At 36.9% G+C, this 72,089-nt stretch overlaps 1 long non-coding RNA gene across 1 annotated transcript; it reads left to right on the top strand.

The window, feature by feature from the left end:
• The first annotated feature begins 15,183 nt into the window (after positions 1-15,183).
• LOC103883780 lies at positions 15,184-47,057 on the top strand. The gene is made up of 5 exons (XR_002521606.2): positions 15,184-23,339; positions 29,646-29,772; positions 32,685-32,810; positions 35,322-35,408; positions 45,838-47,057. It is a non-coding gene; the product is annotated as an uncharacterized LOC103883780 (long non-coding RNA).
• The last annotated feature ends 25,032 nt before the right edge of the window (positions 47,058-72,089 follow it).

Below are 72,089 nucleotides of genomic sequence, written 5' to 3'. Positions count from 1 at the left end.
GCTATCATTCCATGGAACTCTCTACAAAGTCACCTATATTTACTTAAAATCTTTTTTTGACTTTTTTAAAATTATACTTTATGTTTTCAGGTACAAATTCTCTGTTTGAGCATTCTAACCAAATAAGGCCAGATGACTTATTGACTCTCCCATCAGTTTTTTAAATTATGGTGTCATTTTGCATTTCCACTACCTTAAAATAACTATATAACCAAATTAAACTCATTAGGATTTTATATTCAATTAACATTAACAGTTATTTTTTTAAAAGATAGTTTTGTAATAGTTTTTAAAAGCATGAGTTGAAAGGAAAAAGCAATAGATTTGGGGTACCTAATCAATGCCAGGCACTCAGCCTAACTGAACCCAGAAGATAATTGGAGTGGGGAGAACCCAAGCCAAGTGTGTCCTTAGATCTTCCTTTTAGATGAGGGCACAGTGGGCCCTTTCAAACCAGGATGGGACAGAGCTTCCTGGGTGCCCTGTTGATTTCTCCCTCAAACCACACAGCAAAAGTTACCTCCTACTGGGAAGGTGCCATAGGAAGACCTGATTTCCCACCACTAATGCTGCTGAAGCTCAGGCTTGTTGGTTGTTTGGTTTTAGAGACAGGGTCTGGCTCTGTTGCCCAGGCTGGAGTACAGTGGTGTGATCATAGCTGACTGCAGCCTCCAACTCCTGGGCTCAAGTGATCCTCCTGCTTCAGCTTTCCACATTCCACCTGCTGGGATTACAAGTGTGAGTTGCCACACTGGGCCTGAAACAGAGACTTAATGTTCCAATCATGGCCACTGGATACTGACAGAAAAATTTCTGTGTATGGATGGGAAGGGTGAGGCTTGGTAGGCATAGCTTTTGAGACAGGAAGAGGAAGCCCCACTCTTTTCTTTCCCAGAAAGAAGAAAAAGATTTGGGGAAAGCCAGGAGAATCTCAGAGTCCTGCCACTCAAAACTAACCATCCTGTATAATGCATAAAAATCTCATTATTTTTATTTTTATTTCTTTATTTTTTATTTATTTACTTATTTTTTTTTTGAGACAGAGTCTTGCTCTGTTGCCCAGGCTGGAGTGCAGTGGTGCGATCTTGGCCACTCCCGGGTTCAAGCAATTCTCCTGCCTCAGCCTCCTGAATAGCTGGGATTACAGGCAGGCGCCACCACTCACAGCTAATTTTTGTATTTTTAGTAGAGACGGGATTTCACCATGTTGGCCAGGCTGATCTCGAACTCCTGACCTTGTGCTTCACCCGCCTTGGTTTGCCAAAGTGCTGGGATTACAGGCATGAGCCACCGTGCCCGGCCATCATTATTTTTAATAGATCCATAATGTCCCATATTGTGACCATACCATAATTTATTCAACTTGTAATGAACATTCAACTTGTTTTCAGGTTTTTGCAACCTGAAAAATCACCTGTTTATTACAGAGCTTTTACTTTACAAGTAGTAAGCCCTTTAATAGACATGTGTTTATGTGCTGGTAATTCCTAAATTGGGATTGCTAAGTAAAAGTGTATGATGTTTTAAATTGTAATAGCCATTGCCAGTTTAATTTCGTAAAATGTTGAGCAATTCACACTCCTAGAAGCTAGGTAGAGGGCCTACTTCACTAATGTTGGACAGTGTTACCTTTTCTTCTTTAAATTTTTGCTTATCTGATGTGTGAAATAGACCGTCTAATTTTTTTATATTTTGCATTTCCTTGATTCACTAGTGAAAAATAAAATGTTTGTGGCCCATTTTCTTTTCTTTATTTACAACTTCTTTTAGTAGTCATTTGCATATTAGGGATATCACTTATATGTCTTCCGAAGGCATTCTGATTGCATATATTTTTCCCAATCCATTGTTTTGTATAAGATATGTCTTTAAATACATACAAATACACACACACACACACAGTCATGCACTGCATAATGACATTTCAGTTCATGATGGGCCTCTTATACGATGGTGGTCCCATAAGATTCTTAGTCCTATAAGATTATAATACTGTATTTTTGCACTACCTTTTCTATATTCAGATATGTTTATATATAAAAAACTTACCACTGTGTTACAACTGCATACAGTATTCAGTAAAGACACAAGCTGTAAAGATTTATACCCTAGGAGCAATAGGCTATGCATATAGGCATGTAGTAGGCTAGACCATCTAAGTTTGTGTAAGTACTCTATGATGTTCGCACAGTGGTGGAATCACTTGATGATGTATTTCTCAAAATTTATCCCCATTGTTAAGCAATGCATGACTATATATGTATATATGTACACATATATATATTCCTACATTCTAATCCAGTTAAATATAACCATGTTTTCTTGCTAAGTTTCCCAGCTACCTTAACATCTCTCTTGATCAAAATTGTACAAGTATTTTTAAATATTTTGTTTTATTTTTAATTTTTACATTTTGTTTATATTAAAATTTCATTTAAAGATATGTTCAAGGAGGAACCCCCTAGAACCTTGTAAGTTCCACTAATTTCCAACGCATCTTTAGGTCATTTCTTCCTCATAAATCACCCCTTTCTCATCCAAATACTTCTCCTGTTTCCATCAATATACTTGGAAATAACAAACCACTTTTCTTTTAAAATAGTGAATCCAAAATTTGTTTTGAATTTTCCTCAATTAATTAAAATAAATGTACTTCAACAAGCACTCTCTATTGCTGTCTGCTGTGCAGCCAGTGTCGGGGAAACTCTGGCGGAGATACGGATAGGGGAAAATGTGACATGGCCATTTTCCACAGGGCACTTCCAAACTTGATAATAAGATGTTCTTTTTTAGACCAAAGCTCTACGAAGTTTACAGTTCAGCTTTATATCAAGGGACCAATTTTTCACACACTAACCGTCATGTAAAATTTGGTGATGAAGAGGGAAATGGCAGAAAAATTTTGTGGAGTCAGGGTTGTCTCTTTTGTTCTCTTGTGGGAAAAACAAAAAACAAAATAAAATGTGACTGTTGCTTCCTTCCCCCACATCCCAAACTCTATGTGGTTTAGAGGAAGGAAGTGTTCAGGAGAGAAATCAGTTTCCTAAAGTTTTTACAACCAAAAGACTTAAGGGATTGAATTTTTTTTTTTTTTTTCTAAAATAACAACTGCAAACGGATATTTATATAAAGAGTTAGGTCAAACCTAAGAACTAAGAGTTTATTTTTAGATTTCTGCTTGGCCAAGGGGGAAATATGGTAAATGAGCCTCATGTTCTTAAATGGGCATGCAGTGGAACTCAAAAGATTTCAGAACTCTGAGAAAAGGCACTTAAGAACATCAGTTTCCGCAGGCATTATTAGAAACCCCTAGACAATAACAATATTGCTACGAGTTTTCTTCCTTCCCCTCGGCCCCCAAAGTTACTTTCAGTTTTAGTGATCTGGTCTCCACATTCTTGAAGATACCAAAACAAAAAGAATAAAGATTATGTAAACATAGAAGATATAAATAGAATGTCAAGTGACTAGCTGCACAGGTGGTGAAGCTGTCCTTTCTGTGGGGCAGCCACCAGTCCCTGTGTGGCTATGAAGCATTTAAATGTGGCAAGTCAAATTGAGATCTGCAGAAACATTTAGTACACATTGGATTTAAAAATGAAGTATGAAAAAATACAAAATATCTCTTTGAAATGTTTATATTGATTACATGTTGAAATGGTCGTATTTTAGACATAGTTTGTTCTATAAAATATATTATTAAAATTAATTACACCTGTTTCTTTTTTCCTTTTTGAAGTGTGACTACAAGAACATTTAAAATTGCATCTGTAACTCAGAAAATCTTTCTATTATATAACAGTGCTAGAGTACTGAAATTAAGAGCTGGGCTCTGAAGTAAACCTACTTGGATTCATAGTTGGGTTACTGATAACACAGGCCGGGTGACCTTGGGTAAGTTACATAGGCAATCTGTGCATCAAGTTTCATATTTATAAAACTGTGAAGGATAAAAGCTTTCCTATTTCAGAGGGCTGTTTGAGCATGAAGCGTTCAGAGCCTGGCACAGTGTAAGAATTCACTAAGGCTTGGTTCTGTTATTCTTACTTCAGAATCCAAAAAAGCAAACACTTTTTTCTGGAAGAGAGAAGCTCTAAAAATAAACAAAAAAAATTAAAATCAGAAATTTGATGCCTCCCCCACCTTCCTTCCCCATTCTTTGCAGCCAGTTTATTATATTGAGGAAAAAAATCAAACTATCCTTCTAAAACAAAATATTTTCAAGATATGAGATTGTCCGTTAGGTATTTTTTACCCCCTACAGCTGTGCCCAGTTCTCTGAGAAGACCAATGCAATTGGAGAAAACTATAGATTTTTCCTTTCTATTAATACATCTCATACAGAATTATTGGCTATAGTATTGGATCTGACTTTAGAAAAAATAAGAGCATGTATCTGATGCCCCTGACATCATGGAAGTGAGCCTGAAAATAATAATAGTTACAAGGCATAACTTGAAGTTATTGTGGGTTCAGTTCTAGCCCACTGCAATACAGTAGACATCACAATAAAAGGAGCCATACTATTTTTTTTTGGTTTCCCAATGCATTTAAAAGTCATGTTTATACTATACTGCAATCTATTAAGTATGCAATAGCATTATGTCTAAAAAATGTACATATGTTAATTTTAGAATACTTTATTGCTAAAAAATTCTAATGATCATCTGAGCTTTGAATGAGTCCTACTCTTTTGCTGGTGGAGGGTCATGCCTCGACGACCACTGCTGATCAGGGTGGTGGTTGCTAAAAGTTGGGGTGGCTACAGCACTTTTTAAAAATAAGACAACAATGAAGTTTGTCACATTGAATTTCCCTTTCACAAAAGATTTCTCTGTAGTGTTTGATGCTGTTTGATAACATTTTACCCACAGGAGAACTTCTTTCAAAATTGGAGTCAATCCTCTTAAACCCTGCCACTGCTTTATCAACTAAGTTTATGTAATATTCTAAATTCCTTGTTGTTATTTTGACAGTGTTCACAGCATCTTCACCAAGAGTAGATTCTATCTCAAGAAACCACTTTCTTTGCTCAGCCATAAGAAGCAACTTCTTATCCACTCAAGTTTTAACATGAGATTGAAGGAATTCAGTCCAATCTTCAAGCTGCACTTATAATATCAGTTCTCTTGCTATTTCCACCACGTCTACAGTTCCTTCCCACACTGAAGTCTTGAACCCTCAAAAGCATCCATGGAGGTTGAAATCAACTTCTTCCAAACTCCTGTTAATGTTGATATTTTAACCTCCTCCCATATATTACGAATGGTCTTACTGACATCTAGAATGGAAAATCCTTTTCAAAAGGTTTTCAATTTGCCCAGATCCATTGCAAAATCACTATCTATGGCAGCTATAGTCTTATGAAATGCCTTTCTTAAACAATAAGACTTGAAAGTCAAAATTACTACTTGACCCATGGGCTGCAGAAAGGATGCTGTGTTAGCAGGCATGAAAATAACATTCATCTCCTTATACATCTCCATCAGAGGTCTTAGGTGACCAGGTGCATGGTCAATGAGCAGTAATGTTTTGAAAGGAATCTTTTTTTCTGAGCAATGTGTCTCAACAGTGAGATGAAGATATTCAGTTAACTATACTGTAAACAGACTTCCTTCATCTAGGCTTTGTTGTTCCACTTATAAACCACAGGCAGAATAGATTTAGCATAATTATTAAGGGCCCTCAGTTGTTTGGAATGGCAAATGAGCATTGGCATCAACTTAAAGTCACCAAGTTGCATTAGCCCCTAACAAGAGAGTCAGCCTATTCTGTGGAGATTTGAAACCAGGCATTGACTTATGTTCTCTACCTATAGGAGTCCTAGATGGCATCTTCCAATAGAGGGCTGTTTTATCTTCTTTGAAAATCTGTTGTTTAGTGTAGCCACGTTCATAAATTATCTTAGCTAGATCTTCTGAATAACTTGCTATAGTTTCTATGTCAGCACTTTTTGCTTCACACTACCCTTCTATGTTATAAAGATGGTTTCTTTTCTTAGACCTCATGAACCAACCTCTGTTAGCTTCAAACTTTTCTTCTGCAGCTTTCTTATCTCTCTCAGCCTTCACAGAACTGAAGAGTTGGGGCCTTGATCTGGATTAAGCTTTTGTTTAACAGAATGCTGGGGCTGTTTCAATCTTCTATCCAGACCACTCAAACTTTCTCCATACCAGCATTAAGACTGTTTTTCTTTCTTGGCATTCATGTGTTCACTAGAGTAACATGTTTAATTTCCTTCAAAAACTTTTTCTTTATGTTCACAACCTGACTAGCTGGTGCAAGGGACCTAGCTTTTGACCTGTCTTAGCTTTCAACATGCCTTCCTCGCTGAGCTTAATCATTTCTAGCTTTTATTTAAATAAGAGAAGTTCAACTCTTCCTTTCCCTTAAACACTTAGAAGCCATTGTACGGTTATTAATAGGCCAATATCAGTATTGTTGTGTCTCAGGGAGGCCTGAGGAGAGGGAGAGAGATGGGGAAATGGCCAGTTAGTGGAGCAGTGAGAACACACACGACATTGATCAATTATGTTAATCAATTATGGCAGTTTGTGATGCCCCAGAACTATTACAATAGTAATATCAAAGATCACTGATCACAGATCACCATAATATTATAAAATAATTTTTATTCAAATAATAATTTAATCAAAATTATTATTTGAAGATTATTGTTAATTTATTCAAAATTATTTCATATAAGTAATTTCAAAATTTTCAATATTATTAAAATATTTCACTAGTTACCAATATGTGACAGAGAGACATGCAGTGAGTACATGCTGTTGGAAAAATAGCACCAACAGACTTGAACAATGAAAAGTTACCACAAATCTTCAATTTGTAAAAAACACAGTATCTGTGAAGCCCAAGAAAGGAAAGCACAAGAAAACAAGGTATGCCTGTACTTCTGCAGAGCTTTTTCTACTTGTGAAGCATTACGCCAAAGTGCTTTACATGTTTTGTCTCATTTAAATTCATACAACAATCCACTGAAATAAGTAGTATTACTTTCTTCATTTGATGGTGAGATAGTATCTTGGAGAGGTTAAGTAATTGCTGGAAGTCACATAGTTCATGACAGGGTAAAGATTAGGTCTAATCTGGGTCTACTAAAGACATATATTGCTAGGGGGTCTTATTATTCTCAGACAACTATCAACTGGTCTGCACAGATCACAGCCTCGTGGAGAAAAAAAAATGCTCTTGTCCTGTAGCAAGGATATTACGTAAGTGAAAGAGAAATAGTTATTAGGATCATCACATTGTTTCTGCTAGAGCATGACTTCAGAAATTAAGTTATTTTCATAATTTCTTGCAGCTCACTCTCTGTGATGGTGATGTTTTTGAGATAATTTCACAGTATATAATGTAACACTTAGCATATAGTTACTGCTTATTTAATGATTGTTGAATAAATAATCGTATGAGTATGTGTGCCACTAGCTTTTCCTAACCGGAGCTTGTCATCTGAACAAAGCACAAAAATGTTCTGAGTGATTATTTACTCAATCCTTTCAAGTATTTATATAGTGAATACCATTCAAGATCCACAGGAGATAAGTTAATTTATTACATGCAATAGATGCCTTAAGACAATGGGGCTTAATTCCCTCTTGGAATCCTATAAAGAACTATGTTTAAATTAATCCATGGTCTTTGAGGGTTACCTTAACTTTAGTCAGGGTTGGCAAACTACAGCCTGTGCCAAATATGACCTATAGACTGTTTTTATAAGACCTCTGAGCTAAGAAATCTTCCAAAATTTTTAAAGGCTTATTTTAAAAATAGAAAGAAGAGTAAGCAACACAAGTCATATGTAGCTTACAATGGCTAAAAGATGTACTACCTGACTCTCTTCAGAAAAAAAAAAAATAATAACCTCTGTTTTTGGTCATAGTACCTACATATCCAAGCGGAGCAACAGCTAACTTAACTGTTATTATTTGAGAAGCCCCCTAAGACACACAGCCTATAAAGTGTTTGCTACCAGTCTGTCTTCAGATATAACATTCATACTTGTTTTCACTTGTACATTGAGCATAAAAACAGCAACCCTGCCACCCTCATCCTCCACTGAAGGCCCTTGCACAGCAGCATGGCATAGTAAGTAATGTCACAGACTCAGAGTGACATGAGTACCAGTTTCACCTTTTATTAGATATTGCTTATTAGGTGAGAAAATTGGACATGTCAGAGATAATTTCTTCATTCATCAGCAATTTGCACAGCAGAGTCTCATAAATAATGCTTCTTGTACATACCAATGTGTGTTGGATATCTATTGCTGTGTATCAAATGACCCTGAAATGTAGTAGCTGAATAAAACGACATTTACTATCTCACAGTTTTGTGGTTCAGGAATCCAGGCATGGCTTAGCTGGGTCCTCTATCTAGCTCATGGTCTCTTACAGGATAAAATCGAGGTGTCAGCTGTATCTACAGTCATCTCAAGATTCAGCTGGGATAAGATCTGATTCCAAGATCATTCACCAGTTGCTGGCAGGATTCAGGTCCTTGGCAGCTGTTGTCAGAGGCTGCCACCAGTTCTCTGCCATATGAGCTTTTCCATAGGGTAATTCAGAATACTGCAGTTAGTTTCCTTAAACTGAGGAAGCAAGAGAGAGCAAGAGAATGCCATCAAGACAGAAGTCACAGTCTCTTGTAAACTAATTTCAGAAGGGATATCCCATCACCTTTGTTGTATTCTATTCATTAAAAGCAAGTTACTAAGTCTAGCCCACACTCAAGGGGAGGAGACTACAGAATCTTATTACCAGGAGGTGGGGATTGTTGGTTACCATCCTAGAAGGCTGCCCAATACACCATGATTGTCACGAGCGTGGAGTACATAGGGTGGAAACATATTCAGGATATTACCAGAAAAAAATGCAAAAACTATTTGGAATATATCAGCATCTCAAGGAAGGCATGTGTTGAACATCACAGCTCTGCAGTAAAACAGAAGTGAACATACTCCTTTGTTCTGTGACTTACAAACTATGTATTCTTGGATAAGATACTTTATGTCTCTGAGTCTCTGTAAAACCTACCTTGCAGAATAGACGTAAAGATTAAAATAGATAAGACCAAAAACACCCAGCACGGTACCTAGCAAATGGTATATGATCAATAACAATAGCTACCATTATTTTCCTTCTTACATATATCCTGTCAATCCAACTAGAAATCAATATTTTTAAAACCATATAGCTCTGTATAAAGACAATGGTATCTAGGAATGATGTTTCAATGAAAACAGTGTTGCAATAAAAATAATATCTTACATTAGTTTAGCATTTTGCACTCAACAAAGTGTTTTCACAAACTTTATCTTACTTGATCCTCACAAGGCGTGTGAAGGCAGTTTGGGCCTTATCAAGGCTCATCTTTGTAAACCAGGAAAACTAAGAAACAGAAAGGTTAAATAAATTACCCAGGACTGCACAATAAATCAGTGTATCAGGACAAGGATCTCTGAAAAAAAAAAATGTGGAAGGGATTAGGAGTGTCTGGTGGTGGGAGGACCAAAATCATACTGAAACCAGAAGTACCAGTAAGGCAGGGGGCCACTTAAATCCAGAGAGGTCTACACTCCACGGATGGAGTAAACCTGTGAGTCAGCAGTCAGGAAGGCGAGGGCAGTCAGAGCTTGCCCTGATCAGAGCTCAGGGCAAATATGTGAAAGAAAAAAAAAAGCCAGAGCTCAGGGCAAATATATGAAAGAAAAAAAAAGCACTCAGAGAATGACCATGTTGCCAAAGCAGAAGAACAAGGCAAGGGAAGGTCAGGCAAGGCTGATTTTCAAAATTTTTGTCAGATAAATTTATTTCATTAAATTGATTGAAAACTATAAAAAGACATCAGAAAAGCAGTCAGGAACCTGTAAATCAGGGGAGGATGTAGGCAGCAGGGGGAGGGAATCAGGAAAGGGATTTGGAATGGCACTGACAATCAAATTCATGCCCCACTAAGAACTGTGAACTAACTTAAAGTAAATACACTGACAATATCCAGATATACAGATATCTAGATATACAGAGAACATGGGGATATTGTCGACTACAATCTGCATACAACTTCATTTAGGTTATAGTTCATGATGTACAGATAAACCTTTAGGCCCAACTTAAAATACGTACAGTTTCATGTTACACCTCCCCAACTTCATCTCCCCACGTTGTGCATATGAGACAGAATCATACAATGGCCCCAACCAAGGGGCCTCATGGGCATTCCATATAATACTTAAGACACATTTTGACAGAAAATAATGTAACTCTACAAGTTGTGTTTTTAGAAAGAGTGTTTTCATGGGATGGTTAATACCAATATTCATTTGGAAAATAAGATACTGCCAACCCACATGCTGAGATACAAACATTTCTTTCTCCAGCAACTTGACTTCAACAACATGCCACCTTAGTAGAATACCTTTGCAAACCTTTATAAACTATAAAAAATAAAATAACCAAATTCTCCCTGTGAGAAATTTGTTTTATTGTAATCTGATTTAACACCATAGCCTAAGTTACATGAGAAAAAAAAAAGAGTATTTCTCTTAGGATATAAAAAAACAAGAGACATAAGTAAGACTGTTCTCCTTAAAGCCTTTGTAAAAATGGGATGGGCTATAAACACACATGCATTTATTTTATAAGACAAAATTGCTGTACCCAAGTTGCCCCAAACCTAGAAAACTGAAGAAATATGTAAATTACCTACCTCAATAATGAATAATAAAGGCTTAGAGGTGATGATAGGGCCTAGAGGAATTAAAAACAAAGGGGACTTTTGAGCAGAGGGAACACATAAGCAGAGCTTCGAGAGAATAGCAAATGTTAAGATGCAGCTGTTAAAAGAAAAACTGTAGCCAAATTAAATTTAAAAGAGTTTAATTGAGCAAAGAACTATTCACAAGTCAGGCAGCCTGTCAAGCCAGAGTAGGCTCAGAGACTCCAGCATAGCCACATGGTAGAAGAAGAGTTATGGACAGAAAAAGAAAACTGACATACAGAAAGGGAAAGTAAGATACAGAGACAGCTGGATTGGTTACAGCTTGACGTTTGTCTTATCTGAACACAATTTGAACAGTTGGCCACCTTTGAGGAAATGGTGATTGGCACAGGCATAGACGACAGTCTGTATACAACTCCTTTTAGGTTATAGTTCATGATCTTCAGAGAAAGCTTTAGACCTAACTTAATGTGTAAGGAGGCAGCTTAAGGCTACATAGCAATTAGCTCAATGGCTGGGACACCAGTGTATGAAGAGGAACATTGTGTTAGTCTGTTGAGACTGCTGTGTTACAAAGTACCAAAACAAAGGAACAGAAATATATTTCTCACAGTTCTGGAAGCTGGGAAGCCTAAGACCAAGACGCTGACAGAGTTGGTGTCTAAAGACCAAGAAGCTGACAGAGTTGGTGTCTGGTGAAGGCCCACTTTCTGCACCTACTTTGATAGATGGCACCTTCTCACTGTGTCCTCAAATGGTAGAGGAGCAAACAAGCTCTCTGGGGCCTCTTTTATAAGGGCACTAATCCCATTGATGAGGCCCTGCCCTCATGACCTTATCACCTCCCAAAAGCCTAACCTCCTACTAGCATCATCTTGGGAGTTAAGATATAAATGTGTTGGGGGATATAAACATTCAGTCCAGAGCAGACATTAATAGGTTGGTCTACAGAGGTTAAGGTGTTAAGCCTTGAGGAGTTAAGGAGTCAGGACTCTTTCCTGATGGCAACTTAGTTCTGTACAGACTAATTTTAAGTAGAGAAATGACAAGATCAGATTTGTATTTTAGAAAAATCACTTGGAGTCAGAGACAGGGATGGAATAATAGGGGAAAGACTTTTAGCAAAGTAATTTATTCCTAGAGAAGGTTCTGAGAAAAGGATGTACCTAATCAAAACAATCTAATTTTATGCATACTCTTGCACTGTAGGTTTTGTACCTGGTTCTATTTTTAACCCATTGTTAGTGATTCCTGTTACAGACACATCTATTTTAGGCTGGAAACTACTTTAATTGGTACCCTGGGTGATGAGGCCTTTTCAGAATATGAGGTATTGTGATTAACTTCACTTATTCACTAGCTCCCTAAAAATACACTGTAATAGGGTTTGATGGCCACTGTATATTTTTGTCATGTATAGTTGGGTTTATGTTCTTTTTCAGAAATAATAACCAAAAAATAGAGTCTTTATAGAAATAATGAGCCATAGAAGAATTTTTTACCTTTTGTTAGTGGCATCTGCCAGTCTGCTTGGCTGTGCATGACAATAAATGCTATCTTTCTTGCTTTATGGAAATGACAAATTGAAATATGACTTCACTTTAAAATGCATTTGGAAAGGAATAAGACACTTATCATACGTATCACAAGAACAATAAAGCATAAGAGTTTCACTTAACTCTTTTTACACCTCTTTTTGGACTTCTTTAGTCATAAAAGTTAAAAGGTATGGAAATTACTAAATGACACACAATAGGCAGCTGACACCCATAGAGCTGAACATTTAATTTTGTGGTCTTAGGCAACTGGATGTTGTTTTTGTGTGTTTGAGGGGAGAAATAGTGGCCCAGAGTCTATAAAACAAAAATACTGTCATGGACCTATGATTTATGCCGCAGATAATCTTAAATGTTTACTTTTTCTAAATTTCCAGAACTAAATACCAAGTAATGAGCATTGATACCGTGCAGTAATCATTAGTGCTGTTCACCAAAAATTTGGGGTTTTCTTCTCAAGCATATAATAAGCCTGTAGTTTCCTGCTCCTTTTAAAAGAAAAGCACCCAAGTGACTCACTTTGGTCAAAGAACTATTTTTAAAAAATGACATGTGCCATATCTGAAGAGAGGTTTTAAGATGCAGTGGCTCTCTTATCCCTCTGGCATGGCCCAGGGGCATGTTCAGGAATGTGGTTCTCCATCAGTCTGGGTCCCTGAGTGACTACCAGAGACCCATTTTAGACCTGACAGACAAGCAACAAAGCAAGAAAGGAATGTGTATTTTTATGGCAGCAAAACATCTATCTTGAATGATACAGAAATAAGCACCTAGACATGAGTGCTACCATAGCAAATAAGCCTAAAATATATGGTAGAGGCTAACAGCCATGCAGTAGATAGCAAGCAAACTGCCACTGGAGACGAGAATGATAGTGATCGTTGTAATGCCGTAGCAAAACAGTTGGTAAAACTGTTGCCTGTGATAACATGGAAGATAGAAAATGTCGTTCTAGAGAATAAGGTAGGAAAACAGTGCTAGCGATATGTATTGATTATAATTGGCTGTACAGTCATGCTCTGCATAATGATGTTGCAGTCAACAATAGACCACATATATAACAGTGGTCCTATACAATTATAATGTATTTTTACTGTGCCTTTTCTATATTTAGATATGTTTAAATATATAAACACCTACCACTGCATTATAATTGCTTACAGCATTCAGTACAGTAACATGCTGTCCAGGTTTGCAGCCTAGGAGCGATAGCCTATACCACATAGCCTAGGTGTGGAGTAGGCTCTACCATCTAGGTTTGTGTAAGTACATCCTGTAATGTTCACACAACAACAAAATCATCAAACAAAGCATTTCTCAGAACATATCCCTGTCATTAAATGATGCATGACTGTATTTGACAGGGCACCACAAAAAGAGATGACTTCAGAAATAATCAGGGAGGTTGCAAACATAGTAAAAAAAAATAGGGGCTGGGCACAGTGGCTCATGCCTGTAATCCTAGCACTTTGGGAGGCTGAGGCCGGCAGACCACTTGAGTGAGTTTGAAATCCCTCCCGCCCATCTCTACTAAAATACAAATATTAACTGGGCACCTGTAGTCCCAGCTACTCGGGAGGCTGAGGCACTAGAATTGCTTGAACCCAGGAGGTAGAGGTTGGAGTGAGCCAAGGTCGTGTCACTGTGCTACAACCTGGGCGACAGTGCGAGACTCAGCCTCAAAAAAAAAAAAAAAAAAAAAGGAAGTGTCCAGGAATTTGGGAACCTGCAGGTTTGGAGAAGGCAATTTTATCTCATCAACAGTTAAAAAGATAGAACTAGAGCCTTTGAGACAAAGGTCACCTGGAATTCTGCCTTGAGACAAGGATCATATCAAGGATGTTATGGGATGAATTGTATACCCTTCAAGATTCACATGTTGAAGTTCCAACCTTTAGCATCTCAGAATGTAACCCTATTTGGAAATATGGCCTTTAAAAGGGTGATTAAGTTAAAAGAAGCTGTTTGGGTGGGGCCCTAATCCAATCTAGCTATTACAAGGAGAGAGAAATACTGGGTGCAAGAGTTGTTCTATGTATTGAGTGGCCCCCTGGGTGACCATATTAAACTTTGTTTCTGAGTGTGTCTGGGAGAGTGTTTCTCAGTGAGATTAGCACTGGAATCAGTGAACTCAGCAAAGTTGATTGCCCTCCATTGTGGCTGGATATCATTCTATGTGTTGTGGGCCTGAATAGAACAAAAGGCAGAGGAAGGAGGAATTCACCCCATTTTTCCTGACTCTCTGCTTGAGCTGAGACATCTCATCTATCTTCTGCCCCAGGACTGGGATTTGCATCATGGGCTCCACAGATTCGCAGGCCTTTGGACTCAGATTGAATTGTATCACCCACTTTCCTCGGTCTTCAGCTTGTAGATGGCAGATTGTGGACTTCTCAGTCTCCATAATCATGTGATCATGTGAGCCAGTTCTGTATGATAGATAAATAGATAGATAGATAGATAGATAGATAGATAGATAGATAGATAGACAGACAGATAGATAGATTTCCTATGGGTTCCATTTCTCTGGAGAACCGTGATACATTAGAAATACATACACAGAGAAAAGACCATGTAAGGATACAGCAAGAAGGCAAGCATCTGGAAGCCCAGGAGAGAGGCCACGGGAGAAAGCAAACCTTCCAACACCTTGACCTTAGACTTTCAGCTTCCAGAACTATAAGAATATAAATTTCTGTGGTTTACACCACTCAGGCTAAAATGTTGTGATAGTAGCCCTAACCAACTAATAAAAGGAAATGGCTGCCGGGTGCAGTGACTCATACCTGTAATCCCAGCATTTTGGGAGACCGAGGCGGGTGGCTCACTTGAGGCTAGAAGTTCGAAACCAGCCTGGCCAACATGGTGAAACTCCATCTCTACTAAAAACACAAAAATTAGCCAGGCATGGTGGCACACACCTGTAATCCCAGCTACTCAGGAGGCTGAAGCAGGAGAATCTCTTGAACCCTGCAGGCAGAGTTTGCATGAGTGGAGACACCGCTACTGCATTCCACCCTGGGTGACAGAGCAAGACCCTGTCTCAAAAAGTGAAAATAAAAAAAGAAATGACTGTCACATTACTGAATGAAATAAGATGTTTCCACAAAAACCAGTAAATTCTTTCAGCTGGACCAGGTTTCACAGACATCAAAGATTTCAAAATTAAGAGGAAGAGAGAGGCTTAGGAGCAAGGAATACAAATATGGTACATCTAAGAAATATGTCAAGAAAAGACCTTTGGGTGGCCATTGATACATCTAGTTGTTTGAATCAAATAGACATGAAGCTGCATTTGTCAGTTTGGCAGGAAATAGATGGCATACACAAATTACGTAACTGAAGGAAATGTAATAAAGAGGCAGTCTACAGAAGCATATCAGAGGTAAGGTACCAATTAGGAATGATGAGGTACTCAGGAATTAGAAAACACAGGAAAACTTTGCCACCCCTAGGCCTCAAGGACAAAGGGACAGCACTGTGCGAAAGGATCCTGGTGAGGTCTGGAGCCGGGGAAGAAAAACCTTTAGACAGGAGCTAAGACCAGCTGAGTAAGGCAGCCACTGCCAGGATTGTGACAAGGTTGAGGAAGGGAGTGTCAAAATAGGGATAAATACTGCAATCTCTCTCCATCTCAAATCTTGCCCTCCAGTTTCCTACCTCTGTCTCCCACTTGCCCAACCAACACAAAGCCAGAGTATAAGGAATTCTGGATAATGCAGTCCATAGAGGTCAGCTCCTGGGACACAGAATAAGGCAGAAAAGGGAAGATAGTTAATGGGGCAACAGAGAATAACCAACACAGAAACTTATTCAATATTTTTAAAAGACATACTGGCGAAAGAGAAGCAAGCCTGGACTGACAAAGTGACTGTATGAGACTTAAAATGGTCCTGGGGTGCCCAGTCTTCTGTAGGTCAAATGTAGGAAAGCTGCTCATCTCTCTTGAGTTGAAGATTTGGAGCCTAATCAAGCAATATTTCCCATCACCTGGGGAGCATCCCTTCTGCCTGGCATGTTCTTTTGGTTTCTATGGATCAGTGATGCCTGTGTATCTCCCTTTCCTTCCCTTTCTGAATGGGAGTATTTATGAAGTTATCGTGCTCTTGCTTTTGCCATTGCATATCAGATGTATAGGGGACAGGTAATTGTCTTATAGTTCATAGATCTCTGGGTCATAAGGAACCACACTGGACCTGCCTGGTGCTGTGACTGAATGGCACTTTAGCGTGTTCTGCCTCTGGGAGGCAGTAAATGTACATATCATGAAGGAAGAAAAGAAAACTTCATGTTTGTTAGCCAGACAGATGTCCGGTGGTAGTCATTAGTGCTGTTCTGCATTTCCCCACCCAGCCAAATTTTCCTGGTAACATGACTTGATCTGGCAAATAAAATGTGAGCAGAGGTGAGATGGGTGTAATTCACTGCACACTCTCTTTCTCTTTCCTTTTGGCACAGCCACACACAAGTTCAGGATGGTAGCTCCTCCATCTGATTGGGTCACTGAGGGCCCACAATATGTGGAGGTAACGAATATACGTATTAGCAAGAAACAAACTTCAACTGTTTACGTCACTGAGAGGTTTGGGGGTTACATGTTGCCACCATGCTATCCCAGCCAATCCTGAGTGGTACAAGTAGACAGTGAATTAATTAGCACCTGTAGTTTAGGCTATGTAGTAGTCACTGCTGGGGTGGAAACGATCACTTTAGAATCCTGAATATCAATATCTTTATTGTCATTCTTTAGGGCTAGCTATGTTAATTGTGAAACAAGTGCAATTTGATTACCATCTCCATCCTCCTCATGCTCAATAAAAATCTTCCCTGTTCTATTCCTCCTTGGGTATAATGTGAATTGATCTGAATCATAATGGCTAATAATAAGTGTGTGTTTCTCTTTTCACCGGTACTCAGAGAAATCTTCCAACGTGGCAGCACATTTCTCAGCATCAAGTATACTATAGTGAACAAGACAGATGTAGCCCCCACTCTCATAAAGCCCCTTCTAGCAGGAGGAACAGACAATGATGTGAGTGACTCAGCCACATTAGTCGGAGGCTGAAGGAGTCTTCTCTGAAGAGCTAACAGTAAAAGTAAAATCTGAACAACAAAGGATCAGCCATGTGAAGACAGGGAGAAAGAAAATCTAGGGAGGGAAAACAACTCGTGCAGAGTGCCCTACCACAGGAATGAGCTTGGCACATTTGAAGAACAGTCCATAGTCCACAATAGAGTATGGTGGGCAAGTAATAGAAGCCTTTTGAAGAATAGGCAGGTCCAGATCATAGAAGGCTTTATAAGTTAGGGTAAGGAATTTGGGATTTATTCTAAATGGGAAAACACTAGAGGATTTTGAGCACCAGAGGGATGTGATTTCATTAAGTTGTAAAAAACTCACCCTAACTGAAGTGTGGAGAATGAATTAAGAGGGGGCAAGTATGGGAGGAAATGGACCCAGGAGAAATGCACTGCCGCAGCCCAGGTAAGAGGTCGGGATGATGGAGAGAAGAGGACAGGTTTGGGATGTTTTAGGGTGGGTTTGACACATCTTAATGATACATTGCATGAAAAGATGAGGGAATCAAGAATAACTCTTAAGATTTTGGCTTCAGCTACTGGGTGGAGATTGGTGCCATTTAACTAAGCTGGGCTAAATGTCAACTAAGGTGTTTTGATAGCATTTGCATTTAATTGTGGCCTTTAATGTCTTTAGCAGGAACATGAATATTTAGGAGATTGCAGAAATAGTAGGGGAAATACTTTTGAAATGCTGGGGGGAGAATGCTTCCTTCCTTTAAAGAAAAAAAAAAGAAAGAAAAACGGATTTTCTGAATTTGGCAATGAAAGCTGGACCTCCTCAATGGCATGAGGTGATATGACCTTTTCCTGCTAGATTCACCCCTCCACTTGGCAAAATCTTCTCTTTGACCCAAAGAGCAAGAAGGAAGGGGAAATCCTGATTTTCCTTTAATACTTGATCCAAATATGACTCTTCCTTTGGTATCTTTGAGCATGTCTTTGGCACAGCATAAACATTTAAATATGAAACAGATGTAAGACATACCATGAAACTCAACTTTTTAGTTTACCAAGACATAACTTTCCCTCAACTTTCTGTCCACTACAGATCTCTTTTAAATTCCTTATCCTTCTTCAGGAAGTGGAGATAGTGGGGTGTTGGGAGTCACTGTTATCTTAGCACATCCACTATCCAAACACTCAGTCCAAGACCTCTCCTTTCATCTAGCCTGGTGTTCAGATTCTCCCTCTTTCTCTTACACAAGGCCTCCCCTTTCTTGGATGAATGATGCTGGGGATAACCCCTTCCCTATTCAAAGGACTGTGGTATCTGCCTCTTTAAGTTCAAAAGAATCACATACAAGCAATACACATGCATGTGCTGGGGCAGGAAGGGGTGGGATCCTTTCCTTCCTTTAGCCTTTTGGCATCTCAAATTAGTCTATGGGAAAGGCCTTCTCTTCACAGACACCTAATGATTAAGAAGTCAGACTCGGGGAGGAGACGACCAGTTTTCAAATCTTAGCCCTGTTGCTTACTAGATGAGTGAACTTAAGCATTTATTTAACCTCTCTGAGCCTCAGTTCTTCATATGAAGATCTGGGATAATAGTACTAATCTCACAAGGTTGTTGTGAGGATTAAATGAGATGATATATGTAAAATGCTTACCCCAATGTCTAGTTGTTAGTAAATTCTCAATATACATTAGCTATTATTATTATTACAGAAATATCATCATCATTATCGTCATCATGATTATCATCATCCCGTTCTTATTGAAATTAAGATGTACAATCATGGTTACAAATTTTTCACAGACTTAACCCAGAAATAGAGTGCTTTGGTGCAATTTCTGGGGTGTGTGCATAGAGGATCATAAATAATAACTTACTTTCTGTATTTCCTCTATGAATCTATAAATATATTCCTTTCTTGTATACTAAAAATAAAAATTAAATTCATGGCTTCTAAGGCAATGCATTTTAAATGTTTTAGATGTCCACTTGATATTAACTCTGTTAATATAAAATTTCCCAAATACTCAGCTAATCCTATGCCTTCCAGCTTTATTATAACTAAGAGTTGCCTCTTTCATAGTTGCCACCATGTAATATCAAATGAGCACTCTTCTGTTATAAGTTCACTATAGAGTAGTTGTTTGCAGATTGCTCTTAATAACAGTGCAGTTTTGTTCTGAACCTATGATTCATGAACAAGTTTGAAAACAAAAAGGCAGAAGATGAACTATAAATCCTAATGCTGGGAGAGAGAAACAGGCTATTCAGGCAGATAGATCTCAGATATCTCAGAATTGTGATCTTCTGGGTCCTCATTATTATTCTCAGCAGCAGGAAGAATTGAAAATAGTTGCATTTCTACAATGGATAAAGAGGTAGCTTATACAAGATCTTTCTGTTTGGGTCAAAAATAGAAATATAAATAAAAGCAATGAAACCGTCAAATAGTAAAGATATTCTTGAACCAAAAGAGCCACTTCAGAGCTCAGCTGTACTTGCAATAAGGCCCATTGATGGACCCAGTCATTCTAAAATATCCCTTCATTTTATTCATTTTTCTCTTTAAAGGACAAAAAACAAAACAAGACAAAACCACAAAAGAGACAAGACACGTTATATAATCTACACACTGGAAGCCTAACCATTTTTATTTCTTATTGCAGTTTGAATTGGAAAGGAACACAAAGTCCTAGAACATGGTAATTCATCTCCTGTTTCTTTGTCTGTGACTACAAGTAGGAGATAGTTCAGAGCCATGCCAATCAGAAAACACAACAAAGCTGTATTAGCTTCTTATTTGTTTACTGACAGATCACAGGCCACTTCCCTGGAATCTCAGACATCCTGTTAGGTCTTAGAGGCTCCATCCAGGCATACCTAGAGAACTTCAGAAAAGAAAGGGCGTCTGAAAAGGGCTCCTCTTTTTGTTCTGTGAACATAACATAGTTGAGTTGAGTTTTTAAAATACTCTCCACCCTTGTTTGTTTCTTAATGCGATACCAAGATGTAATTTGTATGGAAGCCAAAACTAGAGACATGCTGAATATGTGAATACTGAGGAAGTGGTTTCCTTAGCAATAACAGGCATGTGAAAGTCAAAACTTCCTTTCCTTCTCATGTGACCTTTTTCAAAGCAATTCAGATAGAGGACAATGGAATTGAATTCCAAGCACCCACAGTGTTCATGAATTGCTAAGCAATGATTCACCAAGTACCCAAATTACTCTAGACTGCTTGAGCATTTTATTAGTGAAATTGCTTTGTATTTAAAATTTCCTTCCTCACTTTGTACATCAGTTTTCCTCATTCTTACAGGCCACTTTTCAACCACTTTAAGACAACAGACATAAATGGAGCAGTACCAAGTAGTGATTAGTATAAGGATTTCAGAATACCAGAGTGTCAGAGTAAAACATTTCCTACAATATTCATAACTATTTCCTTCCTTTGGAAACATTAGCTACTAGATGCATATAGAAAAAGTTTGTTCTATAGCTAAAGTTTGTTATTTCCTCAAAATAAATAATATAGCCTAATTTCGGGGAATTCATTCAGTTGTATTTTAGAAACACTGAAGTTTTCTTTCGTTCTGATTACGGATGTATTTTGATCCACTCATCCTGGAAAAAAAAAAAAAGTGCTACATTTGGCTTACAAATTGCACATTTGGCTTAGTCCTCAAAGGTGGTAATTTATTTAACAATATATTAGCAAGCTGGGACCTTCAAGTGGTATCTTTTTTTGCCTTTGATTAAATTGTAGCGTTTTGAGGAACACAGACAAGACAGTCTTATGAACTCTATTTCTCTTTATAGTCTGTGAATTGTGAATTTCAAAATGACTAACATTACTTAACTTCTTTCAAAAATCTGTTAAGTGATTCTGCAGTGAGTATTGCCAGACAGACCTAGCACCCAGGTAGCTGTAGGTCTGTGATCCTGATCCACTGTGCCCCTGATATTGGTGTTTCACAGGGCTGTAATTGTGGCTGTCATACTGGGTTATTATAAGCATTCATAAAGTGTGTAAAGCAAATGGACTAAGTAGAAAGGCACCATAGCAACCCAGGTGAGAGGTCATGATGATGGAGACAAGAAGGCAGATCTGGGATGTTTTAAGGTGGATTTGATGCATCTTAATTATAAATTACATGAATGGATGGAGGGAATCAAGGATAACTCTAAGATTTTGACTTCAGCAACTGGATGGAGATTGGTGCCATTTAACTAAGCTGGGCTGGACGCAAGAAGGTGCTTTGATAATATTTGCATTTAATTGTGATTTTTAATGCCTTAACTCAGGGCCGCGAGTACTGGGGAATTGCAGAACTAGTAGGGGAAATATATTGGAAGAGTGAATATTGCATAGTAGCTGCTCGATAAACATTAGTTCTCCTTTCCCGTATCTGTCTCTTTGTTGTGACATTGACTTTGTTGTGACAGTCAGTTTACCCTAACCTGCTCCTAGTTTAATGGCTCTTCTGGACTCAGAAGTAGTCCAACATAGAGCCTTCATATTCAAGTGGCCTCAATCATTATCTTCCTTGATAGTAAATAAGAGGTGAGTCTTAATAAAAGTGTAAGGATCTCCAGTGAATTCACTATCTAAACACTTTCTATAGGGCTTGTGAGATTGTTTAACAAAGACAGTCTGAGTGGCCCAGGAAAGCAGGGTAATTTCCCACACCTTCAGACAAAGACAGTGGAGATACAAAGTTTGCAATGTTCTCATTTGGCCCCCACACACTACACTCTGGCAGTGAGAGAGGTCAGGCTTTCAGGAGGTTATTTCTGAACCTAGACATGCATCCCACAGTGTGTGTGCATTGCTTACCCTCAGTGAAAAGTGCTTCTCATTTTTAGTGCCATAAATCCTATGATCATCCCCTCCCTTTTCTAACCAAAGCTGGTTCTGGAAAGCAGACACTACCCCACAGTGTTGATTTGACTAGTTCTGCTGCCACTGTAGCCAAAGTCACTAAGAAAGTACTTGATTGTCTTTAGGAGAAGAACAGCTAGGGTAAGCCAGTGGAAAAATGTTACAGAGTGACAAGTAAGTGCTTGCTAAAACATTTTTGGTGCTCATTTCAGGTTGACTTAGCAGGTCAGAGAAATGTGAATCCAGAAGTTAGGAGTGAACTTGACTAAGTCACTTTGTCTCTCCAGCCATTGAAAGCTTGGGTTAAATCATAGGCTTTAGAGCTAGGTTCCATGGAGCTTTGGAGTTCTGTTATGCCTGTCACGGGATAGGGACCATTGATAAAAGAGACTCTTAGCAGATGAGAATCTGGACATTTGGGCTCAGAGAAGCTTTGATTTTACCAGTTTTTATACACTGATTTAATTTGTTTAAAAATATCCATGAGCAAAAAGGAAAAAATAATTAAAGGTATAGGCTAGATGGTTTCTAATTTCTTTTGAACCCGGACATTCTAAAATTGTTACAAGTACAGGTATATACATTATAACTCATATAAGAACCAGTTAACAAATATAAAACAACAATAACATGAACCACAAGCACTGTTTCATAACCAAAGATTATTCTCCTAATCTTAGCCAGAGTCTTCTAAATGTCTATCTTTGTCCAGAGAGTATTGAGAAAGGTATCATAGATAATTCAGAGTAAATCTGTGGCAACTAGGAGAAGAAATGTTTAAAAAGAGAGAGAGAGCAAGCATGAGGTTAAGAAGCTTGTAAATCAGGAGGTTCTCCCTCTAGCTCAGGGAGAAAAAGTTCCTAATACCAGCAATGCATATTGGCCGAACTCATTTTTACCTATTTTGCTAATTTTTTTTTTTTTTGACCTTTAAAAATGTCATAGGCACTGTTGGGTGTTCAAAGTGAAGGTCTTAAAAGGAAATAATACTTTGTCCACATCATTGGGCAACATTAGGAAGAATCAGAGCCACAAAGGGATGAAGGCAATCCTCTTTGTAGCCGTGTAGAGGTTCTATCAGTAACAGCTGGAGCCAATCTCTCTGTGCAGCATATTTTTAAGAGGTGAGTTGTTTGATACCTGTTCCCCATTATCCAGCATCTTCAGAAAAGGCTGAAGCAGCCTTGCAGTTTTTCTGGCACGGTTTTACCCTTATTAAAAAGGCTATTGTTGAACTGTTCAAATTGGGATGCTTTGATTGTTAGCACGTTCAGTACTCTGTGATTACCGTAATTACAGACCTGTGAAGGTCAAACTGACAAAACTGAATATAAACTGGAACTGAATATAAACTGGGACAACTCACTACATTAGTTCTTTTTGCACTCTTTGGTTCTTGTTGTTGTTTTTCCTTGTTGTTGTTGTTGTTGTTGTTGTAAGAGTTGCCAAGTGCTAAATCTGTAATAGAAAATAAAAATGAAAGTCATCGATTTTGCAGTTTTGCTTTGACTACGTAGAATCAATATTCAAGGAACTAAAAGGAATGCTCCATTGTACTTTCAGGTCCAGGTATACTTTTGGGTCATCACCTTCCTCCATAGTCATGGTCTTGAGTTCATGTGATATATCCAGCTATTTTTTTAAAGTGTGTCATGAGTCCTCAACGTTTTGCAGGCTTTTTCCTTATTTTTCTCTTTGCAGGAATGTAACACTAAATACAAAATACATGTTTTGTTTGTATATGTATAGAGGAATATGTAGCAGAAATAGTTCTCCTGTAAGGGGAACCCACACAATTATATAAAAATAAATGAAATGGTCTCCCTATAATTGCATGGCCAAAGACCAGAATAAAATTACTTCTAAGGTACACTGAATACAAACTAGTCTTTATTTTCCTTTGTCCTTATTGATGGCTTCAAACAATAGTTTTAAGTAATAATTAAGTAAAAATAGAGGCTATTATCTTGTATGCCATGTGGAGGCATGAAGAAAGGTAGAAAACAAAATAAATATAAATTCTTTCTACACAACAGAGAATGCTATTTGCATAGTGCCAGGAAAAAGTTTGGGGTCAGGACAAAAGCTATGTCTAAATGAAACCAAAATAGAAAAGCCAGATGGAAATTAATCAATTCACAAAATCCAGATGTTTCATCTACTGAGATCCAGCCATCTGAATTTTGGCTGCCTGAAATTTTCATGTTTCATCCAGATGTTTGCTTTCAGGTAGACACAATCATAATGTCCCATGTTTAATTTCATTATAATTTACCATATTGTTCAAAATGTTAAGTGTTTTCTGGCTAATGACAAGAATAAGGATAAAAAACACTATTTTTCATGTTTTAGTAGAAATGGCATTGTTAAAGGATGATTGTTTAAAGGATACAATAATTACTTTTATAAAAATATAAAATGAACATGTGTCACGAACTTTATTTCACTCATCAATAAGGAAAATGTTACAACTGGTTCAAAGAAGAAGCCCAAGGAGATATATATATATATATATATATATATATATGTATGTATATATATATATGTGTGTGTATGTATATATACATATATATACATATTCATACAAATATATATGCAGTAAGGAACTTTGAAGTGAAATAACAAACAGATGCAAAGGAGGTCTGTTCATAGTGCAATAGACGATTGCATTTTAGCAGATATAATTCATTTTTATTTCTATGGACAAGAGTCATATGCATTTTTACCAGTTTTCTACAACTTTCTGAGTTGTAAAGTAGTCCAAAGACAGTGGAAGGTAGAGATAACCCAGAAGAATTCACTAAATAGAACACTTGCTAAATCTTTTTTATTCCTATTTCAAAGTCTTCAAGGTTTTTTCATTAAATATTTTGTTTACTAAACTAAAATTATTTATGTATACAAACGTTTTTGTATTTCCATGGTACTTTCAGTTAGCATCACATAATTTACCACTTGCTTGGACACTCCTAATTCTATTCTTGATTCCTGCACATATCTTGCCTCACACACTATGTTGCAATTTCTCATTTTAAAATTGCCTCCTATTCACTCCATTGGTGAGGAAAGGATTTCTCTACAGTGTTATGGGAATGGCCAAACATGTAATACTTCACACTGGACAAGTGAGATCAACAGCAGTGTGTTAATCACATATACTCACCGGCCACAGGAGAGGGACACTATGCCACACAGGGTCACATGGAGCCTGCTCTCAAGAGCAAAGTGAATGACAAGGACTGTGGGAGGCAGGCTTTGTAGTATCAAGAGGATGAGGTGCCCACCAGCTCCCATGAGAGTATATGTGTGATTTGTTTGAACAGTTCCACAACTGGAACCCACTAGTCAGAAATAAGCAGGAAATGCATCTAGACTATTTGATAAGGAGGGTTGTTTGACTAGGGGGACAATATCTACAGGAACAAGAGTGGGGAGGAAAACCGCTTAGACCATTTGACATCCCACCAATTTTACCAGAGGTCAAGGCAGCACATAATATTGAGACTCAATTTTAGGCCTTGCACCACACTTCCTGAGAGCAGCAACTAAACTTATTCATTGAATTGATGATTTGTTGAGCTCCTACGATGTGCCAGGTACTGTTATAGGCTCTGGGCATGCAGCAGTGGGAACAAATGTTAAAAGATCTTTGTCCTACATTCTAGGGAGAGTCAATAAATGAAAGAGAAAAAAATACTTAGTATGATAGATAGTGACAAGTGTAATGAAGAAATTTGAAGCAGGGCATGAAGAAAGAAGTGCAGAATAATGGGGGTGGGGTGCTATGTTGAAATTTTAAATACCGGGCAGGGGAGTCTTTACTAAGATGACATTTGAGGTAGGACCCAAAGAGGTAAGACATGAAGATATCAGGGGAAATAGCTTGGAGATGGAGAGACTAGCATCATAGCATTCCACAGCAGAAGAATGTTCTCATGTTCAATGAAAGCAAGGGATTCAGTATGGCCAAAATGCCCTAAACTAGGGGAAAAGCAGAAAGAAACGGGGTCACATTGAGATACAGGGGTTAGAGCGAAAATTGTCCAGGGCCCCCTAGATTTGATTTTTACTGAAAGATATGGGAACCCAGAAAAGGGATGTGGATAAAATAATGGCCTGTTATTTGACCATCTTTTCTCTTTCAACTCTCAAAGAGCCTAGCAAAGTACTGAGCATATAAAGGCTGCTCAATATATTGTGACTGGCTAATTGTAAAGGGAGCAACCCCTTTCTTCACTGCTTTCCACAACTTTTTACCTTAATCACAATTAGATGCAGGTTTATTTCTACCTAAAACTATACTTACTACAGAGATATGGACACTAAGAAAATTTAGTTTATACATAGTCGAGGTGTGAGACAAAACCCATTTCTTTAATGATGAGACATGGGTCTCTCATTAAAATATCACAGGTATAATAGAAACTAGCACACTGGCATACAGTGAAGGAGATAGCCCATACAAATTCTAGAATTTTCTACAGACCTCTACCATAGGACAAGGGACATTTGAAATTTAATATATTAGACACATTTCACCTAGCTTTTATTCTTCATAATTTTTTTAATTTTTAATTTTAATTTGTGTAAGTACATAGTAGGTGTATACATTTATGGGGTACATGACATGTTCTGATACAGACATGCAATGCATAATAATTTTCACATCCTTCATAAATTTTATTTACATAGTGGAAATACGTTTCAAGCTGTGGCGCATTTATAAATTTATACTGGGATAGCATCTTAAAATGTTTCCCTTCTATGAATAAGTTCACATGGAAAAACAGTACCTGTTACAAATTCTGAAATCAGCAACTTGACTCTATATTGTGCTGTTTGACAGACAGGACTCATAATTTAGTACAGTCATGGCTTTCTTGAGTAAATATAGATCTATCACTGACATAATTAGCCAATCTTCATTTTCTCCCACCTTGGTCATAGATTTGATTTTTTATCATTAGCATTTAGAGAGAGTAGCATGTATAATACAATAAAGAGTTGGATATAGGACGGAAAAATTGGAGGAATTCCTTCACCTGCCGCAGGAATGTGTCATTCTGAACCCTAAAGCTGATTCTATTTGGTTTTAACAAGGTATCATCTCCAAATCCTATCATGTTATATTATGTTAGAAGCGTTAAGTTACAATGGGAGAGTCCCAGTAAGAGGAAAAAGTTGAAGGTTGTCCGATAAAATTAGGCAAGGGTTCACATGCATGCTTTGTCACCCACTTCACTGCAGACACATCTGAAAATGCACCCCCAACACCCCTAACATTGTCTACCTGGAAAGCACCACTTATTAACAGGACTCAAACATGAACTACTCGATAAAGATCTTTCTTCCTCTGTTCCTCTCTTCCTCCCTCCCAGAACTGACAATGCATTCATTGTACCCTATATATAATTTCCCTACTGATATTATGTACCTATAAGTCTGTTTCTCCTATTGGACTGGAAGCAATTTAAAGATAGTGACCACACTTTTATTATCTTTTTATCCTGAACTCCCAGCACAATGCCTGGCACATATAGGATTGAAGAAATATTGTTAATTATTTAATTTTATCACACTCACTAGATCCAGCATGATAACATGAGAGAAAGAAAGTCTAGCTCAGCTCCATAATTTGAGAAAGGTCATTCTTTTTTCTTAGAGGCAGCACCATTGCATTACAGAGTCACCACTAGTGGCAGTAGAGTTTGGTGTATAAGAAGAAATGGGCTGGGCACGGTGGTTCTTGCCTGTAATTCCAGCACTTTGGGAGGCTGAGTCGGGCAGATCACTTGAGGTCAGGAGTTCAAGACCAGCCTGACATACATGGCAAAACCCTGTCACTACTAAAAATACAAAATTTAGCCAGGCGTGGTAGTACGCTCCTATAATCGCAGCTATTCAGGAGGCGGGGGCAGGATAATCACTTGGACCTTGGAGGCAGAGGTTGCAGTGAACTGAGATCACGCCACTGCACTCCAGCCTGGGAGACAGAGTGAGACTCCGTCTCAAAAAAAAAAAAAAAAAAAAAGAAATGGGATCACTAGCCTCTAAATAATTCTGTTTCAGCATTATGTTACAAGTTTTTTTATTTAATTAAGGTATTTTCATCTTCTCTTCAGCAGTAGCATCACTTATAAACCCATTACATATAAGAGGTGGTGTCCTTGAAACAGAATCTAAAGATTTCCCAGCTCTCTGAGGCTCTAAAGGTTGAGCTAAAATTTGTCTTTACTACGGAGTCTTGCTTTGTGTGAGAGAAACCATTCTGTAGCGCCTTTTTAAGTCATGCACACGTAATGAATTTACTTAGTCCTTAAGAAAGTTCTGACTGGTGAAACATTCAAATGCCATACTTTTGAATGGAATTTATACATTCTGTGTTCTGGTTTTGTTTTGTTTTTCAAGCAATGGTTGCCTTCTTGGAGGATAGAACAACACTTCTAGGACAATTATAATATCCAATAATGTTTCTTCTTATAGGCCAGGATATAGGGGTTTGGGGCTCTATGTTCTAGGAGGAGAGGACCTAAGAAAGAAACTATGGACCATGGTTGGGCACCACACTCCGGCAGCTGTCAGTGACAAGAAGGAGAGACCAAAGGAGTCCTTTGAAAAATAATATAGACTCTGACTGTGATACGTTAAACTGTTTTTCCCAACTCAGAAACAGAAAGCCAAATACTGCATTTTCTAACTTCTAAGTTGGAGCTAAATACTGTGTACACATGGACATAGAGTGTGGAATATTAGGCATGGGAGACTAGGAAGGGTGGGGAGGGTGAAAGGGGGGTGGGCGATGAGAAATTACTTAATGGATACAATGTACACTATTCTGGTGGTGGATACGCTAAAAGTCCCGAGTTCACCACTACACAATATATTAAGATAACAAAATAGCACTTGCACCCCTTAAATTTGTACAAACTTTTAAAAGTGGTGTTCCCTTCTGTATTATAAATCTCCTATCATATCTTGCAAGTCTTCATTTACTTTGTCAAACATGATATCTTTGTGTTTGGGAAATAAAGGGATAGTGGCTGCAGCTTAGAAAAGAGTAATGAGATAGAAAATAGTAATTGGTGGGTGTGGCCTTAGAGTGGTGGTCCCTAGTAGCAAGTGACAAGTGGAAGCTAGAGAAGCTTTATGCAGCATTTAGACACTCACTAGGGATGCCCAGAAATGTTGGGGAACAGCCCTAGAATTCCTACAGTCAGGCAGGTTGGGAACTCAGCTGGCTGTTACTATCAAAAGAAAGGGGAGCCTTGGAAACCAGAGAAACGAGAAGCACTTGGGTGACAACAGATGGCTTTATTCAAAAGAAAGTTAAGGTAAGACTAAAATAAGTATACATTACACTATGTCTCTCCTAAGGAGCAACAAAGTTCAAGGGCATGTTCTTGGGTTACCTTTCTGTCTTTACTCCTGAGGACTAAGAGACTCCAGAGACTGGCAGATCCCTCCAGAAAGATGAACATCTAGTCAGAGGAGAAGGCAAATGAGGAGGGAGCACGACATGGCAGCACAGAAGGAGGAACACAGGGAGGAACTGGAGAGGTATGCTCAGTGGTGAGAGAATGCTTCAGGGCTCTCTCAGCGGCTTGGACTAAGAATAGAGGTGATAGTTATTCTAAGGAACAGGTAGCACGGGCACAGGCACTGACCAATCAGGACAGCTGAACCAGCCGATCGGAATGGACAGGGCCAGGCACTGACCAATCAGGACAGCCGAACCAACCATTCAGAATGGACAGGGCCACCAGCAGCCAGTAAGGCTGAAGGTTCACAGGGAGTCCCACAGACACGAAGGGTCTCCAGTCCTCCCTACATGTATATGTCAATCACTCAAATCAGATGGACCACTCACTAGTGAAAAGCACCCTGCCTTCTGAGGGTGGATTTGTGCATCATCATTGGTAAGGAATTTTACCATTTTGGTCAGTATCTTTCCCCCTGTGCCTCTTTTTCCTCCCCCCTTCTCTACTGGGCTCATTTATGAGCTATTTTTTCTCTCTTCCTACTTTTCCAGTGTGTTCTGCAGCATGCACTCAGCTCTTTGGAATTCTGTGGGTGGCAAGGGTTTTCTCCTCCATTTCATGTGCTCAGTGATGTGGAAAGAGAAGTATGAACTCTGACACTTTCCTTTTGCGAACATTTTGATGAAAGGACAAGTGATAGTCACAAATTTCAAAACATGTGGCAGGGGAGATGTAGAAGACACCTCATTTGTTACCAGCAGCAACTCCTTTCTCAGATCATCCCAAAATGCTGGCATGTGCCCAACAGCTTAATTTGGAGAGAATCCTATTTTATTCAAGCTTCAGATAGAATAGGCTATGAATGGTTCATTGGATAAATACTCATTCTCTCCCTCCTCTAAGCCCTAGGTCTGTCCCTCTTGCACCCTCGTCATCTTTGCTATTTCTCTTTCATTAAATTCCTTTGAAGTTGTGGATTATTTTTTCTGTCTTTGAACATTCCTTCTGGCTAGTGGATTTCAGAAGTGCAAGTGCTTTAAACTTTTCCCTCCCCTTTTGAATTAATACTGTACTCCACATTTTTTTCTTTCCATTTTTGGGGGACCAACTACTGTGTTGTTTTATATTGCATTTTCATTTCAGAACTGTTTGAAAATGGAACTCATGCCATGCACGTGAATACTTTGCTTCCTCTTAGCTGATTTAATCAGCATGGATACCATTATTCATGCAATTGCATGAATAATTTATCTCACTGTTGTAAAAGTTTAATAAAAGTTTTCTTGTCTTTATCAAATTCCATGTTACTCTTTGTTCATTTTATAGCAGCAACATAATCAGAATATAAAGCAGTTCATATCAAAAAGCAATGAATGACATAGACTTTATTAGAGCTCTTGTGTTATTTTGTATTGCCATTTTACCTATGATTGAATAAGATTTTATATATGAAAAAATAAGATAGATCTATTGATCTCAGCATGACCAGCACTAACCAATCCTTTCCGCTTTTGCATTAGAAAAATTTGGAATCACATTATTACAACTAAGATGCCCAGCCTTACTTGTACTATCCGACAGAACATATGTTTCTTGTTCATGAACATGTGTGTATATGTATGTGACTCTTCTACCCACTGTGTAATACTATTTGATGACTAACTCTTAATCCAGAATAATTGGTATTTCTTGCATAAAGAAAGGCACCAGAACAAATATTATTTGTTCATAGTTGATCTTTCTGTTACAGCCACAACTTACCACTTTCAATCAGTGAAATTACTCTATAGATTAAAAATATTTTGATAACATTTACATGTTTTCCTTTAATGTGAGAACAACAAACCTTATAAACAAGAACCATCGACACAATAGATGATTAAGTATCTATAAAGAGCAATACATGATAACTTAAAGTAATGGCACCTCTTCTGTGGAATATTCATTGATCTTTGGAAGAAATAGTAGCAATTTTACAAAAGAAAATAAAATTACTAAATCTATTGTGCCTGCTCTCTCTTGCATGCACTCTCTATCTTAAATATAATGCCTTATTTTGGTCTTGCTATAGTCATAGTGTTTTAGGAAATGGTAGAAGTTCTAGAAGAGAGACAGAAAAAAGACTGAACGCATAAATATTTGGGTGCAAGTAAAATATTATATATAATACATACTAATATATAATAAATTAAAGGTTACTAAGTATGAAGCTACATAAAAAGATTATTTGCATGTATTTATGAAGAAGGGTGTTTCAGTTGTAATTTTTTAAAAATTTGCTTCAGGGCTGGGCGTGGTGGCTCACACCTGTAATCCAACACTTTGGGAGGCCAAGGCGGGTGGATCACGAGGTCAGGGGATCGAGACCATCCTGGCTAATGTGGAGAAACCCTGTTTCTATTAAAAATACAAAAAATTAGCCAGGCGTGGTGGCGGGCACCTGTAGTCCCAGCTACTCGGGAGGCTGAGGCAGGAGCATGGTGTGAACCCAGAAGGCAGAGCTTGCAGTGAGCCGAGATCGTGCCACTGCACTCCAGCCTGGGCAACAGAGCAAGACTCCATCTCAAAAAAAAAAAAAAAAAAAAATTGCTTCAGAACAAATCAAAAGTAATGGATTTTACTTAAATCAAAAGATTTAAGATCTGGAAGAGGCATCAGTCATACTCATATTGTTTAGTTATGGTAATTGTCTAAAATAACTATTTGAATGTTTCCTGAAATTAAACATTTTTGTAATTCAATTTATGTGATTGTGATTAAGTTCCACATCTTTGTTTATTCATATATGATGAATAATATCAATACTCGGCATAGTTTACAAACATCAAAAATAACCCTGAAAAATTAAAGGAAAAAAGAAATGTATTATAAAGATATGAGAGCTTCTGGTTAGGATGTATAAAGTCGAGAGACCACTGCTCTCACCCTAACAAAGGAAACAAGCCAGAGAAGTTATAAAGTTATGATTTTCTTTTTGTTTTTTTGCATTAGATTGCTAAAGACAAAAACACAATCCAAATAAATTAAATTCCAGAAAGAGAAAAGCCCTTTCTATGAGAGAAAAACACAAAATCTGTGGGCATGTAAGGAGAAAGAGCAAACCTGCTATAGACAGAGGTAAGGAGAAACTAGCCAAAATTTTAATAAAAGTTTAATAACTATGTGTGGCTAGCCTGATGTATGAGATTCCAAGGAGGTCTGTGAGAGTGCACTTCCACACCCAGTTGCCAATCTTAATTTCACAATGCCTTCACTGAACACATGCGGTAGCTTGCAGAAGAATAGGAGTACAGCAGGAGGGCAGAGAGAGCTTACTGCACCTCAGGCCCTTAATGACTGCACAACAGTGCTTCTCTAATGCCTGGGAACAGGAAAAGAAGGTTGAAAGATATTTCCTCTAAAGTGGATCAATTACGCAGAAACCAAAAGCTGGAGGCACAATAGTTGAACTGAGAAATATCAGCCACAAGTCATTCAGAGCCTTACTTGAGTGCAAGATAGTAGCATGCCAAAACCTAAGGGCAAAGCAGCAAAGTATGAATAGATTTTGTGAGTTTTAGGAAGTCAGAAGCAGAGGTAAAGACACAAAAGACCACCACAGGAACCCCCAAATCTGGGTAATATAGTCACAGGGATGTAAAACATAAAGACATTTCCATAATTGTACAGTGCCTAGATAAACTAGTTCCAATGCTGCCTGTAAAACATTTGAAACATATGGTGAGTTAACAGATCTAACAAAAGCTACAACAAACCTCAGACCCAGCTCAATTATATATCAGATTGCTTTAGCTTCATCACTTGCAGCCAGTCACAAGAACAGACATTTCTTTTTCTTGAATAAATAATGTATATGGTACTTTCACACACAATTTCTGGCATAAAAAATTGTGTGGTATAAAGCAGAGTGATATGACCCATAATCAATTCAATAAATAATTAATAGAAGTAGACCCAAATGTGACCACAATATTAGAATTAGTAAATAAAACATCTGATATAAAATGTTAAATTTTTTTTAGGAAAAACTAATGGAAAACATGGTTCACATGTGGGAACAGATGCCAGATTTCATTTTAGTAGAGTACTGGAAACATAAAAACAAAGAAAAATTCTAGGATTTGGAAACCCAGTAGCATAAATGAAGAATTTGTTTGATTTGTTTTACAGCAGCCTAGGAAACGCAAAAGAAAGGATTAAGTGAATTGGAATTACCTAAACTAAAATGAAAAAAGAAAAAAAAATTAGGAACTGAGAAAAGCAACCAACCCCCCATCTGTGGCACTGTATCAAATGGTCAAAGTATGTGTGTTGTATTACTAAAAGTAGAACAGAAATAAAATGGAGCCAAAGAAATAATTTGAAGAGACATTGGCCAAGAAACATCCAAAACTGATGGAAGTTATCAACCCACAGATCCAAAACCAAATATGTAGTGAACCTCAAACCGTATAATTACAAAGTCAAGCTTCAAGAAACCTAAGATAAAAAGAAACTCTCAAAAGCAGCCACCACACACATGCATATGCACATAACACAACACACACACATACGCACTACATTTAGAAGAAAAAGAAAAACAAGAATATGGCAGACTTCTCAACAGAAACAATGGAAGTTAACCGACAATGGCATGACATCTTTAAAATGCTGAAAGAAAGAATTACACTATCAATTTCGAATTCTGTACCCCATAACAACATTCTTCCAAAATTAAGGTGAAATAGAGATATTTTAAGACAGATACATCTTGAGAGAATTTGACTTTAGAAGACATTCACTTAAGGAAATGTTGAAAGAAGTTTTTTGGGTATATCCGACAATATCTAGTAAAAAAATACATTACACATCTCAGGCCATATGGTTGTCTGGTGTTCCATATTGAGATGTTCAATTTCTACAAAGTGTCTCTAGCAAACCATGAGCTATTTTCAAAAGAAGAATAGTATACTGATGAAGCAGTCATGACTTTTCTCCAGCCTCTCTGTTGTGATTTTATTTTCTATTAGACCTTACCACAAGCTTCATGTCTCATCCTGCTCCTCCATAAAAAAATTTAAGAATTATTGGATCCATTGTAAGAGTTAAATGAGGGAGGTGCTCATAGGAAGCCTGAACTAGCTGAAGCCTCTTTTCCTCCCTCTGAAGCATATTACTTGTGAAGACACCTCAAACTATATCATAAAAATTATAGTCGAAGTAAATAAAATGTGTATGATGAGTTACAGTACACTCTGAAATTATATAGTAATTCATTTACTAAACATCATGTTCTAGTAATTCATTCCTGACTGTCAAACTACCCCAAAGCTTAATGGTTTAAAACAGCAACAGTCATTTGTTTTACTGACAAATCTGCAATTTACACAGGGCATGACAGGGGAAGTGCATTTGTTTTCCACAGAATGTCAGCTGAAGTAGCTTGAGTAGTGCTAAATAATTCACTGTTCAGTCACATAAGTGGCAAGTTGGTGATAGCTGTTGGCTGGGACTTAGCTGAGATGGTTGGTTTGGGACTCTTCAGTTTTTTTCACGAGGGCTTCTTGGGCTTCCAGAAAGCATGGTTGCTCAGTTTTAAGAGCAAAATTTCCTATAATACAGTACATAGAACCTGCTAATCTCTTACAGCATGACCCAAGAAGCTGCCACAGCATCACTTCCACTGTGTTCCATCACTCCAGTCACCAGCCCCTCTTTCTCAAGTCAAGGGACAAGGTAAAGACTCTACCTTTTAATGAGACAAGTGTCACAGAAATTTGTGTTTCTCTTTAATCCACCACACATCCTTTACCCCCTTTACATTTTCATAGCCTTTGACAGTCTAAAAAACACTTTCCTACACATTTCTCATTTGCTCTTCATAACTACTATTCACATAAAAAGGGTAGAAATATATATCCCCAGTATACATAAAAAAACTGAGGTTCACAGACATTAAGTGACTGTCTCAGCTTATCCTATGAAGTAAAGACCCGACCGTAAGTTTTCTGATTCTAAATCTAGATTTATTATTATCTTCATTATGATGTGTAAGTTAATTGTATTTCAGCCTCAGTATGTAGTAGGAAACCTACACATCTACTTTTTATGGATAATAGATTTGTCATCCAATGACAGAATCATGTCTCTGCAAAATTTGATAAGAATGCCTCAACCTCATGATTGGAATCAAGGCATCTAAAGACACCCTTGCCACAAACCATCTCACCCAGTTTCATAGAGTTTGGGTATGTTGTTCAACCTGTCACAAATATACCATATCATTCCCTTTTTCAAGCTAAACCTCTAATTACCTCAGCTGGAGTTTCTGTATCCCTTCTCTGGATTATTTTTCTGCATTACTTATTACGCTAACACTCTTGACATTTATCATACACTATCTCATGTAACATATTTGAATATCTCTTGTCTCCACAATTTAAGATCCTGGAGGCTGTGAGCAGAGGCTGTGAGACAGTGAATCATATTTCCTTTTCTTTGCCTACAGGGCTCAGCATGGTAGGTTATACATGGAAATTGCTCAATGAATATCTGTTTGAAGAAACAGATAAGCAGTTTCAAGAGAGTGTGGTACACATTGTTCAGATTTGTCAAAACTCCTTTGTTTTATTAGTTCTAAAATAATCTTTCTCAAGCTTCACTAGGCAAAGCCTGTTCTTGGTTGACTACACAGCATATTCATCCCAATGACAACTTTCAAATTTGGATAGAGTTTATTCAAATACCACTTCAGTTTTGAAACTAAGATTAAGTAATAAGCAACCACTGAATAGAAACAGATGACCAATGAGCCATCTAAAAATGCATCTTTATTTTGCTTTAGTGGAAAACAAATTAAGATTAACCTTTCATGACCAAAATAAAGCTTATTTTCAGTTTAAAAAACTTATTGGTTGATTATGTGGAAATAACTTTTATAAATAGATTTTTTTTTCTGATTTCCTCTGACATACAAAAATTAGAGCTATAGAAAACCATGTTTTTAAGCTGAAAACATTTTTTAAAAATCTGCTAGGAGAACAGGTCCGGACAGAAATGGATCATCTAGCATTGCATTAATTAAGGCAACACTAGTTACAGTAATAATAAACCACCAGATCTTAATGGCAAAACATCAGTTTATTTCTCACTTATCCAACAGTCTTAATATGGATGTTTCTAGTGAGGCATTGATGGAGGGACTCAGCCGCCTTCTACCAGTGATTCAACTATGACTTTCTAGGTTAATCCAGAAATCAAAAACAGAAACAAAGAAGATTGTATAAGGAAATAAAATTCAGTCTTAAAAAAATGAGTTGTTACTCCTTTTGCCCTTTTAAACCATTAATAATAAACTAACAGCTGAACATTAACCACTAGAGTTCTAAAATGAAAGACTTTGAATGAAATGTAAAACAATTCAAGAATATTGCTGGTAGCTTAGATCATACCTCTCTGTCCATGTAATTGTTTTTGCCTCTTTGCCTTGACAAAACTTACAACTCTGCTAACTGATTTTGTTTCTCTTTTGTCTTCTCAGATGCAGAACTATGATTTTCTTTTGAAATAAATTTTATTACTTTCTATAAAGATAGTTCTATTCTGCTGAATTAAAGATTTGATTTAATACTTCTACTTAAATCCTGCAGTTTTCAAAACATGGTGTATCCCCTGTGAAAAGTAACTCTGAATTTACTTTGTCATCAGTCACTCAAGTAACTTCATTTAAACTTAATGCTTATGATTTTAATTACCCAGTAAATAGATACCATAAACAGATACCATTATATCATCACATAAACTATGTAATGGAGATTTTCAGTCAAGGTAGTGCCATCAGTTCATGCTTTGATGCATCCCTCTGCTCCAAATGTGTGCCAATAACATGTTGAAATTTTTTTTAAAGAAAACCAAACACTAAGTCCAAGATTAAAAAATATGATAAACAATTCTGTGACTCAGAAACAGCAGAAATAAAAATAGATGAACCGGAATAAGTTACAGATCTGGTAGAGTCCTAGTTTAGAAGCAGGCAACACTGAGCAGGCGCTTGCTGTTCTGGTTCAAAGCAGAGATTTGAACCAGGTATCAATTGAAGTTAGTGGCTATGGTGAGTCTGCCCTCTTCTCTGATCAAAAGTGACTCAGAACATACTACTGATAATTAACAGTGGCTAAGCGTTACAGCAAGCTGTGAATGTAGGGATGCTGAAGGAGGAAAGAATCTCCTGACTACACAAACAACTCTCCTGGTTTGATGATTGGATTAGCAAGAATCCTATAGTCATCAAGAAGGAAAGCCTCATCAGACAAAACTGCCATTGTAAGACTAGTTTCTATGCTGCAGTGCTGAGACCTAGTGGTGATAACTACGAAACAGCTAGACAGGAGAGAGGAAAGACACTGGAAGAGAGAAAAAGGGAAGAATAATACTTAACAAACAAAACACTTCTCAAAATGAGCCCATATTTCAAAGTTCTAAACCCCATAAGGAAATTCAATTCTAGGGAAGATGGCCCTCCAGATGAAATTAATGTTGTACAACAGTCTGAAAAAGAGTTGTTTTAAAGTATGTTTAAAGTGTTCAGAACTTTAAAATGAAAATCCATAACTCATTTAAAGCAGGGGTGTGCAAAGTTTTTTGTAAAGTGCTAGGTGGTACTTTTTGTCTTTGCTGGCCAGGCAGTCTTTTTTTTACTACTCAGCTGTGCTATTACAGCAAGAAAGCAGCCATAGACATAAAGGTGCTCCTCAATCTATGATGTGGTTATGTCTTGATAAATCCATCATAGACTGAAAATAGCTTAAGTCAAAATGGATTTAATATACCTAGCCCACCAAACATGATAACTTAGCTTACTCTATCATAAACATACTCAGAAAATTTAAACATTAGCCTACAGTTGGAAATTATCTAACACAAAGCCTATTTTATAATAAAGTGTTAAATATCTCATGTGGTTTATTGAATACTGTACTGAAAGATAAAAACAGAAGAGTTATATGGGTACTTAACCATTAATATATACATAGCTGGAAGCACTATTGGAAAGTCAAAAAACTGTAAATTGAACCATAGTAAGTTGGGGACACTCTGTACATAAATGAATAAGCCATGTGTGTGTTTCAATAAACCTTTACTTATAGAAACTAGCAGTGACCCAGATATAGACCATGGGCCACAGTTTGCAGACCCCTAATGTAAAGAGTCATTAAATTATGAAACAAAATTAGGCAGAAATGTCATAGGAACTGGAGATATGAAGAAAGATTATAATCTTCAAATTTAAAATGTGCCCATGAATATAAAAACACAATCAAGAAGAAAACTGATAAATTATTTATTTTAAGCAAAGAAAAAAAAGAGAGAGAGATAGTTAAAACCCATTAATGTTTTCTTGAATTTGGGTACAAGATTAAAATATTACATACGTTTAGACTTTGTTTAAAAAAGTGAAATACAATAATCCTGCAGTATTTGTGAGGGATTAGTGCCAGGATTTCCTGTGGATACCAAAACCCATTGATGTTCAAGTCTCTGACGTTAAACAGTGTAGTATTTACGTATAACCTATGAACATCCTTCTGTATACTTTAAATCGTCTCTAGATAATTTGTAATATTTCATACAATATAAGTGCTATGTAAATACTTGTTGTACTCTATTGTTTTGGAGAATAACGACAAGAAAACCTCTGCACATGTTCAGTACAGATGTATTTTTTTTTCCAAATATTTTCAATTCATGCTTGGTTGAATCCACAGATGCAGAACTCACAGATATGGAGGCCAACTGTGTAGTTAAATAGATAGGTTTAACGTATATTAAAGAACAACCATTAAAAGCATAAGAATATATTGTACTGTTTTCAACCCAACAGAGGGGAGTAAAGGTAGTCAATAGCACTATACACAAACATCCTTTTCTACCGGGGCACATATAGCATTGCATTTCCTTGCCCATTTGAATTTAGGTATTCAGGTAACTATAATACTTGAATTTAGTGGCCAAGTAACTACTTGTAGTCAATGGAGGTGGAAGTGCCCTGTGTCACTTCTAGACAGAAGCTTGAAGAGCCAGTGGGTGTTTGGCATATTCTCTTTTATTTGCCTTTCTTAGGGAAGTGTGTGTTGAGATGGAGCCTTCATCAGTTTGGGTTTCTGAGAGACTAAATAAGCCAGTGTACAATGATCATGCAAAATGGGTGAGAAATAACTTTGAATTGAAGCTACTGATAGTTTAAGCTTTGTTATTTTAGTATCCTATGCTTTTCCTGTTAGGATTTAAGCAGTCAAATTGAAAACATTAAAGGGGAAAACTAAAGGTAAAGAAGTAGGCTGGCAAAGAGGAAACAATATAGTAGTAAAACTAAACATATCATAAACCCAAGTAGATAAGTAGATTAAATTCATCCATTAAAAGAAAAATTTGTCAGATTAAAATAAAATTAAATATAGACCTCTTAAAACATGCTTCACAAGTGACACATACACAGTACATTAGTTCAGGTTCTCCAAGAAGCAGACACCTAGACAAAATTAGATGTGTAAGAAATTTATTGGAGAAATGTTTATAAAGTAAAAGGGGGAAGAGGGGAAGGAACCTTTCAGCCTGTCATGCAGGTCTGACCCCTGTGAAAGGGAGAGAAAAGGTGGGATTGAATAGGAAGAGTCTTAAACCATGATGCATTTCCAAGGCATTTTTGACACTCTAATTGGGAGCCCGTAGGACAAAGTCACCTGGTTGTGGAGTCCCATGTGTTCCAGAAATGGACTTGCATTAGTTCTCCCGTCATGCTCAGTTGCTGCTTGAGTAGCCTGTGGGAAATGTGGCCTTAACATGAACACAGTGGCAGACCCAGAAGAACAACAGCTGAGACACCTGATTGATTGTGCTCCCTAAGCAGGAGATAGGAGCCATGGATTTTCATGTCTACTACAAATACAAAGTTAAATAAAGGGATGAGAAACTTCTGTGAAGCAAAACCTAAACAAAAGAAAGTAGTGTAAGAATATTAATATCAAACAAAATAGTTAAAGGCTAAAAGCATTTAAAAAAATAAAGAAAGAAACTAAATAGTGAGGGAACCTGTGTTGGCTTTGGACTGTCATTCTAGTCTGAAACTAGACTGGACTGTCATTCTAGTCTGAAACTAGACTTTCCAGAATTCCCGTCTCTGTATGCTTCCAGATTAGGGCTGGCCTCAATAGAAATTTGCATGAAATTTGGAAGGCAGGAGTTAAGTAATAACCATTTTTGTGCTCTGCAGCTCAGCTGTTGCAGCACCTGGGGCAGCAGCTGGTCCCAGAGCTCTTCTGACTCTTGCTGGATCTCTTCCCACAGCTTCTGTGACTTCTGCACCAACATGTGCAGCTCTGTGGCAAAGGGCTTCAGCTTCCCCTACAGGTGATTAATATCATCAAATGCGAGGCCTGAAGGCAGTGAGACAGTTTCCAGTGTGTCCTCTGAGTTTTCATTGTCTTCTCACAGCTTCTGGTTTATTCTTGCTCTCCCATTTCATGTCTACTTTCCTTCCTGTTGGCCCTGCTGCCTTCAGGTGCAGCTCCAGACAAGAAGCAGCACAGACAGTTTAGCCAGAGTCTACAGTTGCTTTTGGTCCAATCCCTATAATAAATCCCTTCTTCAACATTACTCAAAGTCTTCCTGATTTTCTGATCACGCCCTAACTGATAGAAAGAATTATCAAAGACAATTAGACCATGAAAAATAACAAGGAGAAATTCTGCAAATCACAATCATGGTATAGGAGTTTAACATACCTTTACTAGAAACTGAGGGATTAAGTAGATAACAAATTAGTAAATATCTAAAAAATAAAAACAGCAAATATGTAAAATATACAATATAAACAACATTGATGATATAAGTATGTTATATATATATATAACCCAGAAAATAGAAAAAGAAAATTTCAGTACACAGGAGCAATATTGTTCACAAAGTAGGTTTCAATAAACTGTAAAGAAATTATATTATACACAACATGTTCTTTGATAACAATTATAAATTATGAATAAAAATATAGTAAAATATATACTAGAAACTAAAACTCCTAAATAATCCTTGAATCAAAGAGGAAATAGCAATGGAAATTACAAAATTTTTAGAATGAAATTTTTATGTACTATTAAAAAAAGGGTGTAATAAAGCCAATGTACATTCATAGACTCAAGTGCATGCATTAAAACAAAACAATATGAAAAAGAATTTCAAAATATCCAGTGTATTCAATTCAAAAAACTAAAAAGGAACAGCAAAGTAAACATAAAGAAAGTAAAAAAACAATAATAAAAATGAAAACAAAAAATGTATATATCAAACTTGGCTGGGCGTGGTGGCTCATGCCTGTAATCCCAGCACTTTCGGAGGCTGAGGCAGTTGGATCACGAGGTCAGGAATTCAAGACCTGCCTGGCCAACATGGTAAACCTTGTCTCTACTAAAAATACAAAAATTAGCTGGGCGTGGTGGCACATGCCTGTAATCCTAGCTACTCAGGAGGCTGAGGCAGGAGAATTGCTTGAAACTGGGAGGCAGAGGTTGCAGTGAGCCAAGATCATATCACTGCACTCCAGCCTGGGTGACACAGTGAGACTCCATCTCAGAAAAAATAAATAAATAAATAAAAATTTAAATATATATATATGTGTGTGTATATATAAAATACATAATATATGTAATATATACATACTCTATATGTATACATATACATATATACATGTATACACAGAGCAAAACCATATCAGTTATATATGTATATATTATATATAATGCATTTTTATATATATACATATATGTACATATATATATAACTGATATGGTTTTGCTGTGTGTTCCCACTTAAATTTCATCTAGAATTGTAATTGAGGGAGGGATCTGGTGGGAGATGATTGGATTACGGGGGTGGTTTCCCCCACTGGGCTTATAATAGTAAGTGAGTTCTCGTGAGGTCTGATGGTTTAAAAGTTGCAGTTTCCCCTGGCTCACTTTCTCTCCTGCTGTTGTGTGAAGAAGATGCCTTGTCTTCCACCTTGACTGTAAGTTTTCTGAGGGCTTCCAAGCCATGCAGAACTGTGAGTCAATTAAACCTCTTTTGTTTATAAATTACCTAGTCTTTATAGCAGGTAGTATCTTTATAGCAGTGTGAAAACGGACTAATACAAAAGCTAAGAAACAATACAATGAATCAGGAAAACTAGCTAGAACCTCGGGAATACTATTTAAGAAACAAAGAGAGAGGTGATATGATAAACTATCTTAGAAATTAAAAGAGTACTAATTGCAGATATTAGAAAGATTTTAAACAGTCATATGATATGCTAGGAAAAATTTTGGGCAAATAAGTTGTGCAACTTTGATGGAATGAATACTATTTAGGAAAATATAAAACACTAAGGAAAACCCACGAAGAAAAGGAGAACCACAATAAAGCAACAAACCTTAATGGAATTATATTGTTAATAGATTATTATTACATTCCCACGAAAGGGCTGAGGCCCAAATTGCATTAGTATTAATCTTGACTTCAAGGAAAAAATTATTATTGTTTTATATAAACTGTTGTAGAAAACCACAAGAACAATAGCAACAAAACAATAATCAATACCTGGCAAGAAATATTCAAGAAAGGATTTCACTTATAAATTGTACATAAGTGTTTCACTTATACATATAGATTCCAAAATACTAAATAAAATGAAAGCAAATGTAACTGGCTATCTATTGAAAATAAATATATCATGAATATATCATGAGATTTTATGACGCTGAACCATCTTGGCACCCCTAGGTTCCAAGAGTAACAAGTAAAGGAGAGAAACTATAGAAGCAACTAGGTTGATGCTGGAAACATATACAAATTTTTTAAAATTACATTTATAATAAAAACATTTAATAAACTCAAAAGAGAAGGCTATTTCCTTATTCTAACTTAAAAAATATATTAAAAACCTAAAACAAACATTGTCCTTAATTGTAAAACTTAGGGACATCATTTTAAATCAGAAACAAGATAAAAGAGACAACTATCACCATTTTATTCAACATTTTATTGAAAGTCCTATCCATTGCAATAAGATAAGCAAAAGAAATAAAAGATGCAAGTATTAGAATGAAAGATATGACTATCTTTATTTGCAGATGATATGATTGCATGGAAAAGTCATAGAAATATAAGAAACATTTTAAATATTGAGAAATCAGGGAAGTTTTCTGCTATGTAATCAGCATACAAAATAAATAGCAACTCAATACACTAGCAATAACCACTAAGACAGATGCTATAGATGCTAGGGTTCTAACAAAATATGGATGGAGAGACTCAATAATATGAAGTAAAAAAAGAATTTCCCCCAAATTTATCTACAAATGCAATATGACTATAGTAAAACTCTCACACATTTTTTCAGAAATTTGACATTGTTATCATAAAATTCATTTGGAAAACTAAAGGACTAGGAATAGCCAAGACAACTCTGAAGATGAAAGTTAAATGGGGATTTGTCCTATAAGATAGCAATTTCTATATTTATAATGATTTAAAAAGTAATGTATTAAGCCAAGGACAGACAAATTGACAAAGAGTACAGAATACAGAGATCAGAAATAGACTCAGATATATCTCAAATAATGTGTAACAGAATTGTCATTACAAATTAGTTGGGAATTATAAATTGTCCAATAAATGATGCAGCAACAATTGTTTTTTCTCATGGCAGTGAGGGGGAATCAGGTATAAATCCCTACTATACAGGAAAATAAATTTCTGGCTTATTAAATACCTACAAGTGAAAACTAAAACTTTTAGAAGAAAAAAAATTTTTTAACGTGTTTATGAGTTTAAAGTAGGGGAGAATTTCTTAAATGGGGCTGAATAAGCCAAAACTCTTAAAGAAAAAGATTGACAAACATGTCATTAAAATTAAAAGTGAAAACCTTGTTTGTGTCTGTATTAGTCCGTTCTCAGACTGCTATAAAGAACCACCTGAGACTAGGTCATCCATGAAGAAAAGAAGTTTAATTGACTCACAGTTCCTCAGGTTTAACAGGAAGTATGACTGGAGACCTTAGGAAATTTGTAATCATGGCAGAAAGCAAAGGGGAAGCAAGCACTGTCTCACAAGTTGGCAGAAGAGAGAGAGAGAGAGAAGGGGGAAGTGCTACACACGTTTAAATAACCAGATCTTTCATGAGAACTCTATGATTTGACAGCACTAGGGGCTTGGTGCTAAACCATTAGAAACCACCCCCATGATCCAATCACTTCCCACCAGGCTCCACATTCAACACATGGGAATTACAATTCCACATGAGATTTGGATGGGGACATAGAGCCAAAGCATCTCCGTGTCCCAATACGCCCTGAACAAAATGAAAAGCAGAGAGCAGACACGAATATGAAATTTGCAAAGGCTCTGAGTTATACATTTTAGTTTACATGAAATTATATTATTTTTTATATTTTTAAAATTTAAATCAACAGTTGTATTTGAAGAGTGGACATTGCATCTCAGTGTGACTAGTTTCCTAAGTTTTTTCTAATTTCTAAGCTGAACAAACTTTTATTTTATAAGTTTTTTTAAAAAACTTAGTATCCTACTGAATTTATGTTGAAGATATGTTGTCATTCTTCCAGTGTTGAAAACATGTTTATGGTTTTTTATAAAACTATAAATAAATTCATTTTTATAGTTACCTCAAATAACTTCTGTAGCTTCTGAAGTATTCAGTATGTGTAATTCAAATGAAGGATAATGCTCCAGACTCAGCCCTTTTGTTAAAAACAGTGAGTAGGATATCAGTGACAACCTGCGAGTTCGGTTCCAAGCCAGAATTAAGTGCAAACACAGAACTCTTGCAACAGTTCAGTACGTGTTCTGTGAACTCTGGTTTTGGAGTGGTGTTCTTAGACTCAGGCCTGCTTGAGTGCACTTGTCAGTTACATGTTCTTTCCTCACATTGCTTCTTAATTATTTGGCAAAGACAGTTTTTCCAGGCCAATAGTAAAGATTTCTTTAACTGGGGAACAGTAGTGCTGGAAACACGGGGAGTTTAAATTAATAGCACTGTTACATTCCCATTTTTAGTACCATATGGTTAAAATAAGCTGAAGGGAAAAGCAACATATGGTTTATTTCTTTCCCTAGAAATTTCTATTTAGTAGTGGCATACTTGGAAGCAGTTTGAAATGGAGAGTTCATGTTTGAAGAGCCTGAAAGAAGTTGTTCTATTAAATTCCATTGACAATAAAAGTGCAAAAAGGATCTTGTCAAGTCCCCCCTACCACCACAGTCATCATAAGAATAAACACGGTGTCAGAGAAACTGGGTCATGAAGACAAGGGAATCCTTCAGAGTGGAATGATTCCTAGCACCCTATCACAGTGACAAAGGAAAAGGTAAGTGAAAAAAAAAAAAACCCATCAACACAGTTTCTAAACTTCTACTGGGCTTCAATTAGAATCTGAGTCATAGTGGAATGACTGCATTCAGTTAAGTGATTACAAGAATAAACCATGTTCTCTCCTCTTCAGAATATGCTTTGTTTAGGTTTTATTTTCTTGCCTACATAATTATAGCACCTGTATGCTTTTGCTGCCAATACAAGTTTTGGATTACGATAGAAGTAAGGAAATTTGCTATTAGTGTGTGTGCGTATGTGCATATGTGTGTGTCTTCACTCATCTGACATTCATCTGACTGTAGAGACAGCATTGTGCAATAGAAATTAAATAGGTTTGGGAAGCAGGTGGACCTAGGTCGAATCCTGTTTCTTCCACTTAGATATTGTATCCTTGACAAGTTACTTCCTGAATTTGATTTCTTATCTGTAAAATAGAAATTATAATACTTATCAGAGAGTAATTATAAGACATAAGGATTGCTTAAATGTGTCAAGTATGTGGTACATGATAAATAATCATCTTCTCTGCTGGGTAGGGTAAGCTAATAATAAGCTGTCAATTTTTCAATATTCTTACAGGTAATTTAAGTCTTTTTGGAAATGCTAGTATCTGAAAGAACTGAAATGTGTCTACAATTGGATATCTAACCTCTTTTAACAAAATTCCTTAAAAAATGATTAACTATTTTGTTCATATTATACTTAAAGTTTATGCTCATTGTAATTATACTTTATTGAAGCAATAAAATCGGTTTAGATGTTGTTCATACGAATTTTTACTTGGACGTATTTGTATATATCAACAAAATACATATGCACTTCACAAAGATCTTCTGAGTCTCTTGAAATATTGAGCATATTCTTGATTGAAAATATAGGCTGGGCGCAGTGGTTCACGCCTGTAATCCCAGAACTTTGGGAGGCAGAGGTGGGTGGATCAACTGAGGTCAGGAGTTCAAGACCAGCCTGGCCAACATGGTGAAACCCTGTCTCTACTAAAAATACAAAAATTATCTGGGTGTGGTGGTAGGCTCCTGTAATCCCAGTTACTAGGGATGCTGAGGTAGGAGAATCACTTGAACCTGGGAGGTGGAGGTTGCAGTGAGCCAAGATCGTGCCATTGCACTTCAGCCTGGGTGACAAGAGTGAAACTCTGTCTCAAACAAAAACAAAACAAAACAAACAAGGAAATCTAGAATATAGCAAATAATAGGTTCTGAGCTTAACTTTCTGAAGATTTAATCTAAGATCCACATATAATAGATTAGAAAATAAGGTCTTCATCAACGGATCAAAGCCTTTGTTTAAGATAAACCCACTTCTTTTATATATTCAATTATTTTTCCATCCATTCAATCAAGAAATAATTATCGAGAACCAACCAGATTTTGGCCTGGCACAGTGGCTCCTGCCTATAATCCCAGCATTTAGGGGAGGCCAAGGACAGATCACCTGAGCTCTGGAGTTCAAGACCAGCCTGGGCAACATAGTAAAACCCTGTCTCTACAAAAAAAAAAAAAAAAATAGCTGGATGTGGTGGCAGATGCCTGCAGTCCTAGCTACTCATGTATCTGAGACATGAGAATGACTTGAACCAAGGAGGCAGAAGTTGCAGTGAGTGGAGATCACACCACTGCACTCCAGCCTGGGTGACAGAGCAAGACCCTGTTTCAAAAAAAAAAAGAGCCAATCAGATTTTAAATTACTAACTATATTTGATCACTGGACAACTAGCTTAAAAGCCAGGGCTTTTCCATCTCCATAGGCTTACATCAACCACCTGCCTTCCTCCATTGAATTCTCCTCTGAATTACAAATTCCTCCATGAGGAATGGTATGCTTCTTCTATACAAAACCAGCAAACTGTCCTTTTCACCCCTTTATCTAATCACATAACACTATGGAATTCTTAAAGGCACTCTTCACGGGGACAAAACTTTCTTGACATATTAGTAAAGCTGTACAATTACAGACATAACTCACAACCTACTCAATATTTTCTGAGCATCTGTGTTATTTGTATTAATAGCAATGGTATTTTTAGAAAAGAAAGAAACTATATTAACTTACTTATTTTAAGACAAATAATGCTTTCACATGAAACTTTAGTTGCTTTTGTGACAATAAATAATAACTCCTTAGGTGTATTAGTAAGTGTGAGAAGATAGAAAGGTTATTGACGGGACATAGGGATTGTTATGCTAAAAGGCCCTAAGGCAGCAAGAACAGTCAGAGAAGGCAGTTGCAGAAAGAAGAGATTTAACTATGGGCACTGGGAGATGGGTGTGAAGAGGTTAAATAGGGATAATGGAATTAAGAGGAAGAAAGTTGTATTAGTATACCTTCTCCAATGCCACCATCGAACCCTCTGAACTTAAATAAAATTAAAATATTTGAAAGTAGTAAAAGTGATATACATTTTAGGTGGCCATAAAAGAATGAAAGAAAACTCACCTATAAGTTTTAATATAATTTAGCAGCCAAAAGCCTTGCTTCTATCAATTCCCTATTAACCAGTGGTTGCCACTATACAGACAGGATTGAAGTATTGAAGTCTTAGCTGGTAGGCTTTCTCATGACATAAATTCCTTTTATTCTTTAAAGTTATAAAGATTAAAACAATGGGGCTAAAATATTCTGATGAATATTTGGAATATTAAAATAGTAATAACATGACACCAACTCTCTCCAGTGGCTAAACTAGCATCTTGCCAATGTCTTTATTGGTAGTAAAAGCAGTTCCAAAATACTTGTGGGTATTTCATCATTTCTAACTTAGAATTTATAGTTCCTTAGTTTTGGTGATACCATGGTGGAGAATAATATGTTCATATTTCAGTTTGATAAATGCGTATATGTTGGAATGACGGAAAGATACGGAGGTGCTTTAAGCTCCCAGACCAACTTACTCAAGTTTGTTTACCTATCATGTCCCTGACTATAGAATAGACCTATACTGATGCTACATAAAGCCTACCTCAAATACTGTCTTTTGTAACGACATCTCTTAGGAAGATGTTTCAGGGCAATGCTGTATCTATTTATGTATGTTCATTCATATGCTATGCACACAACACACATATATATGCACATACAGTTCACAGTCTAAGTTGGTGAATACGATCACGTTCACCATCTTTTATGGAGCAGGAGCATTTTTGGTCATAATTCCATAAAGTACTTCTAGGGAGTTCCCATTTTTGTTTTCTGATACAGAACCCAGTGGTACAACACAATTTCCCTTGTGAGTAGATTGTCTGTATTGCTTTGATGCTTTCTGATATAGTTTGGATATTTGTCCCCACCCAAATCTCATGTTGAAATGTAATCCCCAATGTTGGAAGTGAACCCTGTGGGAGATGTTTGGATCTTGGGGGCTGACCCATCATGAATGCTCGGGCCATCCCCTTGGTGATAACTGAGCTCTCACTCTGAGTTCACATGTGATCTGGTCATTTAAAAGTGTGTGGCACCTCCCCACTCAACCTCCTGCTTTCACCACTTGTTGTGTAAGCTCCTGCTTTGTCTTCCACTATAATTGTAAGTTTCCTGAGGCCTCCCCAAAAACAGATGCCTGTGTCGTGCTTCCTGTACAGCCAGCAAAGCTGTGAGCCAATTAAACCTCTTTTCTTATAAATTACCCAGTCTCAGGTATTTCTTTATATCAATGTAAGAACGGCCTAATATACTTTTTTTGTTGGACAGTTTTATTTATTTTTTATTGTTTTTATTTTTTTGAGACCAAGTTTTGCTCTTGTGGCCCAGGCTGGAGTGCAGTGGTGTGATCTCAGCTCACTGCAACCTCCGCTTCCTGGGTTCAAGCAATTCTCCTGCCTAAGCCTCCTGAGTAGCCAGGACTACAGGCACCCGCCACCATGCCTGGTTGATTTTTGTATTTTTAATAGAGACGGGGTTTCATCATGTTGGCCAGGCTGGTCTCAAACTCCTGAACTCAGGTGATCCACCCGCCTTGGCCTCCCAAAGTGCTGGGATTACAGGCGTGAGCCACTGTGCCCAGCCTGTTGGACAGTTTTGATGATCTATTCAAACTGATGTTCTGCCACATCTACCAGGTCTCAAGGGAATGTCTTCTCTGTTGATCAGGGAGAACTTTATGGTCCCTGGAGATGTCTTCTCAGTTGATGTCTTGCTCTTGTGAGGCAGCTCAATGTGAGAGCACCTCTCAAATAGCCTCTCTGGAAGAATGTTCATTGCTAAGCTATTCAGTGCAAATCCTTCTTTGGTTGGTTCTCAGCTCTAACAGGTCTCCATCTTCACACCCCAAAGATTTATTGATTATCTTTCTGATCACCTTCCTCATTGATATATTAATCTATGATTATTTACTAATTCTTGATTATAATAGGTTCTATTTTGCTTTCACTGCCACATCACTTTGTAAAACTTTTAATTGAAGTGTAACATTCCTACCCAAAGTACACATAAGCATATCATAGCTCAATGAATTTTCACAAAATGAGTGCTCCTGTGTAACCAACACTGAGATCAAAAAGCAAAAGGTTACCAGCACCCCAATAGCCTCCCTGTACACAAGGATAATTATCCTGGTTCCTAACAGCAGAGATTAGGTTTGCCTATTTTTGTACTTTATATAAATGGAATCATACAGTATATATTATCTTGTGTGTCTAGCTTTTTATTTTACACTCCACATATTTGTGAGATTCATCCCTATTGTCACAAGTAGAGGTAGATCTTTTGTTTTCATTGCTGTAAGGTATGCTGTGGTATGAATATATAACAATTTGTTCTCTCATTTTATTGTTAGGGGCATTTGAGTAGTTTCCAGTTTGGGGCTATTATATGAGTACTGCTATGAATATTCCAGTACCTGCATTTGGTGTTTGTGCATACACATTTCTGTTGGGTATATACCTAAAAGAGGAGTTGCTGAGTCATAGGGTATACAGATGGTCAGCTTTTATTACCATCAGTTTTGAAGCTGCTATAAAATTATGATAAACTACACAAAACTACTACATAAAACAGGGTTTCTTGGGAAATAATGTCTTCACATTTTCAATTTAATACATGCCTATATGTTATTTGCTACATACTAGCCTGTATTCTCAGCATTCTATAAATTTGTATTTATTTTATAATTCTCTTGACTATCTCATGAAATTGATAACACAGCCAGTGAGTAGCAAAATCAGAATTTGAATCCAAGCAGCCTGGCATTACAGTCTGAGACTGACTTTTAAAATTATTTTCAGATGGTACTAGTAAATATTTAATAAACACCAGTTATCTTCATTTCATGACCCTTGGGCAGACAAGGTGTTTGCTTGTCATGGGGGTTAGAGCTCTAGTGCCAACGTTATCCTCCTGGAGTGTGAAACTCCTGCATGTTTCTCAATGGTGAGATCCCCATATTTTTCTTTCCTTGGATCCTGTATACTGGCCTAATTTTTCCCCTTCCACAAAAGCTATCTGAGGTTCGAAGGAGGATCTCTCTTCTCCCTACCTGCTAAGAAACAGAACCATTTCATGGTTTCCCTTGCACTTCCACAGCTTTGGAAAATTTCTGTGCCAGTAGGATGGGGGACATACACATGCTTCCTTCTCAAGCTAACATTCCCCTCCTTGCCCTCCTCTGCCCCTTCTCCCACAACAGATACCCACAGTTGTTTTCCCTTCTTAGGGAAAGATAAGAAGCAGACCCAGTGTGGTGGTGTGCACCTGTAGTCTCAGCTACATGGGAAGCTGAGGGGAAAGCTTGAGCCTAGGAGTCGACTAGCCTGGACAACATAGCAAGATTCCATCTCAAGAAAAGAAGAAGAAGAAGAAGAAGAAGAAGAAGAAGAAGAAGAAGAAGAAGAAGAAGAAGAAGAAGAAGAAGAAGAAGAAGAAGAAGAAGAAGAAGAAGAAGAAGAAGAAGGAGAAGGAGAGGAGAAGGAGGAGGAGAAGGAGGAGGAGAAGGAGGAGGAGAAGAAGAAGGAGGAGGAGGAGGAGGAGGAGGAGGGAGGAGAAGAAGAAGAAGAAGAAGAAGAAGAAGAAGAAGAAGAAGAAGAAGAAGAAGAAGAAGAAGAAGAAGAAGAAGAAGGAGGAGGGAGGAGGAGGAGGAGGAGGAGGAGGAGGAGGAGGAGGAGGAGGAGGAGAAGGAAGAAGAAGAAGAAAGAAGAAGAAGAAGAAGAAGAAGAAGAAGAAGAAGAAGAAGAAGAAGAAGAAGAAGAAGAAGAAGAAGAAGAAGAAGAAGAAGAAGAAGAAGAAGAAGAAGAAGAAGAAGAATCTATGATGCTTTTATTCATATCACAAATTTGTTTAGTACTTACTGTGGCCCAGAAAGCACTAAACATTGTGATAGATGTAAAATGGAATGAACAAGAACAAATGATCTTAAAAAGCATAATGTCTAAGTGAAGAAATGAGTAAGATTTCACTTAAAAAGTATGATATATGAAGCGTATGTGAAGAAGGAGTGAGATTAAAAAGTTTTAACATCTATCAAAGCATAAGCACTAAGACTGCATGTGTATGCAGCCAACAGCAGAGCTGTAACAGAGAGTAGCCTCTGAATACCAGTCCCGCATGTGCAAGAGATGATACTAGATAGAGCCTATCAGCAGACCACGGAACACTCAAATGCCAAGTGACATGCCTTGGTTTTATGCTCTAGGCCCTGCAGAGCCACAGAGCAGTTCTGAGTATGGTTATGATACAATAGAGCTATGTTTAGGGCTTGTTTCTCAGCCTTTAACCTACTGGCAACCCAACACCACAGAATAAGGAGATTGTTCTTTCCTATTCTCTTGTAACTATTTCTCAACAACCTATGACCCACACATTGGCATATAATTTTTTCATTCACTAGAGCTTGATCAGATAAAGACCAGATCTGGTTAGCTGTGTTTGGACATTTCAAATATTGTGTAGTTGTCATCCCCCAAGAAGCAGATAGCCAGCTCAGATTTTGACTTGTGTGTTCCAAAGAACAACTGAAATAAAAAGCTCACAAGGGGACGCACGATATGACTGGAATTTCCCTCTGCCAGCTGGCTGCTCTGACACTTGTGCTTCTTTTCATAATGTTTCCCACTTTGAAGGCTGCTGAGTAAGCCAGAGAAGCAAAAGTTACACTGGGGACTGGGCAAATCCCAGTGGAGTCAAACAAATGGAAGAATGTGGAAAGATGTGTCAAAGAGACACATTTTTGGGGTTAATCTTCATAAGCATGTCCTCTTTAGCACTATTCCTTTTTAATGTATTTTTTTCTTTTGAGAAAGTGTCTGTTAATTTCTCTCATACGAACTGAGCACTGTTTCATCTACCCAGGATAAGTTGGCTAAAGTTAACAACTTGCTTACAAAACAGGATTGAAAAATCTCTTGGCTCACTGTATGCAGGGAGGATGCCATGATGGGTATTGTTTTGGCCCTGATGTTAGACTGCCTGTGTGTGATTTCTGGCTTCACAAGACACTTGCTATGAGATCTTGGGAAGGTTTCTTAGCATCAGTTTTCTCATCTGTAAAATGAAGATAATGTTCACTACCTCATTTAGGGTACTGAGGATTAAATAAGTTACAGTTCATGTAGAAAAGAACTTGACATGTAGTAAGTGCACAAAAAATGTGAATTGTGGCCAGGCGTGGTGACTCATGCCTGTAATCCCAGCACTTTAAGAGGCTAAGGCAGGCGGATCATGAGGTAAAGAGATCGAGACCATCCTGGCCAACATGGTGAAACCCCGTCTTTACTAAAAATACAAAAATTAGCTGGGTGTGGTGGCGCACGCCTGTAATCCCAGCTACTCAGGAGGCTGAGGCAGGAGAATTGCACGAATCCAGGAGGTGGAGGTTGCAGTCAGCCCAGATCACGCTACTGCACTCCAGCCTGGGCAACAGAGAAAGACTCCGTCTCAAAAAAAAAAAAAAAAAAAAAAAAAGTGAGTTGTTTGTTGTTTCTCTTAGTATTATTGTATTCATTCTTTTGAGAAAGTGTCTGCTAATTTATCTCATATGAACTGAGAACTGATTCATCTAACAAGGATAAGTTGGCTAAAGTTATCCCCATATTTGTCTAGATCTCTATTTCTCAATAGGAAGGAATAGATACTCTTTTGAATAAAGTCTAACTATCTATGTGCCACAAACTACTAAAGATACATGTATTTCTCCCAAGTATAAATTACTAAAAAAAAAAAAAAGAAAAAAAGAAAAAAAACTAAAACTTTTAGAAATGTAATAGAAAGTCAAATATTTTTGCATATTTTTTCTAGAAGACGACAGGTTTCCATTAAGCTCTCTTTCTATTTTTCTGGACAAGCTAGCCTACTCTGCATAAAACAAGTAATACTTCTCTAATCATAAAAAAGATATCTAAAAGATCATTAAAATACCTGCTCATTTTTCAAATAAACACATAACCAAGAATATTGATTATTCTTAAAACAATAAATATGAGAGTGTCACCCTTGGCTGAACATGTAACTCTTTCCCCTGACTATTCCTCAAGGAATACTTGCAAAGGTAAGCTTTGCAGAGAGAGCAGACATCTCAGAGGGAGCTGCACTGGTCAGAGATGCACTTCCCAAATGGTTGTAAATACTGGTTATAAAAGGGAATGGTGCTCAGATGCTAAGAAAGGGGGAAAAGCATCAGCCTAGAAATCATATGAGTTGGATTACAGGGTTGATTTTTGGAACGGCTTTCTGTTTGATTATAACACAATGCCCTTGCTTTTTGTCTCATATTGATCATCTTTAAGATCGAAATGGTTTAAGTTTTCTTTACAGTGACCCTAAGATATTAAAAAAGACTAAAATAAAACTGTGAAATGCTTTGAGTACCACAAAGCAATCTAAGATTGATACTGAAGAACATATCATACACAACGACAGATGGCACTCTTTGTTAATTTCAATAAGATCTGCATGACCAGATGATTGTTGTGTTATTTTATAAGGAAGTAGGTCAGCAGGAAGCACCAAGCTGGAAAAAAACAAAACAAAACAAAAAACACACTAGTATGTGAGTGATGATCAAATCTTTGAATTATTCATTTTCATCATTGATTGTATAATTGAGTAATACGGATACAAGATTCCAAAGTGCCCTCCAGAATTCACCATATCAGGGCAACAAGCAAATCTCTCTGGCTTGAAAGGATCCTTTTGAGATACATGAAGTGTCTGGTTTTAAAGAAAAACCCAAATAGCAGTGCCTTTGAAGCTTTTCCCAACTTCTCACCTAAATTTGTTTAAAGTTAAAGAAAACTGATGAAAACACAATGAAAGGAAACTAAGACTGTCAGCCAAACCTGTGCCAGGGTTTGAGAGAAACCTCCAGGAATATCAAACAATTGGGCAGAAAGAGGAAAACGCTGGGTGTTTTAGTTTTTCATGTACTACAACTTTCCAGCTGGACAGAATGTCAGGATTTGAGGATTAGGAAGAAAACTTCATCATAAGCAGTAGAATTGTCAACTAGAACATACGGTATTAACTGGGCTAAGAGCTGGCATATTAGCCTATCAGTACTCCCAGTGGAAAAATCGTGGTGCTGAGATGTACTGACATTTTAATACAAACAACATTTGCATTAAAAATGTACTGACATTTTAATACAAACAACATTTGCATTAAAAATATGGTTATATAAATGTGAATAGAAACAGAAGAATCAAAACCCACAAGGAACTGAAAATGGTACACCTGAAAGAAAAGGGAAAAGGAACACAATTCTCAACTCTTATATTAAAAACACACCTGTTAAAGTTGTATTAACTACCTTAGATGATGTTCCTCACCTTTTATAGCATGCAAGAAAGTATTTTCTCTATGAAATAGGGGAGAAATTTGTGAAGAGAATAAAAGAAATGAAAGTGAGATAAGAGTAAAAGAGACGTGAGTGATTTAAAAAAAGACATACGAGACATTAAAAATGTACTTGTAAAACTCAGAAATTCCACTCAGATAAGAACCCCTAGAGATACTCTTGTTTAAGTGCATCAGGAGTTATACATGTGTGTTTACGGTATAGCAATTTGTAATAGCAAAAAGTCTCATAACAACCCCAGTGTTCATCAGTAAAGTAGTAGATAAATGAGCACATTTTTGAACAGTTAAAATATTCAGTAGGTGAATTAAATTCATAACAAAAGCAATGTGTCCCAGAATTTGCACTGTGGAAAATCAAATCAGGAATTTTAAGGACATGCCTGAGTAGTTTCCCCAGAAAGCAGAGTAAAATGAAAAAGATGGAAATCCTCAGAAAGAAGATGGTAGTCCCGGAAGATGAAGAACCAAAACTCAACCTAAGAGTTACAGATAATCTCAAGAAAAAAAAATTTGAATTTGAACAAGCAATTTGAATAGATGTGATCATGAAAAATGTCCCAGATGGAAAAAGAAACTGTACATAAATAATCCCATTAAAGGACTTGAGAAGTAAGATAAAAAAGTGTTCATTATATTAAGGGCAGAAATCAATGGGAAAGAAATAAAATACAACTACATTGAGTTATGTTCTGTTAAAAAATGAAGTTAATTTTAAAAAACTTTTTATTTCCATAGGTTATTGGGGGAATAGGTGGTGTTTCATTACATGAGTAAGTTTTTGAGTGGTGACTTATGAAATTTTGGTGTGCCCATCACCCTAGCAGTATACAGTCTACCCAATGTGTAGTCTTTTATCCCTCACTCCCTTCCCACCCTTTCCCCCTGAGTCCCCAAATTCCACTGTGTCATTCTTATACCTTTGCATCCTTATAGCTTAGCTCCCACTTATGAGTGAGAACATATGATGTTTGGTTTTCCATTCCTGAGTTACTTCACTTAGAATAACACTCTCCAGGCCGGGCACGGTGGCGCACACCTATAATCCCAGCACTTTGGGAGGCTGAGGCGAGTGGATTGCCTGAGGTCAGGAGTTCGAGACCAGTCTAGCCAACATGGTGAAACCCCATCTCTGCTAAAAATACAAAAAAAATTAGGCGGGCACGGTAGCATATGCTGTAATCCCAGGTACTTAGGAGGCTGAGGCAGGAGAATTGCTTGAACCAGGGAGGTGGAGGTTGCGGTGAGCCGAGATTGCACCACTTCACTCCAGCCTGGGTGACAGAGTGAGACTCCGTCTAAAATATATACACATATATATATATCTCCAATCTCAATCAGGTTGCTGTGAATGCCATTAATTCATTCCTTTTTGTGGATGAGTTAGTATTCCATCATATATATATCTATATCTCACAGTTTATTCACTCATGGATTGGTGGGCATTTAGATTGGTTCCATAGTTTTGCAATTGTGAATTGTGCTGCTATAAACATGAATGTGCAAGTATCTTCTTTGTATAATGACTTATTTTCTTCTGGGTAGATACACAGTAATGGGATTGCTGGATTAAATGGAGTACTTCTACTTTTAGTTCTTTAAGGAATTTCCTCACTGTTTTACATGGTGGTTGTACTAGTTTACATTCCCATCAGCAGTGTATAAGTGCTCCCTGTTCACCACATCCACTCCAACATCTATTATTTTTTGATTTTTTGATTATGGCCATTCTTGCAGGAGTAAGGTGCTATTGCATTGTGGTTTTGATTTGCATTTCCCTGATCATTAATGATGTTGAGCATTTTTTCATATGTTTGTTGGCCATTTGAATATCTTCTTTTGAGAATTGTCTATTCATGTCCTTAGCCCACTTTTTGATGACATTGCTTTTTACTTGGTGATTTGTTTGAGTTTGTTGTAGATTCTGGATATCAGTCCTTTATCAGAAGTATAGATTGTGAAGATTTTCTCCCACTCTGTGAGTTGTTTGTTCACTCTGCTGACGGTTCCTTTTGCTGTGCAAATGCTCTTTCGTTTAATTCAGTCCCAGCTATTTATCTTTGTTTTTGTTGCATTTGCTTTTGGATTGTTGGTCATGAAATCCTTGCCTAAGCCAATGTCTAGAAGGGCTTTTCCGAGGTCATCTTCTAGAAATTTTAGAGTTTCAGGTCCTAGATTTAAGTCCTTAAACCATTTTAATTGATTTTTATATAAGGTGAGAGATGAAGATCCAGTTTCATTCTCCTACATGTGGCTTACCAATTACCCCAGCACCATTTGTTGAAAAGGTGTCCTTTCCCCACTTTATGCTTTTGTTTGCTTTGTCAAAGATCAGCTGACTGTAAGTATTTGAGTTTATTTCTGGATTCTCTATTCTGTTCCATTGGTCTATGTGCCTATTTTTATACCAGTACCATGCTGTTTTGGTGACTATGGCCTTATAGTGTAGTTTGAAATCAGGTAATGTGATGCCTCCAGATTTGTTCTTTTTGCTTAGTCTTTCTTTGGCTATGCGGGCTCTTTTTTGATTCCATATGAATTTTTAAATTGTTTTTTCTAGTTCCATGAAGAATGATGGTGATATTTTGATGGGAATTCCATGAAATGTGTAGATTGCTTTTGGCAGTTAGAGGTGAAGCCAGCTGGACTTCCTGGGTTGAGTGGGGACTTGGAGAACTTTTCTGTCTTACTAGAGGATTGTAAGATGCACCAATCAGCACTCTATAGCTAGGATTGTAAAATGCACCAATAAGCACTCTGTAGCTAGTTAGAGGTTTGTAAAATGCACTAGTCAGTGCTCTGTAGTTAGCTGGAGGTTTGTAAAATGGACGAATCGACACTCTGTAAAATGGACCAATCAGCAGGACAAGGGTGGGGACAAATAAGGGAGTAAAAGCTGGCCACCCCAGCCAGCAGCAGCAACCCGCTCGGGTCCCCTTCCACACTGTGGAAGCTTTGTTCTTTCACTCTCTACAATAAATCTTGCTGCTGCTCACTCTTTGGGTCTGTGCCACCTTTAAGAGCTGTAACACTCACCACAAAGGTCCACAGCTTCATTCTTGAAGTCAGTGAGACCATGAACCCACTGGAAGGAATCAACTCCGGACACAGCAGTATGGTCATTTTCACAATATTGGTTCTATCCATCCATGAGCATGGGATGCATTTCCATTTGTTTGTGTCATTTATGATTTCTTTCAGAAGTGTTTTGTAGTTTTCCTTGTAGAGGCCTTTCACCTCCTTGGTTAGGTATAGTCCGAAGTATTATATATTTTTTTGCAGCTATTGTAAAAGGGGTTGAGTTCTTGATTTGATTCTCCATTTGGTCGCTGTTGGTGTATAGGAGAGCTATTCATTTGTGTACATTATTTTTGTATCTGGAAACTTTGCTGAATTCTTTTATCATTTCTAAGAGCTTTCTGAAGGAGTCTTTAGTGTTTTCAAGGTAAACAATCATATCATCAGCAAACAGTGACAGTCTGACTTCCTCTTTACCAATTTGGATGCCCTTTATTTCTTTCTCTTGTCTAATTGCTTTGGCTAGAACTTCCAGTACTATGTTGAAGAGAATTGATGAGGGTGGGCATCCTCCTCTCATTTCAGTTCTCAGAGGGAATGCTTTCAACTTTTCCCCATTCAGTGTAATGTTGGCTCTGGTTTTGTCATAGATGGCTTTTATTACGTTGAGGTATGTCCCTTGTATGCTGATTTAGCTGAGAGTTTTAATCATAAAGGGATGCTGAATTTGTCAAATGTTTTTTATGAGTCTATTGAGATGATCATATGATTTTTGTTTTTAATTCTGTTTATGTGGTTTATCACATTTATTGACTTGTGTATATTAAACCATCCCTGCATCCCTGGTGTGAAACCCACTTGATCATGGTGGATTATCTTTTTGATATGTTGTTGGATTCAGTTAGCTAGTATTTTGTTAAGGATTTTTGCACCTAGGTTCATCAGGGATATTGGTCGTAGTTTTCCTTTGTGGTTATGTCCTTTCCTGGTTTTTGCAGTAGGGTGATACTGGCTTCGTGGATTGAATTAGGGAGGATTCCCTCTTTCTCTATCTTGTGGAATAGTGTCAATAGGATTGGTACCAATTCTTCTTTGAATGTCTGGTAGAATTCTTCTGTGAATCTGTCTGGTCCTGACTTTTTTTTACGGGTAATTTTTTTATTATCATTTCAAACTCAGTGTTTGTTATTGGTCTGTTCAGGATATCTAATTCTTCCTGATTTAAGCTAAGAGGGTTATATCATTCCAGGAATTTATCTATCCTCTCTTAGTTTTCTAGTTTAGGCACATAAAGCTGTTTATAGTAACCTTGAACAATCTTTTGTATTTCTGCAGTGTCGGTTGCAGTGTCTCCTGTTTTGTTTCTAGTTGAGCTTATTTGGATTTTCTGTCTTCTTTTCTTGGTTAAACTTGCTAACGGTCTATCAATTTTATTTCTCTTTTCAAAGAATCAGCTTTTTATTTCACTTAACTTTTATATATATTTTTTCATTTCAGTTTCATTTAGTTCTGCTCTGATCTTGGTTATTTCCTTTCTTCTGCTGGATTTGGGTTTGGTTTGTTCTTGTTTCTCTAGTTCCTTGAGGTGTGACCTTAGATTGTCTGTTTGTGCTCCTTCAGATTTTTCTATGTAGGCATTTAGGGCTATGAACTTTCCACTTAGCACCATCTTTGCTGTATCCCAGAGGGTTGGATAGGTTGTGTCACTATTGTCATTCAGTTTGAAGAATTTTTTAATTTTCAACTTGATTTCATTGTTGATCCAATGATCATTCAGAAGCAGGTTATTTAATTTCCATGTATTTGCATAGTTTTGAAGGTTTCTTTTGAGTTGATTTCCAGTTTTATTCCACTGTGGTCTGAGAAAGTACTTGATATAATTTCAACTTTCTTACAATTTTTGAGGCTTATTTGTGGCCTATAATATGATCTATATTGGAGAAAGTTCCATGTGCTGATGAATAGAATGTATATTCCATGGTTGTCGGATAGAATGTTCTGTAAATATCCGCTAAGTCCATTTGTTCCAGGGCATAATATAAATCCATTATTTCTTTGTTGATTTTCTGTCTTGGTGACCTGTCTAATGCTGTTAGTGAAGTATTGAAGTCCCCCAGTATTGTGTTGCTGTTTATCTCATTTCTTAGGTCTATTAGTAATTGTTTTATAAGTTTGGGAGCTCCAGTATTAGGTGCAAATATATTTAGGATTGTGATATTTTCCTGTTGGACAAGGCCCTTTATCATTATATAATGTCCTTCTTCGCCTTTTTAACTGCTGTTGCTTTAAAGTTTGTTTCATCTGATATAAGAATAGCTACTCCTATTCGTTTTTGTGTCCATTTGCATGGAATGTCTTTTTCCACCCCTTTACCTTAAGTTTATATGAGTCCTTATGTGTTAGGTGCGTTTCTTGAAGACAGCAGAGAGATGGTTGGTGAATTATTATCCATTGTGCAATTCCCTATTTTTTAAGTGGAGCCTTTTGGCCATTTACATTCAATTTTAGTATTGAGATGTCAGGTACCATTCCAGTCATTGTGCTATTTGTTGCCTGTATACCTTGGTTTTTTGTTTTTATTTTTAATTGTATTTTTTTCATAGGTTCTGTGAGAGTTAAGCTTTAAAGAGGTTCTGTTTTGATGTGTTTCCAGGATTTGTTTCAAGATTTAGAACTACTTTTAGCAGTTCTTATAGTCCAGGCTTGGTAGTGGCGAATTCTCTCAGCATTTATTTGTCTGAAAAAGACTGTATCTTTCCTTCATTTATGAAGCTTAGTTTCACTGGATACAAAATTCTTGGCTAATAATTGTTTTGTTTAAGGAGGCTAAATATAGGGTCCCAATCCCTTCTAGCTTGTAAGGTTTCTGCTGAGAAATCTGCAGTTAATCTGATAGACTTTCCTTTATAGGTTACTTGGTGCTTTTGCCTCACAGCTCTTAAGATTATTTCCTTCACCTTAACTTTAGATAACCTGATGACAACGTGCCTAGGTGATGATCTTTTCAAGATAAATTTCCCAGGTGTTGTTTGAGCTTCTTGTATTTGGATGTCTAGGTCTCTAGCAAGGCCAGGGAAGTTTTCCTCAATTATTCCCCAAAAAATGTTTTCCAAACTTTTAAATTCTCTTCTTCCTCAGGAATGCTGATTATTCTTGGCTTTGGTCATTTAACATAATCCCAGACTTCTTGGAGGCTTTGTTCATATTTTGTTATTCTTTTTTGTTTGTCTTTGTTGGATCGGGTTATTTTGAAAACCTTGTCTTCGAGCTCTGAAGTTCTTTCTTCTGCTTGTTTGATTCTACTGCAGAGACTTTCCAGAGCATTTTACATTTCTCTAAGTGCATCCATTGTTTCCCAAAGTTTTGATTGTTTTTTATTTATGCTATCTATCTCATTGAAAATGTCTCTCCTCATTTCCTGTATCATTTTTAAACTTTCCTTAAATTGGGCTTCACCGTTCTCTGGTGTCTCCTTGATTAGCTTAATAACTGACTTCCCGAATTCTTTTACAGGTAAATCAGGGATTACTTGTTTTGTTATACTACCAGAGTTGGTTTCTGGTGCCTTCTCATTTGGGTAGCCTCTGTCAGAGGGAAGGTCTAGGGCTCAAGGCTGTTACTCAGATTTTTTTGTCCCACAGGGTGTTCCCTTGATCTAGTACTCTCTCCCTTTTCCTATGGATGTGGCTTCCTGAGAGATAAGCTGTATTGATTATTATCTCTCTTCTGAATGTAGCCACCCAGCAAGTTTACCTGGCTCTGGGCTGGTACTGGGGGTTGCCTGCATGGAGTCCTGTGATGTGAACCTTTTGTGAGTCTCTCAGCCATGGACACCCGCACAGTATTTGGCGTGTCTCCTGGGTTCAGGAGTAATCTACTTCCTTCTGAGGGTCTGTGGGTCCTCTTCGGTTTTCCTGATTTATTCCTACAGTCGTTCTGGAACAAGAGTTCACGATGAGAGACTCCACATGCTGCTCTCTCTGGCCGAGTGGGAGCTGCAATCTAGTCCTGCCTCCCATCTGTCATGATCCTCCTTCTTCTCTTGAAGTTAATTATTTAAAAAACGTATTTTAGGCATCCAGAAAAGAAAACAATAATAATTTCTGATAAAAGTGAAACACATGCTATTTGTAAGACTTTATTCTCCACAAACAAAATTATAGAAAACAATACAGCAACATGTCTTAGGGAAAACATTGTGAGGGTAAAAGTTTGAAGAATTGTGTTCCCAGAGAATTTGACCCTCAGGTATGAAGGAAAGAGAAATTATATTCCTGGGTTTGCAAGAGCTTGGAAAACAAATTAGCCAAGTATGGTTTTGACAATGTTAAAGTTGTACTTCTGTGAACCAAGCGATCAATCCTAATGAAGACTTCAAGCAGAGGAAGTCATCAAAACCAGTAAACAGAAAGGTAAATCTCAATAACTATTGCTAATATGGTTATGAAACAGAAGCGAAACATAGAAAGTAAAAATTAACTCAATGGCAATTATCTGGGTCTAAAATTATAGATTAAGAGAAACAGAGAAGTGAGGAAAGACAAAGCAGAGAAGGAAACAGCTAACTTCCTCATTTTGTCTGAAAAGAGACAAAATCTCTTTTCTTTTATAGTCCCAATCATTAGAAAATAAAAATTAAAGCACAATTTTGAAAAACCCAAAGGTAATCTTTAATACAACTAAAAACCCAATGATTATATTCTAAAATACTAGAAAGTATAAAAGCTTATAAGCCATATGCAATATAACTAAGAAAACATGAGAAAAATCACAAGCTCAGAGAAAAGAAATGTGAGTAAATATATTAGTTATAAAAATAATTGTGAATAATTAAAAATACTTCAAATCCAATTTAAAAACATTGAACTACATGATAGTTAAAAAGCCATTCTAAGACAAAAATGATATGCACAAGTTAAAAATAAAAGAATGGGCAAATATACATCATACATTCACAAAAGAAAACAGGAAATACTAATTTCAGAAAAGACACAAAGGCAAAAAGCTATTAATGGTAACCAAGAGGGTCATTACATATTAATACAAATATACTTCACATGGAAAATATAATAGTTATTCAACTTTATAAGCTGATTAGCATAATATCAACATACATAAATCAAGAATGTTAAAAATGTTAGAAATGTGAAAGGAAAGTAACTTCTTATGGGTGACTTTGACACATCTCTCTTAGCTCTGGATAAACAGATATTTGGTTAAAATGTACAGTTTGTAAAGATGAATTTACAGATATACTGATGTCTATTCTAAGAACTAAAAAATACATGTATCTTATTTTCAACATGAATATAATAACTTTTTATAAAAATTTAACAAATACTGCCACAAAGAAAATGTTCAAAAGTTTCCAAATCAGAAATTATAGGGAGCTGCATTCTCTGACCATAATGCAATCAAACTATATATTTTTTAAAGTTTAAACAATCAAAAATCCCAACATGTTGGAAGTTACCAAATGCCTTCCTATATAGCTATATGGGAGAGAAAAATCCAAGGTGAATTACAAACTTGTTTTACAGTAATGAAAATAGGACCATTATTTATCAAACTTTATGGAATGTATTCAAAGGAAAATACTGTTTGTGGCCTAAAATGGTTTTTGTTCTAACTAAAAGAGAATTAAAAAAAAAAATCAATTTAACTGCAATTCAAGAAGTTAAGACAGAACAATGAAAGAATCTAAATGAGAAGAAGAAAATATTAAAAATAAATATATAAATCAATGCATGAGAAAAATAGAAAAATAGTAAAGTTGACGAATAAACTACAGTACTAAATTTCTAAAGAACAAGAACAGGCCAGGTGCTGTGGTTCACACTGTAATCCTGACACTTTGGGAGGCTGAGGTGGGCAGATCACTTGAGGCCGGGAGTTTGAGACCAACATAGTGAAACCTTGTCTCTACTAAAAATACAAAATATTAGCGCTCTAGCCTGGGCGACAGAGTGAGTCTTGTCCCAAAAAACAACAGCAACAACAAAAGGACAAGGACAAACTGCAATACAAAAGTCCTAGTAAATTTAATCAAGAGAAAAAAGTAAACAAACAAAATTAGAAATAAAAAAGGACTTACAGTCTTAAAAGGATTTAATAACCGATTTAAAGATTATTTTTAAATGTTATTTTAAAAGTATTAGTACAAATTCATCAGTTTAACAAATTTGAAAATCTTAGTAATAAAGATTCAAATATAATGGAGTAGAAAGTTGTCTACCAAACCTAAATAGACAACTATATGCTGCAGAACTGAAACTGAAAAAGTTTTCGATAACTAAATTCAAGACAGCTGCAGAGCAGAGTTTTTTTAAAAATCAATAAGTGCTTTTCAGTTTTCAAGAAACAAATCCATCACTACGAGGTATACTCTTCTTGTACATAGAAAAACAATAGGAAACATTCCAACTCACTTCACAAAGCTAGGATCACCCTCACAGTAAAACCTAAAAATAATTAGTACAGATGTAAAAGTATGAATAAAAGATTTACATATTTATCTCAGGTATATTAAAATAATAATTTAGCCTAAATATTTAAGGATTGCTCTAAAGAATTCATGCATATAAACCCAATGAATATATCGCACCAATACGTCGCAAAGTAAATACATAAACATCTCAATTGATCTGCAAAATAATTTGATAAAATTTAATAAACTCTCTTGGATTTTAAAACTTGCTGAATAAGCTCAGAATAAAATGATATTTCATGTACATTATAAAGAATATTTATTTATCATTAACATACAGCTAACGTCGTATGGTTTAACAATACTACTCTAAAAGCATTATAAACAAGTCAAGAATATCTACTATTACCACCGTCATTTCCATCATTCTAGAAGTGGTAGCCAAAACAAACAAAAAACGGAAATACATGTGTGGTCCAGTATACTTATTGAGGCAATAGGCCTAAGTATAAACCTTTTCCCTTCATAATAACATCTATGGGCCGGGCGCGGTGGCTCACCCCTGTAATCCCAGCACTTTGGGAGGCCGAGGTGGGCGGATCACGAGGTCAGGAGATCGAGACCATCCTGGCTAATACGGTGAAACCCCGTCTCTACTAAATATACAAAAACTAGCCGGGTGTGGTGCCGGCGCCTGTAGTCCCAGCTACTCGGGAGGCTGAGGCAGGAGAATGGCGGGAACCCGGGAGGCGGAGCTTGCAGTGAGCCGAGATCGCGCCACCGCACTCAGCCTGGGCGACAGAGCCAGACTCCGTCTCAAAAAATAAATAAATAAATAAATAACATCTATGGACAATTCTTAGTAGAATGGAATAGGATTTTCTCAGTCAAATCTCCCTGCTGGACAGGGTCTATAGCTATACTGAGTATCCCTCAAACATGGTAATTGTATAGTAAATAATTTTCTAGTTAAAACAAAAACAAAAACAAAACCTAGGGAAATAGATATGAGGAAATCATTGAAAAAAATTTTGGACTTAATAGCATAGTTCAGTTGAGTGATGCAAGGTGGAAAAAAATACAAAAATCAATCCTATTGCTAATAATAATAGCCGATCAAAATATGATGAAGATATTCCACTCACAACAATAAGCACAATATCATGATACACAATTACAAGAATAATCTTTGAAGGAATTGTATAGGACCAATACAATGAAAACGGTAAGAGCTTGTAAAAGGAATAAAAAGACTTTCACAAAAAGAACATATCTGTGGCTGAATGGGAAGAAAATAAGTTTAATGTAATCCATGAAAATCCCAATATAAATTCTTAGAGTGTGGCTGTGATAGAGAGTATATTTTCAAAGCAATTCTAAAGTTTATCGGAGGAATAAATGAGAGAGAGAGAGAAAAAAAAAGACTGAAAGCTAAATAGGGGAAGTTTGTCCCAGTGGGTTGTGAAAATAGATATAACAATGGTAGAGAATGGATAGACCACAAGCCAATTCTAGTAGATTAAAAAACAAAACAATGCAGGCAGGGTGGCACACGCCCATAGTCCCAGCTACTCAGAGGGCTGACACAGGAGGATCCCTTGAGCCTGGGGAGGTGGAGCCTGCAGTGAACTGTGATTGCGCTGTTGCACTTCAGCTTGGGTGACAGAGTGAGAACAAGTCACTAAAAAAAGTTTTTTAAAACTTTTTCCTAATTTTTAAAAAAAGAATGACAATAAAAAGGTTCTACATGAGAAAGTTGGCATCACAAATGAGTAAAGCCATAAAAGACAATCATTGATTGTGTGAGATAATTATTTAACAAATTGAAATAAATAATTCCTCCCTTTACGCTATAAAAGCAAAACAAACTGTAGAATGATGAAATGCTTTAATGTTAAAAACTGAGGATAGGTGCGGTGTCTCACGTCTATAATCCCAGCATGTTGAGAGGCCAAGGTGGGAGGATGGCTTGAGCCCAAGTTCCAGACCATCCTGGGTTACATAGTGAGAACCTGTCTCTACAAAAAATACAAAACATTAGCCAGGTTTGGTGGCATGTGCCTGTAGCCCTAGCTACTCCAGAGGCTGAGGTGGGAAGATCAAGGCTGCAGTGAGCCATGCTCATGCCACTGCATTCCAGCCTGGGCTGCAGAGTAAGACCATGTATGAAGCAAGCACACACACACACACAAACCCTGAAAGCACACACACACATACACACACTCCTGGAAAAAAATGTGGATATTTATCAGGTCTCAGGATGGGAAAGTGCTTTCTAATTATAAAGGCGTTAAAATAAATGTCCCCTGAAATAGTATTCATTTTACTATGGAAAATATAACTTGAATTTTCCCTACAACAAGACAGAGTATGGAAAACTGAAATAAAATTTCTATCACGAGGAAAAAATAAATATTGTTTTAAAAGCACACCACTGAGGAAAATAATTGACACAGATTTATGACAAAAAGTTTAATATAGCTAATATATAAAGAGCTCATGTAAATCTTAAAACCTAAATAGAAAGGTTAGCAAAGAATATGAATAGATATTTCATAGAAGGAAAAAGAGAGGAAGGGAGGGATGGAGGGAGAGAAGGAGGGAGAAACACAGGAAGGGAGGAAAGAGGGAAAGGTAAGGAAGAAAAGAAAACTAAACATGAGGAGGAAGATTAAATTACTCAATTTCAAATACTCTTGTTTTAAAGACTGTGTTTTTTACTTAGCAAATTAGCGAAACTTAATTCCAACACCCAGTATTGCTGAATGTGAGATTAGAAATCAGAACAACTTTTCTAGAAAGCAAGTTTAGCAATCTATATCAAGAATTAATGTCCTTCAATACAGTAGCTCCACTTTTAGACAATTAACAGAAAGAAATAATTAGAGAATATTTGGCGGCAGGGACATTTATTGCTGCATGACAACTGCATTTAGTTGAATTTAGTGTTAGTCATCTGAGATGTCACATAATACCAAAGTCAATTGTGAGGTGTGTCACAAGAAATTTGTTACTACTGAGAGTAAAGGTACCAAACTTTGAACATTATTTAATAAATTAGGATAGAGTCAAGGTTATCTCTGTAATGTTACTCTTAAATGCATCATATTATAATGCATTTTGAGCTTATGAAGGAAAGGGACAGAGCAATGGCAAATCCGCAAGAAGGAAAATTTGCATAAACCATAGCCTTTATTATCAATGTGTGCATCAGAACTCATTGACTTGTGAACATTATATGTCTCTAGGTGTTATAGAGGAGAGAAAAAAACTTACCGAACTGAGTTTGGTGCAGCCGTTTAAAACACATACTGCAGCCATTATTTAAAAAAAAAAAAAAATCCGAGCGTGGTGGTGGGCACCTGTAATCTCAGCTACTCAGGAGGCTGAGGCTGAGGCAGGAGAATTGCTTGAACCTGGAAGGCGCAGGTTGCAGTGAGCTGAGATCACATCACTGCAGCCCAGCCTGGGTGACAGAGCAAGACTCCGTCTCAAAAAACAAACAAACAAACAAACAAAAAACAACCTTGATTTGGAAGAAGTTTGATGGAATGTGTAAATGATCAGAATATGGTAGAGCCAGAAGGTAGAATCAAGCATGTAGTGAGCCCTGTTTTATGGAAGGATTAGAAGGAAGTTGACCTGTGTTGTGAGTGGTGGTGTCTGCAGATTTTAAAAAATATTTTCCTGAATTTTCCAAATTTTAAGTAGTGAACAGATATCACTTTTATGACTAGAAGGAGATTATTAACAAAATAACTATGCAAATATAAAGAAGTATAGAACATTTACAAAGTAACCTGTAATCCTCTTTCCCTCCTGATCCCTGTACCAACTAAAACATATAAGTATTTACAGAAGGAGATTTATGCCTTTCTGATTAACCTCATAGAATCAACTCTACCATATACTGCAAAGAAAGCCTCTGACAGCCACTGCACTCCAGCCTGGGCGACAGAGCGAGACTCCGTCTCAAAAAAAAAAAAGAAAGCCTCTGACAGCAAAAAATAACTTGGTCCCCAGCATGTCTTCATCTAACCTGCCAAAGACAATTCTGTGGCTCTTTAAGCACGTTTAATTAAAAACTAAAACGAAACAGTCATGTAATGCCTTTTCATCCTTCATGAAAACTTACTCTGTTTTTTAAGGGAAAGAGTAATAAAGGAGTAATATGAGACAAATGGGTGTACATTAGTTAATAGTCTTCATTCTTATTTACAAGCAATCATGTTAATGCCCTTTCTAGGGAAGAAAAAAAAAGACGCAATGACCTTCATTGAAGTTCATGCACTAACCAACACCAAGCTATTCTAAAATGCCCTGAAAAAATGCTTCAGGGTTATGTGGTTAACACAGTACAAATCGCTGCCCACCTTTCTGTTGTTTTCCTACCCCAGGATCTTCCTAAGAGACCACAAGTTTTACACTGGGATGGTGAGGAGAAGGACATTGCCCTGTGTATTTGCATTATTTTCCAGAACTGCCTTTCTAATAACTCAAGATTCTGAAGGGCACATAAAACATTGTAATAAGTGCATTTTGTGTTTTCATTTATTTCTTGGGAGAATAGCAGTCACTATTAATATATGTTCCTGACAGATCATTGGATTCACATTCCCAACAGTTTCAAATAACTAGCTAAAATATTCTTTCGAGGATTTTTTTCTAAAAAAAAAGCCAGTCTTAGCTAACTTGAAGAAGCACATCTATTTTCCAAGTCTCACTGTTCCAATTTTGTTTTCTCAAACACTGTGAACCACTTTTAATTTTTAAATATTATCTTATTTACAAAGCATATACTCAAAATAGTTCTACTTTGAGGAGAGGGAAATAAAATTTCCATTTTCCATTGCTTAAAAGAAAGCATATAAATAAGGGTTCTTTTCTTTTTCTTTCTTTTTTTTTTTTTTTTTTTAAGTTTTGAAGTTGCTGGTACTAAGTCATTTCTCCATAAAAAAATAAGCACCTAAAGCAAGGTTTCTCCACCTGTGTCCTATTGATATTTTAGAGTGGATAATTCTTTGCATTGGAGGTCTGTCCTGCGCATTGTAGGATGTACAGTAGCATCTCTGGCCTCTACCCACCAGATGCCAGTAGCACCCTCTTTCCCTCAGGGGAAGGTCACAACCATAAATGTCCTCCAGACATTACCGAATGTTCCCTGGGGGCAAAATCTTCCTGGTTGAGAACTTTGTTCTAAATTACACCACTCAACAAGTGCCGTATGTATATCATTTATCTTTACTTACTCTAAAGTCCTCAAAAGTGAAAATTCGGCCGGATGCAGTGGCTCATGCCTGTAATCTCAGCACTTTGGGAGGCCGAGGTGGGTGGATCACCTGAGGTCAGCAGTTCAAGACCAGCCTGGCCAAGATGGTGAAACCCCATCTCTACGAAAAATACAAAAATTACCTGGGCATGATGGCAGGTGCCTGTAATCCCAGCTACTCGAGAGGCTGAGATGGGAGAATCGCTTGAACCCAGGAGATGGTGGTTGCAGTGAGCCAAGATCGCGCCATCGCACTCCAGCCTGGGAGGCTGAGCAAGCCTCCATCTCAAAAAAAAAAAAAAAAAAAGAAAAAAAAGAAAAACAAAAACAAAAAAAAGGAAAGTGAAAATTCCTGTCTTTCAAAATGTGGGACTACTTGTTTTTATATTATTTACTAGTCCTTCAATATTCTGCCTAGAATGAGCTAATAACTAGGATTTTATATATCCTTCAAAGAAAAATAAACAGTTGACCAAAAACCTATAATTTAGATGTTAGAGGTGTTACACTAAAATTTCATTTTGTCTCTTTACATTAATTCCTTGTTTCCACTTGGTCATGAAAATGAATTATTTTGTCACAGTGAATATTCAAACTTTTCATTCAAAAGTACAACTAGAGAGATTTTCAATATAAAATAAATAATATAATTAATACAAGCCATTCACTTCTTTTTTTATTTATATACTATATAATAACTAAGGTAGCAATGAAGGAGTGAGTGTTTATTAATTATATACCTTTTAAAGGGCTTTTAAAAGGATTTTAATTATAACAAATTTATTGGAAACACTTAAAAAATACAGAAAAGTGCGTAGGTTAATACTTAGGTCTTGATCTTTCAAGATTTTATCTACTTATATAAATATATAGGATATATCCTTAACAGATCACAATTTATTACACTGCCCTACATAAATCAAACATAATGTTTGTTGGATGATATTTTAAGGGCAAAATTTGCAATGATAGATATACTTAACTTTATCGAACAACTAGCTTTTACAGCAGTAAGTACATGATGTTGGCTTCTTTATACGTCGTTCTACTTTTCAGCAGCAATCTCAACATATTGAAATTTGTCTTTCTGTTTCTCTCACAGGCTTAAATAGATAATTAAGTTTTTTGCTCTTTGTTTTTATTCTATGCTATATGTCGTCTAGATACAGATCCAAAGACCTGATAATTTTTCTGAGAAGGAGTTTTTTTTTTTTTTTCTTTTTTCCAGGGGAAGTAAGGGAGGGGCTTACATTTTCATATTCACCTTTTATTTTCATTTACTCTACTTGATTCCATTGAAACAAAACCAAACAGACAAATAACCACCCATACCTGCCCACTACAAAAACCACAGACAAGACCATTTATGTGTTTAGAAGATTTTATTGAAAATTTGCACTTGTGCCTTGGAAATCCTCTATGTCTCTTCTATCCTCACATTCAGGGAATCTTTATGAATTATTTCATTCTTTATAGTTCCCAGC

This window comes from Papio anubis, chromosome 6 (assembly GCF_008728515.1).
Source record: "Papio anubis isolate 15944 chromosome 6, Panubis1.0, whole genome shotgun sequence".
Taxonomy (NCBI): Eukaryota; Metazoa; Chordata; class Mammalia; order Primates; family Cercopithecidae; genus Papio; species Papio anubis.
The sequence above is the reverse complement of the archived record's forward strand: the minus strand, read 5'-3'. Positions and strand labels throughout refer to the sequence as shown.